Consider the following 69,011-nt stretch of genomic DNA (forward strand, 5'->3'; position numbering starts at 1 on the left):
CTGATCTCGAAGAACAACTGCGAAGGACAGGAGTGGTCAGTTTGTTATTGCAGCTTCAGGCCTGAGCCGAAGCTCAGGTGTGTCAGCTGTGGTGGTGGCTTGTGATGTGGCCACCACAGGTCATCAGACTGTCATCAGACAATGACTCCTCGCAGGTAACTCCAGCTTGGGCTGGAGTTTTCTGAACCAGCTGACTGTGAGCATCTGTGCAGGGCAAGAGAGATCCAAGCACTGATGAGTTTGCAGGTGGACCAGGAAATGGCACTGCTGCAGGGGAGAGGCCACCTCTGCTTTGTTATGCTTTGGTTTTGTTCATTACTTGATCTGATAAGTAGTGAATGGTGTTTAATAGTGATTGAGAGGGAAAACAGGCAGATGTCCTTTCCACCTCTTCCCCAAAATGGAGGAGCAAAGAGGGATCTAATGAAAAGGCAACAATTGGAAATAAGATTAAAAAAAAATAAGTCTGACACCTGGTTTAATGAAGGCTGGACATGAGTGATGCCGTGGGTTATTGCTGACGTGGGGGGGACATACAAGATTTTCTCCAGCCTAGTCGGTGGCAGGGTCAGACACTGTTTCCTGCTCCCCCAGATTTAATTTTCCTTTGAATAATTTTGTCCTATTGCTCCACCCTAAACAATCCTCTCTTGGTAATTACAGCTTGAGGGTCAGATTTTCATCTGGTGTAAACTAGTGAAGCTCAGTGGTACTACCTGGATTTACAGCAGGTGAGGACCTACTATCAGCCGTGGCCTTCTCAGGGTGATGAGCTCATTCAGATGAACTTAGTGTCAGGGTGACTCAAGAGCACTAATAAGTAATTTCGTATCTTGGTGAGGTTTGGTCTGGAAAAACAATACAGGGCGCAGATTCCTAATCAACGCTCCCTTGAATCTTTTGTGGTTAAGAAATCAGATGGGAGCACGGCAGCAAGAGGCACAGGTGACTTCTGTGGCTTTCTGTGCTGATAGTGGAGCAGCTCTGCTGCAAGGCTTCTCGTGACAGCCCACCCTTGGGTGTCCTGGACGGTGTCAGACCCTGTGTCTCAGCCTCCCCCTGCACTGGGTGGGGGATGCCCTTCCCCGACTGTGCCGTGACAGAACTAACAGCCTGTTGGTGAAGTGGTTTGTGCTGCCGAAAGGCAGCGTTGAGCCCTGGGACACAGCTGACACCAGGACAGAGCAGACACGAGGACAGAGCTCCCACCTTCACCTCTGGGACAGGGCGTGCTGTGAGGAGCCTGCCCATAGGCGCTGTGATCAAACGGGGAGCCGGGCGCTGCAGCCGGCGTGGCTGCACGGAGCTCCAAGGCGTTCCCCAGGGGGACACCGGGGCCCCGTGTTTGTGCTTGTTACCCCGTTAGGTCTGTGAGGTGCTCGGCCTTGGCTTTTTCTTGTTTTTAATCGTGGCTTGTGGAGCGTTGCACAATTAATGCTGTTGCCCCATTAATGACCCCAGCAGGAACCTGGAGGGGATGTGCTTTCTGCAATGAAAGATAATTTGTTCTCTTTGTTTCCTCCAAACAGTTACAAATTTCACAGCTGATTTATGGGAGCACAGTGGGGTGATGCAAAGCTGCCCCGTTACTGCCATTACCCTAACGAGGGGCTCTTGCCTGGCACAGAACCGCAGCCTCAGGTTTAAACCAGCTCTTGAAATGTTCCCTTCTCCCCTGTCCCCATGTAATTGATTCCAGGTCAGAGAAGCCGTGTGATCTGCAGTGGGGTTGGGGGTGTGCCCCGGAGCATGGGGAGGAATTTGCCCACGCCGGGCCTGCCTGCGGGTGTTCCTCGCAGAGAGGGCTCCCGGGCGATGCCCAGGGCACGGCTGCATGGGAGGTTGCTCTGGGTAGGAGAAGGGCATCCTATTCCCAGCCCCTTCCATCTACTCCCAGAGCAGTCTCGGCTTGTCCAGAACAGTGCACCCCGAAAAGCACCCAGGCAAGGAGTGAGGAGTGAGCAACTCTGCTCTGAACTCACACCCTGCCGTAATCCAGATTAATTTGCCTGTGGAGCCAACGCGGGGCCCAGGCATGTCGAGGGTAGGATTGCGAAAAGCTCTGCAGGATGTTCCTGTGTGTTGTATCATGGCTTTAATTAATTAACCACGGCTGAGCCCCTCCAGTTGGGTAGGGTAGAGGCTGCAGTGCCTTCTTGCGCCTGCCCAGGGCTGTGACTCCCGGAGCAGCCTGGCAGTGGCCAGCCCACCCGGCTGGCAGCGAGGACGTGGCTGCGATAACACGACGCTCATCGATAACAGGGCAGTAAAGGCAATTTTTAAGGGGAATTTTGTGTGGAGACATTTCAGAGAGGGCCACCCCTGTGCCACGAGGCTTTGTCAGTGATGTTATTCCCAGTTCACGACTGGGAATCCTGAGGGTGCAGTGGTGTCCAGCCCTCCCAAGCGGCTCCGCAAACCTTTCGATGTGCTGCGTCTGACCCAACCCTCCTCCCTCTCCTGCAGGATCCTGGTGAACATGGACAACAACATCATCCAGCACTACAGCAACCACATGGCCTTTCTCCTGGACATGGTGGAAGCAGAGGACAAGTTCCAGATCATCCTCAAGGAGCTATAAGGAGCCGCAGGCAGCACTTACTGGGACTTCTCTCAAAGCCGGCAAGTTTGACCCCTCAGAACTCAGCCTAGTGCCTCAACTTGTTGCCTTTACTTGAACACACTGCCTCTGGGGAGGGCCTCGGCCGCGCGGCGCCGGGCCGGAGACTGCTTGGAAGATCTGTTATCGATGTGAACGTGGACCTTCTCTCTGTTGAGTTTATTATTATTATTATTATTTTTTATTTTATTTTATTTTATTCCCTTCTGGCGATGGGCCTGACCTTCTGTTTCACAGCTGGGAACACGAAGCTACACTAAGGTGGCTGTCAGAGCCTGGGCAGCAGCAGGGGACTGTCCCCGCACGCTGTTTCCCTTGGCCCGTGACTGATCCAGCCCGAGGCTTTGGCCTTCTCCCAAACCACCCGTCACGCAGAACCTTCAAGCCATTTCCAGCAGGGCTGAGCCCAGCTCTGAGCTCCTCTGTCCACGGAGACTTTCACAGCTGCGCTTAAAACTCCCTGTTGAACGGACACTGCCTGCTCCCACGCCCCCCACCCTGCCGTATCTCTGGTTGTAAATACCACGAAGGCCTCCATAGCCCTTGTTTATACATTTCTGATGTACTGTTCCTTTTATATTTTATATATGTATAAATACGCATCGTTTTATATTTGACTCGGTACGGTGACACAGAGCATTTCAAACACAGGCTGCTTCACATTTCTCCGTGAACTCCTTTTGTAACTGTGTTGTTGGTTTTGTCATTTTGGATATTCTGTAGTAATAAAGGTTCAAAGATGGAAAGCTCTGGAGGCTGGAGCTGGGAAGGGCCGGGCAGGAGCCAGGGCAGGAGCCAGGGCAGGAGCCAGGGCAGGAGCCAGGGCAGGGCGGTGACCCCAGAGGTACAGACCGGACCCAGGGCTGGTTCTGCACCACACGCTGTTCAACAGCACGAGGAGTTGTTACACAGATTTGGTGAAATTTTATACAAATCAGAAAGAAATGCCCTGGTTTCCATCTGCTCTTGGGAGGAGCAGCTCAGCCTCCATTTCTTCACAGAGGCGGCGTTACCAGATGGCAGCTGTGTGCCTCCCTCCACGTGCTGCACCGGCTGTTTGAACTCCTCACACCTGGTACCACCCAACCACCCATCCTTCACCCCTCTGCTAAAATTGTCTACAGCTGCTTCCCATTAAGGTAAAAAAATACCAAGGGGAGCCCTGTGTTTTCTAATTAATCCTCTGACTAGTGAAAACCCGAGACTTTCCTCCTCCTTCTTCTTAATCCTCTGCTTTTCCTGTCCATGCCCAAGGGAGATGTACCTGAGCCCTGTGACTGAGGGAGAGAGAGCAGCTTTATTCCCACTGGGAAGGGGGTTTTGAAATGTTGAAATGCATCAGGCTGGTGGATTTTGGATGACTTCAGTGTTGTTATCACGATGAGGAGGGCCTCTAAGATGAGGCTCAGATAAGTTTGAAGGCTTATCAGCCTTTGAAGATCTCTCCCAGCCCTCTGCACTCCTTCATATCCTAAACTCCTTCTTCAGCAGGATTTCTCTGATTCAGGGTTAGCTCTGCAAGGCCGAGCCTACAGCAGAATTTCTGGTCCAGTTAAACCAAGGCACACCGAGAATCCCCCAACAGTTACTGTCGATGGCTGTGACACCTACGGATCCCCTTGTCACCCCGATGCATCGGGCGGGCGCGGGGGCTCTGCTTCTCTTGGGGAGAGCTCTGCAGTAGGACTCGGTGTGCAGGGCACCCTGACAGTGCTGCCTCCGCGGGGCTGGTCCTGGGGAGGGTGAACTGATCCTGCCCCACCACGTGGACAAGCGCTCGCTGCCCAGGTAAGGACAGAGGTTTCCTCTGCCTGTGGGAGAGGGAGCACCCAGCCCCTTAGGGCCAAGGGGTGGGTGGGCTGGGAGAAGCACCGTGTCCTCCACGCTGTTGGAGAGGCCTGAACACAAGGAATCAGTACAAAGAGCAGATGGGTGGAGCTGGGGGTACCCCGATGGCTCGCTCGAGGTTCTGCACAGCGGTTGGGCTCTCCCCAAGGAGCTGCCGTTGCTGTGGCGGAGGCTGGGGCTCTTGGGGGAGCCCCGGTAGTGGAGGCGGCTTGCTCTGCCCCGCAGTACAGATCTGGGAGGGCTGCAGGCAACTGGGGGTTTTTTTGTGCACGCAATGTTACAGGCTCTTGGTGACCTCCCATCCCTCAACCAGTTGCTCTAAAAGTCTGATAGTAACTTCCTACCAGTGTAAACACAGTACTACCTGTCTGATTCTCTTCTCAGTTACGCTGTAACTCCATCGATTCTAGTAGCGTTACTCCTAATTTACAACAGCCAAAGTCAGGTCACTGGTAACCTCAGGTTCCCAGCAGACCAGTGATGAATTTTGCTGGGTTTTACTGTGGCCACGTTCACACTGGCTACGAACCTGTCCTGAGTTTTGCAGGGGGAGAATTGCCCTGGCTGGAGCCGTGTGTGTCTGCACAGCACAAATGACTTTCCCCCCACTCTCTGTTCCTGGGATGGCGGCAGCGAACCAGGTACTTCTGTGCAGGCTGTGGGTAACCTTGGCTTTGCCAGGTTTTAAGTCACGGTAACTCCGCTGCGTGCAGGGAAATGCTGGTTGTTTCACAGCAGCGTAAGAGCAGACACAGTCACGCCCCCGTCACCCCTGCCGAGGGTGGGTGTTTTGCTGACTGGCTCAGTATCGTTCATCCCTTCCAGCAAAGGCGAGTTGCTGTGGAGGTTGCGTAAAGCAGAGCTCCCAAATATGTGAAAGCATTCTTGACTCTTTGCCCCAAGCCCACCAGTTCCTTTTGAAGATTAAGAGACGAGCGATGAAGGCGATTCACCTCTGAGCGAGCAAAGGTCGTGTGAAAGTATGAACCCACTTGTGTTTTGCAAAGGGCTCGCGCTGACAAATGAGAGCAGCTTCCTCCGGAGCAGTGTCTGCTCTGGGCAGTCGGCAGCTGGTTTGTGCTGACTCCAGTCAGAAACGCTCGAGTCAACCGGCTTGTAAATCGTCCCGGGCGGGCGGCGGAGGGTGTTGGGGCACACGCCCCCCCGTGCCACGGAGGTGTGACAGGCGTTCTGCACAGGGATCGCGCCTCAGCTGCGCCAAGGCCTGACACTGTGGCAAACCCAATGTCCCTTCCCTGAGCGAGCAAGTGGCAGAGGTGCAGGATTTGCCCACGCTGCCCTTCTCATGTATTTCTACCCTGAGCAGGACAGGCTCCCCCTGGGGTAATGTCTCTTGGGGCACACTCAGGTTCCAGCCCCTGTTCTCTCTTTAGTTTGTCAGGTGAAAGCACCAAGAGGAGTTTTTTTGCAATGCCCATTAATTTGTATTAATTATTTGACATCTACAAAACTGGAAGCTTTCAAATCAACTTTAGCTAATGATCATATTCCAATATACGGCACCAAGTACTGCTAATTAGCTGCTGAACTATTGTGAGCCAGCCGTGGCAGGCCGAGGTCAGGGCTGCTCACTGGGAGTTAGCGCGTGCTTTGCAGAGTTTGACGGCCGTCCTGTCTGAGGAGCCCTGCTCTGGTGTCTGGGTTCTGCTGCTCACGGCGCTGGGAGCCGCTTCCTACCGTCACTGTAGATGAAGGAACACCTCCCTAGCACTCAGGGTGAATAAGCACCTGCAATGAGAGAGATGCATAAAAAAGAGGAACACAGCAGCGTGTGAGCTGAGTTGTGCAAGAGCTCTGGTATCCCCAGTGCTGGGTGGAGGGCTCTGCTCTTCACTTCTACAAATAACGCCCAGTTTCTGTGTCTTTATTCATGCTTATTCATTCCTTGCATCATCAACCAAGCAGCTGAGGATCTCGGTGTGTGGTGTGGTTCTCCATTGCTACAAAGGGAAAAAACAGCATCCTGTGTTTTGTTAGGACACCCACGCGCTGTGTTTGGAGGTGCCCCGGTGCTGTGTTGTGTATCAGAGAGGATCAAAGATGGAGGAAAATTAAACTCTGCCTGCATCTGTTCCGCAGTGCAGAAAGCTTTAATGCAGGTAGTGGCGGTCCCCTCTGCCTCCTCGCCTGTTTCCTCAGGTAGTTCCTTGGATTTTTATAACTAAATTTCTGATTGATGAGACTGGTTGCTTTGTACCAGCCACGGAGTGATTTAATTGTGAAGTATTTTGCCCCCCTGTAGTTCTGCTCGTGGTGGTATAGTACAGAGTGGTTCTGTCCATATTGTGTTTTCTTGGGGGCAGAGGGCTCGAGTCACCTCTAATCTCATGACTGGGAGTTTTGATCCAGTGGAATTTTTGTCCCCTCTTTTTAGGCTAGAGTGGAAAGGAGATGGCGGGGGGGGGAAGGTGGTTCTAGCAGCAGAGCGAAGACTATGTAGATGGCTGTGTCTGTGGTGATGGTGTCCCCTTGTCCTGCACTCACCTGGTATTGCAGGGGCTTCTAATCAAATTGGCGTAAAAAGCTGAGGAAAATACAAGATGGCATTTCTAGCCCATTCCCTTCCTCTTTAGTTTGGTAACCGTCCAATTCTGGGCCAGACCTTCAGCATGAATAAACTGGCCCAGCTCTGTTCCTTTAACTGAAAGAGCCTGGTTTATGTTGGCTGGGGATCTTGTCCCAGCTTAGTCAGCAGAACAGCTCTCGGGGAGTCGGCATGTTGACGCAGTACGTTGCAAGTCTGGGATACGATCTGGACGTGGCTCCAGAAAAGCCCATTACCCCATTTGTGCTGCCGCGAGGGCTCTGGAGAGACTCATGGCACCAGCGTGTTCTCTCGCTGTCTGTGGCCGGTACAAAATCTGCAGCTGGGTGAGTTCAAACGCTAGAAATAACAGCAGTAGTGCTATTGTCTGCTCTGCCAGCCCTTCAGTAACCTCCCAGAAGGACTTAAGAGTCTTAGAAGAAATAAACAGGGCAAGAAATGAGTCTGACTAACTGAAAAAATAATGTTACTTGTGCCTGGCAACAATTAGCCAACGGGCTCTGAAGGACATGATCCGCCCAGGCTGAGCTGAGCTCTGCCTCCACCCCACGACGAGCTCTATCTGCACAGGAAAGAACTCAGCACAAGGAGACTGGAGCAGGGTTTGTCCCTGCATCTGCCTCTCTCTTATCAATGCCAATGTCAGAGGGTCAAAATTTGGCCCTGTTCCTTGTGGGAACAGTGTTCCTCGTGTGAAGCTGCCCCTTTGTGTTGGGGAACAACTGGAGCTGTGACCTCTGTCTGCAGGGGGGAGGCAGCTGGCCTTGGCTGGAGGGGCTGGTGGCATGTCTGTAGGTCAGGGTGGTGCGTTCAACCTGTTCCTCACTGAGGGTGGGTCCCTCCTCCCGCTTCACCAGGCAGTTCCTGCTGACAAGCTGCAGGATGTGTTTCTTCTCCCCTTTTACTCAGCTTTACGTCAGGAAAGCTCCGGTGAAGCCTATGGAGGACAGGCCAGCCAGAGGGGTACAAAACCAAGGGGACTGTGCTGAGGGGCTCTGTCACGCTGCTCTCCAGCTGGGGCTCTCTCTACTGTAAGAAGACATGCTTTTTTTTTCCTCCTCACTCCCTGCAAGCGCTCCTCTCTTCCAATCAAATAGAAAAATATTGCAGGTGCAACGTCTGTTGTACCAACAGCCAGAACTCTGTGATAATTTTACACACACACCAGAACTCACAGAACCTGTTTGTCAAACACACTGACAGCCAGTGGTACTTTAATGGCCTTTACATTGCAAACACGCTTTTTAAAATCTTGCTTTTAAAAATAATACTGTAAAATATGGATGAACAAGTTGGATAAAGAGCTGGTAGTCAGGACTCTAGTGCTGCTTCTGCCACATTGCTGCTGCGTGGCCCTTTGGAGACTGTTCAGGACAGATTTGCAATGAAATTAGACCATCTGGAGGTGTCAGGAGATGCTATGCTCTGATCTTATAAGAATTTAGACACTTCGTGCTGTCAAAAACCTACTGTACCCGTTCATAAAAGATCCTACATGCCAGGTCCTACTGAGTTAAGTGCCTTTCAGAAATGGTGTGTGCCTTCAGGTGTCCACGTGCCTTTGCAGGTGGGCTTTCCTAATTTCTGTGCTTCATTTTTTCCCCGTTGAGTGGGCAGTAGTGTTCTTTAGTCACGTGCGTGTTTTGCTGTCTCTAGCAGTGAGAAGTACTTCAGAACAATTCTTATTTTTACCTGGCCCAGGGAACACTTCCTGTGATGCGCTCCTCATCCATCGCCCTGTGTCTGAGACTTGAGCAGTCCTGCTTTGGAGACCTTTTGTAATCCACAAGGTTGTACTGGCCAGGCCCAGGCGAAGGAGGATCTTTACCAGGTGGGATGGCTGGAGCAGACAGAGTCCAGCAGAATTTCTGCCTGTCAGGAGAAAAAGAGATTTGAGGACCTTGCCCCACACTGATGGGATTCTATGTCTGGAAATAAAAGCTGTGGTTTCTGTTAAGTGCCCAGGGGAGGTGGATGCTTTATCCTCCTAAACCAAAATCTTTGGGAAGCGATCTGGGCAAAAAAGGGTCCCACTGCAATGCCACAGACAGCCCGCTTTGGTTATTGTAAAACACAAAGACTTGCCAGTGGTCCAGCCTCTGCAGAGACCTGGCTGCTCAGCTGCTCCAGAGCAAGATAGTGCTGAAACCAAGACAACCGTGCCAAATGACTCCAACTGGGAGTTCCTCACATTTTCTCCCACTGACTGAAACGGGAGAGGGAGCAGGCTCTAACCCCAGCAGCTGGGTGTGGAGTGTTTTTGTGTTTTCTGATAATGCAGACTGACAATTGTCTCTCCTCATATTTAATTTGCCCTTTCCTCTAGCCCTCTGTCCTTATCAAATGCGACTTGGCACTGCTTCCCTCCCAGCCTACAGCTTCCCACTCTTTTTACAAAACCCTTGTTATAAGATACAACTGCTGAGAGATGTAGTAAAGATACACCTGTTGGGTAAGGAGAGCCATGGGCTTTCTCATGTTCTCATTCTTTTCCACGGTCAGGAATTTATTGTTGATCTTAATCTCAGGCCAGGCAACGTCACTGCACAGTGACAATAAATTTACTTGAACAATTTGCTGATAGGCAGATTTATTTGTCTTCTCATAAGGATGCCAAGGGGGAGGAGGGCTCGGGAGAAGGGAGTTTCCTTTCGTGCCTTTTAATCTCTTTGAAACAAACAATAGGATGGAATACATGGGAATGGTGGTTCTAGCTTGAAGGAAGCACTTGCAAGTTTTACAAGCCTCTCTCCAGATCTAATTCCCAGCCTTAGCAGGGGCTGAGGAAATGGCCTCATTTTACCCACCAGGCTCCTCGAGCTGCTGCGCAGCCATGAGCATCTCTCCCTGTTCCTGCCCAGTGGTGCCCAGATTTGGCTCTTGGTGCTCAGTGGGCTCCTGTGGGGGTGAGATGAGGCACTGGCAACGCAGAACAAACACAGCCTCGTGCTTAAAGCCTCTGCCTGGGATGCGGAGGAGCTTTTTCCAGGTCGTGTGTTCTCTGGCTTCTTGCTCTGTACGGTGGGGATAAGAAATCACCCCTACATCATAAGGGTGGTGCAGTATTTAATTACTGTTTGTAAATGTCTGAGAGATCATCTGATAAAGGAACCTCTGATACACTGCTCCAGGGTGTTATCTACCCACACTCCCCTTCAAGGCAGTGTGCTGTAACGCTTCCACCTCTGAGCCAGTTCCTGTAATCCTGTGGCAATAACTGGTCACATTGGACCAGGTGACATAGTGGGACACTGCGGGATCACTCTGCTGTCTGGCATATTTTCATATGTCCCATGACAGGCTGGACTTACTGAAAGGAGTTTTCTTTGCTTCCTGTGTAGGTTTATGTGGCTGGTAGGTTGCAGGCTCTGGAATAAATCTGTCCATCCTTGTTAGGTGGGAGGTCTTTGACTTGAAGCAAGATGTTATACCCTTGGGAGACACCCTGATGAGGGAATGGTTGGTGTTTTAGTGACCTACAAGACAAACAGGAAAGGGATGTAAATACCAAACAAGGCCACAACAGTGGCACTGAGGAAAGAGAGTGCATCAGTCAGTGAATGTAACAGAAGGAAAAAGAACCGGTATAACAGGACTGTGTGGGGAAATCACTTCTGGATTTGAAAAGTGCTGTCCTGGGCAGAGCTTATTTCGAGGGACACTGATAAGGCGACGCTAAACTTTGTCCTGAGCGTAGGAACACACGGAGATATTGGCAATTTTAAAGAATCATACAAACAGGAGGAGAAATCGCACGTGGTATAACTTGTAAGATAACCCACATGCCCTCACATTCCAGGTCTCAAACCTCACCAGGTGATGGGCCAGGGGTAGACTTCTTTTGCAGATAAAGTACTGTGGAGCTTGGTGCATTATGCACTAATGTGGCTTCTTCTGAAGCCTCTGGCATTTACGCTGAGTTGTGGGGTGTTCTAGTGATTCCTTACGGCTACTCAAAGCTGTCAGGATGGTTGTCTCAGCAGAGATTCAAAGAGACCTATCCACAGCTCTTGGAAGGGAGACTCACTAGTGTCCTGACACCTGCTTGAATCTAACGTGCCTGAAGAAGCTCTGAGTGACCTGAATTTGTGTGTGATGGAGCTCTGCACCCTGGAGGATCAGAACCAAAATCACTAGCAACAGCTTTCCTCCCAGCTCAAGGCTCACGTACATGCAGAAGGCTATTTTCCAAATTTTTCCAAATTTAATCCTCTTGTGGTTTTGGACATAAACACTGTCTGGCCAGAAACGTAGTTGCTTTGTTTGCAGAAATCCATAGAGGTCTGTTTCAGAAAAAGACAAAGGGCCTGTGAATGCCTTTGAATTGACTTTACCTGTGGGTAATTACCAACAAAGGAAAACCCACATTTAAAATCCAGTTGTCTCCATTGTGAGTGATTCTAATGATACAGCTGCAGGCAGTATTAGGGCCAAGATCTGGGAGTGCTTACCAGTTGTAGGTAGGTCTCTTTGTGACTGCCCAGCATGTGAAGGTTGCATTTACACTGACGCCGAGGACTTGAAACTCTTGCAGAAAATGTGGCTTTGTGTGTTTAACTGCTGTCTCCAGACTTCTCCAGCATCAGCTCTAAATGTCTGGTTTTGTTCAAGTCACCAACTGAGCACAGAAGCTGAGGTGGTGCTGCCAAGGCACCAAAGGGACATCTGCATGGTGGTCCCTGGAAAGTGCTACAGAGAAAAGGAGATGCCTCTGTGGCTGTCACTGCTGGGTGGGCTGATGGCTTTGAGCTAAGGATGACTTGAAGAATCTATATTTCAGTTTGTTCAAGGCTGCAGATAACTGCTGGAGTGTTTGTGCCCTCCTGCAGCTTGCACCGAGCTCAGTGTGCAGCACTGCTGTTAAGCTGCTAGCGGTCCCCGAGCTAATTAACTTGGACAGAGGTGCCAAAAGTCCCTGGGGGAGAAGGTCACGCTGCTCTTCTGGAGCGCCCAGCTACCTGCTGCAGTCATGGCCCTGGTGCACACTGCAGCTCTTGAACAAAATATAGATAGAAACACATTTCACCCACAGCTCCTAAGGAGCCTCACACTCAAAGTGAGAACCTTTCTCCTTAGAGTGAAAAAAACCTCTGGTGCCAAAGGTTGTATGAGTTACCCAAAATCACAGAAGAGATCACTGGTGAAATGGGACAAAGGAAAGATTCTTTGGATTCCCATGATGAAGCCTAACCTCCTGGAACATGCTCCAGGATTAAAAGCTTTTTACTGTTGGCTGCTGAAATTGACTTTTTCTTGTAGGGCTGTAGAGAAAACCTCTTAACAGTCAAGGCTACTTCACTGGCATAAGTGGCAGAGTCCAGTTCATGCACAAGAGTGAGGAGGTAGCAAGAAACCTGCATAAAAGATTCAAACACAAAAAGACTGATGCTTTTTCCCTGTTTTTTTTCTTATGTTTCCTATATTCAGCTAGTGAAATGCCTACAATAGTCATGATGTTTAACTGGCTTTATTTTAATATAGGGTTTGGTCCCAGAGCTTTGAGGACAGCTTGGGGAACTGTTTTCTTGTTTCTCACTCATTTTTTCTCCAATATTCATCAACTTTCAGCTGTCACTGCCTCAAAAGCAGATCCTCCATTTACTACACAAAAGTTCCTTTTTGCCTGAGAGCAGGGACCATGTAAAGACTGCAGGATCCGGCCTTCTTTTTCTTCTCAGATGTCTCTTTGTCTATAGTTATAAATTATCAGACACTGCCATCTTTTAAATAGATAGTTTCCTGTTCTGCTCCTTGTAGGTTAGATATTATCTCCTACAGTAAATCATGAGTCAGTGATTAATTCAAGAAGGCCGTTCCCAGAAGCAAATTCTTACAATGTTAAAAATAATATGATGCGAATCCATTACAGTATGATATAGAAAATAATTATGGCCTGCAAACTAGTTTAATCAACTTAGAACATGCTGGGGCAGATACTCAGTTGGAGTGAGTCATTATAAGAAAGTTCATAGTCTTGGCGTATAGGTTGTGTGAGCGAACATGATTACCCCACGTCAGCTGAGTCTGACATGGGGTAACTCTGTACGTGTGCTCTTTGCACACCCAAACTGTGAGGTAAGACATGTTTGTTTAAAACACCTTTGGTGATGTTTAAACTATATCAAATTACTTTATAAAAGCATGAATTGCCTCAAGAACATGCATGCAGCCAGTTAAGATGTCTCAGCTGATGAGTGGCAACTTATTAAGCTTATTAAATTGTGTCGTCTTCATTCTGTCTTAAACAGCTATGCAAAGTCATCAAATATTACAGAGTCAACGTGCTCTGCCTCACCACACGGGGGATGTTCCTTGCATTGAAGTGCAGTTTGAAAGGGGACAGCTCACTAGGAAATGGCTGCGATGCAGACATGCTGTGCAGAAAAAGGACAATAACTCTCTCTAAAGAATAATGAAACAATCTAAAAGTAATCGCAGCTACAGTGAGACACCATTGAAGGGACAGGAAAGTCCATTAGCAGTGCATATATTATTATAAACTATCAGATAATTGTTAATAACTTTGTGTTTTGTTAACATCTTCCGTATCTCAGAACACACTCTGAATTCCTGTGGACTAAAGCTTGCAACACCCCACCGAAGCCTGGTCACCGTGGCATGGGTGGGGAGCATCAGGCACAGAACAGTTAAGTGACTTACACAAGGGTGAATCAGCAGGAGGTTCAGGAACTGAACCTGAAGGCTAGGTCCTCAGCTGATACACACTGGCACAGCTCCACAGCAAGTGGAAGGGCACAGCCAATTACATCAGTTGTACGTACACAGACCTGATTCCCAGCTCCGAGGTTGAACCTCAAAACCAGTGTGCCTGTTAAAGATGTGACATTCACCTGCCTTGAGCTTCTTGGCAGAAGTTCGTTATAACCAACCAACGCAGGTCAGATTTCTGGGACGAAAACTCATGGGATTTTATGGGGTCTTTCAGTATCAAAGCCAGTGATGTGGCAAGGACAGGGGTTGCTGCTGTCCCAGGGTCAGGGATGTGTTCTTCCTCCCTTGGTATTGAAGACTTACTGCCCCATGTGTGCTCAAGGTTCACAACAGCAGTTGAGAGTAGAAAAGAAAGTAGCTTGGGCATTATTCCACTCAGGCAAAGACACGAGGCTGAAAGAAGGGATTTGACTGCGTAGAAGTTTTCGCAGGATCAAGAAGGAGCAGGAAAGATGCCAAGGTTAAAGGTGGGGAAGTGGAAGCCTGCATAGGATGAGTGTGCGGTTCATTAAAAAACACCATCCTCACAGGACCTGTGCTGATGGCCACACAGCAGCAGCAGCCCTGGAGTGACTCGCTCCTCCTTAAGAAACAACCAGAAATGGCAGGGACAAGAATGGAGGCTCTTGCTCTGCTTGGTCTTGCAAAAGAGCAGACTAAAGGGAAGAATAGATGGGAGTGGGCAGGCAGTGTTCTCTGCTGGAGAAGACGCTGTTGATTTATAGTGAGATCATGGGCAACTCACTTCACCAGTCTGTTTTTCCACTGCAGCTGAACTGTTTCTTGCTACATGCATGGACAAGTGGAATAGTGCTACTACGGTGCTAAAAATAATAAACCCCAAATATGTGCCGCTTCCGTTAAAACTGGAAGAGCACTGCAAGGAATCAGATCCCAGGTCTCCAGTTCTTGTTATTTGCACACGAAATCCTTGTGTATTTAGCCTTCCCCATAAAAATGTCACTTGAGTTATAAAGCAGACGGTCACAAATAATATTTTCCAAATATTTTTCTTTGTAGGAAAATGCTTCAGGACAACCCAAAAGCTATGTGATGCAACTCAGGGAATTTCAGCAGAGCTGCTCTGACTGACACTGTGTCTCAGTCCAGCCCCTGTGTGACAGTCCTAGGATGCCAAACTTACAGGAGGAGATTTCTGAAGCTGTGGTCTGAGGGCTCGTCCACATGGAGCAGGCAGGGATCCTGAGCTAGCTATTTTTTATCAACCCCCCAGAACCAGAAGCAGAACAGACGTTGCACTGCTCTGGCTTGCACCTCCACGTGGCCTTGCCATGTGGAAGCCCTGCCACGTGCTTGAGGTTCTCCACCCTGTGCTCCGTGGACAAGAGGGTTGTGCTGAGGAAAGCAAGATTGATCCAATTTGCTAGAACTGGCTATTAAAATTGCAGCAGGTTTCCAAAGCAGCTGATAAAAAACTGCATCTGCAAGCTCCATTCCCTGGTGTTGCCCAGGCTTGGCTGCTCCTGCTGACCAGCCTGCTGAGGCTTGGATGGAGTCCCATGCTCAGCCCTGCCCCATAAAGGGGAGTTACTACTCCAGCAGCACGTTCTTGATTAGCACCTTCCAGGACAGCACGTGTCAGGGAAAGAGCTACAGAGCCCTTCTCCCATCCAGCGCATCCAGCTCTGGGTTTGGCATGCCCATCACCACCTCAGTGCTGTTGAAAGCGATCTGAGATTAGACATCTACACGCCCTTGGAAATTTACCTCCTGCTAAAGTGACTGCCCACCTCTGTGCCCTCTGAATGCTTTGAGTTGTGTTCTGGTCGTATAAGGGGGTGCTGAGCTGTGAGGTAAGTCCGACAGAAAGACCTTGCAAACTCCAGTGTTCTGGTACCCGTAGGGATGTGAGAAGACAGTGGTAAACTGGCAGAGTTACAAAAGTGGGTCAAGTCACCTGTTAGGTATTCTAGGTCAGGTAGTAAGCAGCAAATAAGCTCTTTGCCTAAATTACAAGTGGGTAAACTTCATGTACCAGCATTTATCCCTGACTACCCTGCTAAAGGAATGCACTCCAAAATGGCTTGTGCTGAAGAGGACGGAGTCAAGTGCTTCTGGTGGAGGAAACTAAGTCAGCAGCCCCCAAATGGTCTAGTCTTAATGGATCTAATGCTTCCCCTCCCCGAGCTGGTGCGGTAACTTTTCTCTAGGGACAAAGCTGAAGAAAGAATCAGCCAAGCCCTTGTGTAGCTTGTGGTTTGGCTTCCTGCCTGCTCTGCCCTTCAAGCAGGAAATTCTCAAAGGGAAGGGAGTGCTTTGTGAAGCTACCTTAAGACTCTGCCTCTTCTCTTTTAGTCAGAACTTAGCATCAGGTCATCTGGAACTCCTGGAAGCTGACCAACAGACTGATGGCGCCTACAGAGGGTATTTAAGCAACTTCTCTACCTTGATCATTTTCCCTCATCTTTTGTCCTTTACGTCCTTGATTGCTGTTATTCAATCCTGAGATAATACGCTCCTGATATCACTGAGATGGGAGAGACAAGAAAGGAGGAAGAGATCAAAGGAAGAAGAAGAAAGAGAAGATGCCAAAGGCAGAAGAAGAAAGAGGGAAGATGCCAAATACTTCCTTGATTTACCTACTTTACATACCCGGTACACAAAGTTTCAGAAATTCTTAATATACTTCATTTTCAGAGTTCTAGGGTTACCACGTAGTCACCAGACAGCAGGAGACTGTCAGCAGGGGCCATGGGCATCCTCTTTCCACTAGCAGAGGAAGCAGCTTGAAAGCTGGATCCAGGAAGCCCAGGAGGCCCTTGGCACCTGTGAGTGCTGGCTGGACTTGAAAAGAAACCCTGCAGAGTGCAGGCTGGGAAAACGGTCTGGTTTTAAAATATCTTTCTGCTCCCCTCTGCTGGCCAGATGACAGAAGTACCAATATAATTCCTACAAACCAGGGAAGGCTCAGGGTGAAGAATATAAAAAGATAGGAGGGGTCATCTTGTGCTATCGCTGCACAAGCATTAACTCCACTGGTCTCTTTGCATTTGCTGCTGAACTGCAGGAGAAATGCAATATGTATATGTGTCCTGGGGGGGCTCATGAAGATTGGGAATGGGAGCAGGGCCAAAGCTGGGTGGGTGAGAGATGGTACAGACGAGGGTGCTATATGTGGAGTAATTTCAAGGTTTAAACCAATAATATTGCTTTACCATTTTTCTCATTCTGTTATCAGTTGTGATTACAAAGTTACTTTAACAACCTTGATCTAAACTTTGTTGCTGTTCTTGTTACAAAACAGGATCATTATGAGTTGCAAATAAATTCGAAACAAAGACATAAACTTGAAACATTTTTGTTACTCACTTGGTTATACTGTAATCTCTTTGACTGAGAATTAAATCCCTTTTTTTTGTCTGAGTTTGAGATTACTTTCCTATGGTGTTTATAAGGACTGGAGGAAATCTTGAAACCTAAAAGGAGCAGACGACGATAACACAATTCTGAATATGGAGATAGAGGAAACATATAACTACAAAGCCAGCTTTCATTTTAAATAGGATGTGTAAGTTAAAGGCAAATCTAACATTTATGCAGTATTCAAGTCAAGAAATCAGCAGTCATTTCTGCATTTGATTTCCCTGTTTTATTTAAGAAGCAAAGGGAAAAAAGGCACTTTGAAGCACCACTGTTGATGAATGGGCTTTAAGGGTGACTCAGTGCTGTTACATCGCTTTTGCAGGCTGTCCTCATTTACTGAGTCAGGCATCGTAATAACTCACTTCATGGGGCTGACCCACTCTAAACTGAAAATGTGAGGGAAGATGCTGAGTGCCCCGGCTCCTGCCGAACTCGGACATGAAGCTGCCTGGTGCCACCCAAGAGGCGCTGCGCTTTGCAGGCCCAGAATCAAAGGCCTTGTCTTGGCAGTGGTGTCGGCTGCCAAGAGATGGTGAGGTGGGAGCTACTACGGGATTTCAAATTGCGTAGTCTCCCACAGACATATCATGACAAGAACGCTGATACCTCATCTAATTAAGCTCTGGCGTTATTACTACCAGGCAGAGTTGCACTAGGAAATTTTACATATAAAGTCACTGAAAACGTTAAGTGTGCTTCTGACCAAGGATAGTACAGGTCTTAAAATAAACTCTGTAATTAGGGGGAAGGTTAGTGCAGGGGAGAGGTCTGAGTAATTGCTAGGGACAGGCTCTTACAGGGGTGGTGTGAAGGATGAGGAGGTGGTCAGTGCCACAAGGGAGCAAACCGCATGATTTCCACCGTCTTGCAAAACACACAGCAACTGGAGGGTTATGATTTAATAGCGTTTCTTATTGCCTTGTGCTGGTTTGTCCCCAAAGAGAGCAATTTTGGACCTGAAACACCTCTAACCAGGGTAGATATAAACTGCTCCAGAGGTGTCAGGGGTCCGCCATGGCCTTTGCTGTGAGGGAAGCGCCTCTGCGGGGCTACAGGAAGCGACGTCACGGCCCCGCCCCGCGGTGCATGCCGGGAACAGCGTCAGCCCGTCCCGTGAGGTAGCGCGGTGCACGCTGGGAATGGCGGTACCTAACGGAGAGAGGCAGCGCGGTGCGCCCCGGGGGTGCCCCCGCCCAGGTGAGGCGGCGCGGTGCGGCCTGTACCTGCCGGTAGCTGCCCGTGCGTCTCGGGACGCTCCGGCCCTCGGCGGTACCGGTGGCTGAGGGAGCGCGTACACCTGGTTGCCGCGACAACGGCCGACCCAGTTCTCCTCCAATCACTGCGCCCGTTACTCTGGGCCCTCCGGCAGCCGCCCAATCACAGGCGAACTCTCAGAGCCGCCGTGCGCGCGGTTGGTTAAGGTGGCTCGGAGGAGCCTGGTTGCGCATGCGCCTTAAGGCGGCTCTGGCGGCCGGGTGGGCCCTGCCGGAGCCGGAGCCGCCTCCGGGGCAGGCGGCGGGGGAGGCCGGGCCGTGCGGGGAGGGATGGGCGCCGCCGGGTGAAGGCGGTGGGGTGCCGCGGTTGTCCCTGGAGCCCTGGGTCGAGGAGCGCTCCCTCCTCCCCTCGGGACCGGGGCTCCGGGAGGCCTGGCCCCGGAGCAGGGCGCCGCCGCCACAGCCCCCGCCCCGCCCCGCCCGAACGAACGGCGGAACCCGGCTCCGTCCTCCCGCCCGCCTCCCCGGGGCCCTGCGCCTCAGACGGGCTCGGCCCATAGGCTGGGCCAGGCCCGACCCCCGCCCGGCAGCCAGTCCTCGCCGGCAGCCGGGGCCCGGCCCCGGACTGACAGGGCTGGCGGCAAATCGGAGGGGCCGGGCAGGAACCGAACGCGGCGCTCGGCCGGGAACCGAAGTTGAGGGCCAAAGGCGCGGGCCAGGGGGGCGGAGTGCGCGGGCCGCTCCCTGAGGGAGCAGGTGAGTGCGCGGGGCCGCCGGGGCAGGCCGCCTCTCCCCCCTCGGCGTTGCGGGTTTTCCGGAGGGTTTTTGTCGGGGACAAACCGCCGCTGAGGTCCGGCTGCGGGGCTGGGCTGGGCAGGGCGGCCTGAGCCGGGGAGGGTGTCCTGGGGGCACCCCCTGCCCTCAGCCAGGCTCTGCTCTGCCCGGGCAGGGTTTCCCCACGATGGGAGGGGGCTTTGCCCCCACCTCCTGTCACAGCGGGTGTTTGTGCCCTTCCATGGCTTGGCTGTCCTGCTACCACTGCACCCCCCACGCTGGAGGCACTGGGGCAGCCCCTGAGTTAAAGTAATCTCTCACAGGCTAAGGTTGGCCAAGAGGGTTTGGGGCCTGAGTATGGGATGGGTCCTACTATGTCAGGATGTGACCACAGGCCAATTTCCCAGGGTCTGAGTGTAAGGGGTGCTCAGCCTGCACCGTTTCGGGTGGTCTTTGAGTGGACCAAGGACTTGTCCCTTGTGAGGGTCACACCCCTGCAATGGCTGTACAGCGGCATCCCCCTCTGTACAAAGGGGTCTTTCCACCAGGGTCCGTGGCTCAGGGTTGCTGATGCTCCCTGAGGTCTTTGGTGAGAGGAGCCATGCAGGGACTTCAGCCCGCTCTGCTGTGTGCGGTGCTTTCCAGACACCTGCAGTGAGTCTGGCTCTTAAGGAATTCAGCCTCCAAACTCCACTCACAGCAATTACACTGAAATGACCTCTGTTTGCATGACGAGCAGCACTGTCATCCCCAGCACGTGGGGTTGGCGTGACTAATGTAATGCTGCGTCCTGAACAAAGAACAGAGGTACGCAGGCAGTAGAGAAATGAAAAGCAGGGCTTGGAGGACTTTTTGATACGAGCTTTCCAAATGGCAAGGCCTGGTATTAAATGCCAGCTGAATATGTCACCTTTGGGGCCAAGCCAGTTTGTGAGCTCTTGTAAAGCAAGGTCTGTGCAAGTTTCTGTGTTTAAGTCTTTGTAGGAAAGCATTTAAACTCTACTTTCTCTGCTGATAGGTGCAGTTTGATTCCAGGGAGTTTTCTGTGGCCTGTCCTTCAGCAGGATTTCATTGTAGGTTTTGGACCATTAAGTTCATTTAACCTAATTCTATATTTTTAAATTTTTTCCCTCAGTGTCACCTTGGAGGAATATAACCTTGCTGCCCCACTGACTGGCTGGAAATACTGGCTCATCTACACTTCTGCCTGCAGTGCCTGCCCTATCTCAGTGGAGCCTGGTGGGGGAAGAAAAGCAGCAGACAGGCTACACAGAATTTTTTTGTGCTTTGCTGAACTAATTGTTGCTTGCCTAAACAAAAGAGGATGGATGGGAAGAAGTGGTACCACCAAGCTACAGATGAGGTGGTTCCAGCAGGGTCCAAGCCTCTTCTTTAAAGAGAAGTTCCAGCATCAAAGAGGCTGAAAAGCAAATCCTTCAATCATCCAAAATGGAAGGAGGCAATGGTCCAAATCTGCAACTTCAGCAACTCCCGTTGGCCACAGCAGCGGTTTCTGTGCAGCCACACACTGACTCCTTTTCTTACAAGGTCAGATTTCTACCGCAGTCTATCCCTAGAAGGCCCTAACTATTCAAGTAAGCTGATAATGCCACTGTATTTTGGTTATTTTTTTTTCAGGAAGTACACTTTGTATTTAGCCATGCCTGGAGGTCCCAGTCTATTATATGCTGTGTATATAAGCAGTGAGAGAAAGAAAGAGAAATTCTGTGTCTCAAAGAGCTAGACAATGTGAAGAAAGAATGTCTGGCAGTTAAAAGATCATGTGGATGTCTAAAGGTGGTTAGGTGCAATAAATCCTGCTGGGTGCCTTTTCAGACTAACCCATACATCAGTAATTGAGGTCAGATGTTCTGGTCTGCTGTATATTCAAGTGCTTGAATTTCAGGTGGGTCAGCCCATGGTCATGCAGAGAGCCTGCAGCTGAGGTAGGGCACACTGCTGTAGTTCCTCCTTATTCAACTGGGAACAGAGCTGTTCCCAAATCAGTTTCCTTTGAATCCCTGATTTCGAAAGTGCTCAGAAAATCCCAGCAAGAATGGCTTTTTTTTTTTTTCACTAGAAAAGGTACTTTGCTGAGAACACAGTCCTAGGTGCCTTGTAAAAGCTGACCAGGCTGCCTGTGGCTTGCAGGCTCTCACAGTCCAGAAGCCAGTCCCAAACCTGTGCTGCATGTAGGGGCTTTTCAACTGAGGCACCATGTCCTCCCTGTCTTCTAAACTGAAGTCCAGTTGCTGAACCAGTAAACTGTGCTGAGCTTCTCTGGCTACATCTGTAATCACACAGTGACATTTTCCAGCCAACTTTACTGTCTTTTGTGGGAAGATACCTCGTGTGTTTTTGAATGAAGCTGCTTGGGTGAATCTTATTTTCGTGCATCCTGATAAAGAGCTTCTTGTTCCACTGATAAGAACTTGAAACCTCAAAGACTTACTATGTATGAGAAAATCAAGAATAGTATATTTACTGTTAAGGGAGGAACACAAATGTGAGCTCAGTTATCCCAAATCAATCAAAGCAAGTACTCCACTGTATCTTGGAGACCTCCACTGAAATGAAAAGTGCTAATGACATCTAATGAGACTTAGACAGTTGTTGGAAGAACACAAACACTAAATAGCCTGGCTTAGCCTCAGTCTCTTCTGTTCACTCCTAATGTACGTTTCCTTTGTGTCTCAGCCTGCTTTACATCCTTTTTTATTTCAAATTCTGTCTTTAGACCGTGAGAATTATTGCAGAGCTGGAAATGCTGATGTAGAAGGGGTTGGGAGCTTGCTAGGAGTTGCTACCAGTTTCACAGATTTGGAATGTAGCCACAGGGAACTTGCCTGAATTGCCCTAGATCACGTAGAAAGGGAGGAAGATAAACAGAGAGATTTTATTGACAGGTGATCTAGGACCTGCTTTAAAAGTCTGCTCTTCTTCAGGTTGTGCAAAAAGCTCCAACTTCCTTCAGGGTCCAGTGGCTAAATTTAATATCTGTGTGTTTACTTTGTTTTTACAGGAGAACTTGATTGGTGCATTACTAGCTATTTTTGGGCATCTTGTTATCAGCATTGCACTCAACCTCCAGGTGAGTATCACGAAGCAAATATTGATCCTGCCTCAAGCATCCTGCATTAAAAAGCATCAAGCACACCAAAGATTCTTTGCCTTTATTTTCTTTTCTAGAAATACAGCCACATCCGACTGGCAGGTTCCAAAGACCCCCGAGCCTACTTCAAAACCAAGACATGGTGGTGTGGACTGTTTCTGCTGGTGCTGGGTGAACTGGGAGTGTTCTCCTCTTATGCCTTTGCTCCTCTTTCACTGATTGTGCCACTCAGCGCAGTGTCTGTTATAGGTAAGGAGGAAAGAGACAACAGCCATGCAAGTCTGAGTGCCTTCCAGTGTGAGATTGCTGATCATTGGACTGATACATAACTCACTGTTTCTCTCTCCTTTTTTTATAGCTAGTGCAATCATAGGAATTATATTTATTAAAGAAAAATGGAAGCCCAAGGATTTTTTGAGTAAGTTCCACAGTTCCTTTTCATTTTTCTTCTCTGCTTACAAGCCATTCAACACATAGCATGGCCTCTCAAAAATCATAATTAGAGAGATGGCAAGATCTCCATTAGCTAGAAGTAGTATGTCATCTCATCCACTGTTTGTTAAAAGTTGATTTTTTTTTTTTTTTTGTTCTGACTTGTGCCAAATCATCTGAATCTCACAGATATCAGAAATACATGGAAATGGTGTTTGTTTGCAGGATTTGAGAATCGTGGCTCTCTGGGCTGAAGCTGCAGCGTAGGGCCTTGACTCTGCAATAGCATAGGCACGACTGAATCAGCTGAATTTCATACATGTGCAAGTGTTTGCAGAACTGGGGCATTCAGTCTTCCATTTCCTACAAGATGGGCTGCGGGCAGTGCCAGGCACAGGATAAGCCCCAGATATAGAACTTGTAGCTCCTGTTTGTTTAGCAGATGCTACCTGGTATGAGCTTTTTTCCTCAACTCACAGCACACACATTGCCTAAGGTTTTTTTGGTTCTAGTATTTTGAAAGCGGGGCATGAAGGGCAGAGAAATGAGTCATTCAGAGGAATGTGCATGATGTCATTGATGGTCACTGTGCACGTGTGATATTAATTCCATGCATCCACACTAACCCACTAACTTTGTTCTCTCTTTTTCTTTTTTTTTCTGTCCTTTGGTTGCCAAAGGGCGCTATGTTTTGTCCTTTGTAGGCTGTGCTTTGGCAATTGTTGGAACTTACCTGCTGATAACATTTGGACCTAACAGTCATGAGAAGATGACAGGAGAAAATATCACTAGGCATTTAGTGAGCTGGCCATTTCTGTTGTATATGGTAAGATGGCCCATAAAATGTGGGACAGTTTTCTCCTATATACCTGATTGGGAGTTTCATTTCAAGTACCATTTTTCCTTATGGTTACTAGCAATATTCCTTGTACTTGCTAATGAACCTATGCCAGCTTCTTCCAGTGTCAGTTCCACACAGGCACGCACAATTTGGAACTCTCCCATTCTTTCTCTGAATTAATCTGGTAGGACTTAAATATCTTTAACTGAAAAGTTTTTAAAATACCTTGCTGTCTCCCTGATATGTCAGCTTCAGCCTGTGGCACTAGTACTGATGGCTGCTGAGAGCAACTGCTCCAGAGGGGTCCAAATACTGTGCTTGCATCTGTGCTTCTTCTGGTTTGACTTTGGAGCTATCAGTCTCTTATTGAAAATCTTGTGAAATCTATTGCTTTTTCATGGAGATGATAAGTTTGGCTGTGAAATAAGATGTGTGCTGCAGGGATCACTTAAAGAACCTCATTACAGAAAGTAGGCTGAGATCTCTGATGTGACTATTCAGTCAGGATTATTTGATCTGCTGCTTTACCATGAATATAACTTCAGAATTGTCTCATGTTTCCTGTTCTGTAAGAAGCTATTCAATATCTCATCTAATTAGAATCTAAGATCATGCTGAATTTGATCTGTGTTTGTGTGGGATCCTTTGATTTGCTCTTTTGTGTAATTCTAATGTTTGACTGGCTCAGAATCCCATTTACTGCCAACCCTGTACACCCCACATCTTTTAATATTCTCATTTCTATCTTTTGTAGCTTGTGGAGATCATCGTATTCTGCCTGCTGCTATATTTTTACAAGGAGAAAAACGCAAACTACATTGTAGTTATTCTTCTGCTGGTAGCTTTGCTGGGTAAGTTGATATGGACTTGTAAAATCTTCTAACTCTGGCTTATAACAGTAAACTACAGTAAACTGAGGCATCTATGCTGATAGGGAATTATATTGACCTAATTAATGTCATAAAATGCACCAATCTACTCCAGGAATGTTACTACAAATTAGAGAAAGCTAATATCTTTCAGTGATGTTTAAGAATTTTGCAAATGAGCTTTGAGCAATTAAGACTTATTTCCCATAAGGACAAATAATCTGCCAAATACAGAAAGTGCAAGTTCTTTATTAGTGTTCTTAATTTTAATCTGTGCATGCAAAGCATGGTACAATATCTTATCCATTGAATGGATAAGGAAGGCTGATTCAGTGATGAAAGAGGATTTGACATACAAGAATCTTCTTGGCTCTGGGAAGATTTGCTGTGTTGCTAAAGAAATGATAAATACCCTGCCATGCCAGTATGTCCCTGTTTAAATTGGGAGAGCCTCTGGACATGGGGTCAAATGATGCTTTTGATATCCTTGTAGCCTACAGTGGGATCCTACAGTGACTTTGGAAAGGCCAGGATTTCACTTGTACCTTTCTCCACATTAATCTGTTTTTTTTTTTTTAAGAAACTGCAATGAATTAAACTTTAAAAAGGATAAATAATAGCAAGGCAGTGACGCAGCCCGATGTGCTGTTGAATCTATGTCAGAGTCTTCAATTTTTGCTGTTTACGCAATTTCAGTCACTGCAGTGTCTTGTCGTCTTCTTTTTTTTTTTTTTAACTGTTTGGGGCTGGATTTCAGCAGCTGATGCCTCAGAGGCTGCATGAATCACAGACAAAGCAACTGTTCTAATTCTGAATGGCCTTGACTTGGGCTTTCAAGAAATGGAAAGGAAGTAGGCTCTTTCTGATTCTTGTTTTGAAACCTTCCTTAGCTTTATTAACCAAGCCAACATGGCATCAGAAATGAAAATTTGCATCCTTCCATCATGTGATTGCACAACACCGTTTAAACAATTAAAAAAGACAGTAAATGCTCCCGGTCCTGTAGAGAAGAGAACTGTGATACAGAAAGGTTAATTGATTTATTGAAGGTCACTGTGGTGAAGTTGTTGGGACTAAAACTGGCAGAGTTGGGGATAAAATACGCCCTTTGCATCCTTGTTTGCCCTGGCAATTCAAGTTCTTGTAGATCTTGGGTTTGTTTGCAGCTGCCTGTCATGTAGGGAGCGAATGTGCAGCGTTCCTGTCCCGTTGGGCACGTATCAGCGCTTCAGCTGTGTCTTGGTAAACATTCACAGGTTCCATGACTGTTGTGACCGTGAAGGCTGTGGCAGGCATGATTGTTGTCTCGATACAAGGAAACTTACAACTCGACTACCCTATATTTTATATCATGTTGGTGTGCATGATTGCTACAGCGATCTTTCAAGCAACGTAAGACATTCACTCTCTTTTTGTCTATAGTTGTGCTGGTTTCAGTGGGTCAGTCGTTAGTGGGCTGTTTGTTATCCATTCCAGGAATGCTGATCAAATTTTAGAATAATTATCCATTCTCTTGTGTGACCTGTCCTCACACCCATGTCACGGGAGCCTGGAATAGTGGTGTTCTTTGCTTTTCCATGTAGTGACACTGCCAAGTAGTTTTTAATCCCAAATTTATACATCATTCAAGTATTTGCAAAACAATGTTAGGAATAACATGGAATAAATGTAATAAAGTAGCTGTGCACTGGCTGAAATAAAAGTGCAGAATCAGTGTTGTTGATGATGTGTCCATTTTTTTCCCCCTCTGCACTTGTAATAACATAAAAAGCTGGTAGCAGCAGGGATGAAAAGCTGTTCAAAATGGGAGTGACATTCTGGCCCTACGGTCCATGGCAGTAATTTCATTGCCTTTAGTCAGTATAGCCATAAGGCTTACTCCTCCATCATTTATATTAATTCCAAGGGATGCTGCTGCAGGTTTAGTGAGAAAGAGAATAAAGTTTCTTAAATTTATTCATCACTTTGGAAACGTATTTCCAAAAAGGAGACCTGTACTAGTCCATGATAACTGCTACACAATTGGAGTATCCTTCCCAAACCAACCCCTGTTGTCTGTCATTGTATTGCAGATTTTTAGCTCAAGCCTCCCAGCTGTATGACTCCTCTCAGATTGCCAGCATCAGCTATATCCTGTCCACAACAGTAGCGATCACAGCAGGTAACACTCAACACAATGGTGTGTTGGTCCTTTCTAAAAGAAGGGCAAAAGATTTTGGAAAATAATCCTCGCTTACAGACGAGGACGGTGAACACTCAGCAAGATGATGACTTGTATTTTCTTGTCATCTCTCTTCTGTAGCTGGCTTTGGTTCTTATTTCTTTCCATAAATGTGAATTATCCCATTGGACTGTGTTAAATTTTCTGCTAAGTTCTGTCATTTTGTTTAAGTGCATGAGAACTTAGTTTGAGACTGTATTGCTCACACCATGCTAGCGTGTAGAAGAGGGTGATGTATGCTCTTAGATGTGCAACTTGAATACACAGCTAAAATTTCTCCATGTGTAATTTTATCTAGATTTTGTTCAAATGTATGTGATACAGTGTATAAACGTATTTGCTTCCTCTGTACAAAGGTGTTAGATTCTCTTCCCAATAGTCTTGTTTGCCTTGTATCTCTAATGCAGCTGCTCACAGCTTTATAGGCACTTTTCTTTCTGAACAGTTTACTCCAGTTTCAGCCCTTGCCCACATAGGAGAAGCTTTGTCTGCATGAACAAAGATGAGCGTTTTAATCCGCCTTGGGCTTCAAACCTGACAAGCAGCATTTTTAAGGTTTTGTTCTTCAGTTAGACATGAGCAAAACTGGGGGAAAAAAAACAATCAAACAACCAAACCAAAACCCCAACACCGGAGAAATCCATCACTGTCAAGCAGATGCACTACTATCTGTGTAAACAGTAATGCCCTTCTAGGTATATAAGGGCAATAGCTCCCCCTGTAAATTACACATTGCCTTTGAATGCTCTTCAATGTCATGGGACAGTGTGGGCTGCTCTTTGGATAATGTTTATTTCCTGTCATGTTCCAAGCCATAGGCTGCTCTCAGATTCATTGGGTTATTTACTCTACTTCAATTAGAAATGTAAAGAGTAGGAGCCAGAATGCGTGTCCTGTTGACATCCAGGACACCAAGGATACGTGTCGTTTTATAGGTTTGAGCTGTATATACTTGTTTGGGGTCAAGAGTTTGTATCCTGTTGTAGTTAGAGAGACACAATTTGGTTTGTCATTCAGACTTCAGAAATACAGTCTCTTGTTTATGTGGTAACCACTGTTGTGTGGTGAGAATTTGGCTCAGGCTTTATTAGCACAGTGACCTGCAATAGTTCCAGCAGTGTTTCCTTCACAACCGCCTACCCCAATGCGGAAAGATTTGTACTAGTTGCTGGGCTGCTGCACAGATTTACTTGCATCTATATTAGTTACACCAGTATAACTATTTCCGTAGTGAAATTCTAAAAGATTTATCAAAATTTCCTTTTCAAGGAGCAACTTTTTACTTGGACTTCACCGGCGAAGATGTTCTCCATATATGTATGTTTGCACTTGGGTAAGTGTTTAACGTTTCCTTGGTAGAAAACTGGAAAGTATTTGTTAATATGACTAAAACTTAAAAAATACATACCAATCTATCTCTATATATATTGGAGGTACGTGCTGTCTTGGAGAGGAGGGCAAACTGAAAGCAGTTTTGCTGTTAGAGCAGACAATGGCTCATAGAGCCCAGTATCTTATCTGAGTGATGATGGATGCTCTAGAGGAATTGTATAACGCTCAGTTACGCGTAATTGTACAACATCAAACACTAAATCCCTTACTGACTGTACTGGAGTCCTGTTTCTTAGGGCATGGACACTCCCACAATGCAGATATGATCAGTAAAGCATTTGCTGTGTAACTCAGTATTTAGTCCTAGGACAGTGTCTTGATGTGATTAGCTCGCCATAATCAGGGGACATTCTGAAATGTCTTTCACATTAGTACAGAAAAAAACAATTGGGAGATTAATGTTTTGGACCGCACCTTTCTCTGTCAACAAACTCTAAGAATCAAGATTGACAGTTGTTAGTGTGTTTACCTATGGGAAACCTTTCAAAGGTCAGGCTGCTAAATCCTGGAATTTCATCAAAGAAAACCAGATTTTGATATGCTTCCTTTCCCCTTAGTCAAGGTTAATTAATTAACGTGAAAACTTTTCCCTGTGTTTTGATAAAGAAAAGGTGAAACTGTTCTGGTTGCTAGGTGGACTTCAGTACTGTTGAAGAGGGTTATTCAGCTGAGAGAGTTGCAATATTACCTCCTCTCCCTTTTCACAGTTATCTCAGTAGATCTTGTCTTCTCTCTCAGGTGCCTCATAGCATTTCTAGGAGTCTTTCTGATCACAAGAAATAGGAAGAAATCTGTACCGTTTGAACCTTACATATCGATGGATGCTATGCCAGGTAACAGTAACAATACAGTGGTTTATCAGTCTTTCTTTTTTAAGTGTTGGGCTTCACTGTGAAAGCTCAAGCTTTAGGCTCTGTTAAGTATCCAGATATATCAGGCAGCTGTGGTGTTTTCTAGTTTTTCCTTCTCTTGTTTGTTTGCGCCTTGTGAGGGGTACATGCCTGTTTTGCCTGGAGCAGAGAAGAGATGATGTGCCACTTGGATGCCACTTATTCTGGGTCCTCTGACACCAGGGGGGATGTCATACTTTGTCAGAACAGCCTTGTCCAGTTGGCTTCTATCTGGGAAGATGAACTAGTTTTGAGCATATGCTTGGGACTGGGCTTGGTCTTCATCCAGCAGGAAGCACTGATTATTGGGGAAGGCTGAGGTATGTTGCAGGAGGTAGAGGCCAGGGGAAGCAGAAATTTCTTTTGGGAAGTACAGCTAAGCTCTCTTTCTGGTGAGCTGTATAAAAGATATACAGCACTTGATAAATAACAGACTGCCATACCTCATTTACTTGAAGATTATTTCTCCATTAGTTGCTTTAGTGCTAAGCAGAAAAACATTATGTCTTTCATTTAACACTCAAGGAACTGATGAGCCGCATATCACGAACGCTGAGACGTGATAATTTGCTGATTTAACAGAGTGCAGGAAGAATGCAGTTTTGTTCCTAAGCATTTAATCCCTGTCTTTGCTCTTTTCAGGCATGCAGAATATGCACGATAAAGGGATTGCAGTTCAGCCTGACCTCAAAGCTTCTTTTTCTTACGGTGCCCTAGAGAACAATGACAACATGCCGGAAATTTATACTCCAGCTACACTGCCGATCGTGCAGGAGCAACATGGTTCCAAAGGAGTTTCTGCTCCACCCTACCGGGTGCTGGAGCACAGCAAAAAGGAGTGAGTGACCTTTAAGGAACTGATTTGAATCGTCAGAAGTATGACCTTTATTTATTTACCCATTAAAATATAAGCAAGTGTAAAGCCAACCTTGATCTAGTTTAAAGTTCGTCTCAAACTTAACTTTCAAGGCTGATTATTAAAATAAACAACTCTTTATAGTTGTGAAGTTGAAAGCATTCGTCTTAGCAAGAAATAAATCACAGTTCTCCATTGAAGGCTGCTGACTGGAAGCGTGAAATGGTGAGTGCGGTATCATGGCGGTATGAAACCGATGAGATAGCAGATGCTGTGAAAACACAGAGCTGTGGGAAGAGAAGTGACTGTGCAATTTTTAGTCCTGCTGGGAGTGCGTTTATCTCCAAATAGAAGTTTTCAGGAGTTGCCCACAGAGAGAGGAGGGCAGGATTTCATCTTTCATATATAGAGACTGTGATGGATTTCCAGAGAAGTTGTAAATCCTCATGTCTCCAGCGTGACCACCAAACTACCTTAACATGGCAATAAAATGTAATTGTTTTCAAGCATGAATACTGAACTTGCTGTGTCTTTGGAGCAGTGTCTTTGGTTACAGTAAGCAAGCTGCTTTATTCCTTCAAAACATGAATCTTGGGCACTTCCTGTACAGCTGTTCTCTGGCCAGTGTTGAACATGTGCACTGGGGATGTGAATTGTTTTTATAGCCCTGCTGGATTCCGTGGCCGCTTAGAACAAAGATTATTTGTCAGTTTTATGGTTTCAGAGCAGGAGCTTCAAGTTGTATTAAATGGTGCAGAGGGAACACTGTAGAGTGTGAGAACAAGAAGGAATGAGAAGAGTAATGTGACTGGTATCTGGTGGGGATTTTTTGTAGTTCTTGATGAGGTCCTAATTCTCTATCGCTTTTATTTTCTTTCTGGTTGAAGCAGGATTTCCAGCTTTGTTTAGTGGTCCTAAATGCTTAAAGGTGTTGACGTTCCTTAGTTAAAAAGCTTAGTCTAGGTGTTATAGGCTGGGATTCCCCCCCCACCCCTTTTTTTTTTTTTCTTTAAAAAAAGATACTGGTCTAATATTGTGAATGACCAAAGAAGAAAAAAGCAGCATACACAGTCTGGCACTCAGTGAGTGAGGACTGTAAGAATAATGGAGCATTGTGTACTCATGATATTTATCTTTCCAGCTCCCAAGAGATGGCTAGAAGCTGATATGAAGGGAGAATAGACACAGGGGTGGGGTGGAACTGTCAAGTGAAAAGGTCGAAGTACAATGTCTACTGGCATATGCAAGTTACACGGGCACTTCGATATAATCATCTTCTCTAAAGGCTGTTGTTTTGCTGGGAAACAGAATTTTAAGTCTGCTCGGTGTGTCTTGGACTGTATGCATAGGGGAGTTCCTCCAGGACCTTAGAATACTTCATTTGAAGTATTGTGTTCTGCACATTTTTAAGTGGTTACTCTGATACCAAGCGGCTTGGGAGGATCTTAGACTTGCAACACTGGCTGCTTTTTTTTTTTTATTTTTAAATTAACTGATGGCCACTTTCCATTCCAACTACCGAAAATTCCCAAGAACTCCACTGACTTGTATATAGTTATTCCAGGTTCTTGCTATTGTATGTGATAACAGAACTGTTCTTTTGCATATGTTTGCCTTGCCAGCTATGAATACTAATTCAATATGGAAATACTTGAGATTGCTTTGGCATTTTTGTGCAGCTTGGAAAAATTATAACACACCCTCCCCCCCAAGAGCAGATACCTGGTGGCTGTACGTGTGCCTATATGTGAAGTTTCTTCACCAGCTTGGCATGTCTGACAATCCAGATCTTATCAGTGGCATCCCATACACTAGAGCTTATGAAATCTCAAGAAATAACAGCTTTTCTTTTACCCTCAATACTTTTTGTATTTAAGTAAGATAACAATGTTAATGGGCTAATACTGCCAGACCATTAATCTTCTTGGAGTTGCAGTGGCACTGATTTACTACCTTTGGCTTTGTATCCCCAGTAATCAATTGTTTGTGAATTTATGTGCAGCTTTTGTTCATTAACAATACAAAACAAAGCAGTACAGGGGAGGCTGAGTGGGAAGGGTACAAGAACGCTGGCTTTTCTTATCTCTTCCCTTTTAATCAATGAGGCAGTAGCTGTTCTGACCTATTAGTTCTCAAACCACAGAAACATACTGTTTTAAAACAAGCTGTGCTAAACCATGCATAGCTACAAACTCCACTTTTTACATGGCAATATTCTCTGTGTTTAATTATTACAGATGTTGCTGTGGGCTGCTTTCTGGCCTGATTCCATGATTTTTTTTGCAGTAAGCTGCCCAGATTCTCCACAGCCCTGCAGTCTGAGCACTGACCGACTCCTGGCCTGACCCTCCTCTCTGCCAGAGAGCCTGCAGTTGTCAGCACGTGACTGTCTTCTACTCTGGGTGAAATTTCCTCCAGCCATAACCTGAGCTTTTGTATTATTGTGGTATTTTGGCCCTTTTCTCTCAAAGACTCTAAAGGCAAGAGTCTTGCTCCAAAGCTTTATATAACTATGTTTTATTTACACAGTCTGTGTGTGTTTAAATAATTCTACTTAATAATGACAGTTCCCTTTACCTGCAGTGAGACTTGCTTTTGGAAACTTCCTGACAAAGGACTCCAAGGGAGGTGATGGCTGTTTCTACAGCACATAAATCACAATATTTTTGATTACTCCATTGTGCCACCTTAGTAGAGCCTGAGGTGTTCCTTGGGCTATAGGCCCTAACTCAACGCACTGATGTTGCAAGGGTTACATTTTTGCCAGTCTGCATTAGCCACTGTAAGCACAGCAGTAGGACTGCCAGACTGCACCTCGCTCCTGCTTGCTGCCTGTGTTCAATACTTGAATTTTAAAATGTGGAGGGTTTTTTTGTATTTTATGTACTTCCCCCTTTCTTGCTCTTTCTCCCAAGCTTCCAAAAGATTTTATTTTCTGCTCTTCAGCACAGTCTTACAGCTGCCATCTCTGTTGCTGAGAAGGCATCAACAGGGCCCCTAGAAGCCAAACATCTGTTTAACCTTGACTGGAGGACTTCAGCACTCTTTCTAACAGTGGGAGGGTATAGCTCAGGATTGAAATAAACCCCTTACCTTCCTTCCAGTTCAGGAATCAACTGACTGCCCTCTCCTTTACTAAACTGGTAGAATAGCTCCTTCACTCTCTGTCTCCCAGCTGCTTTATCAAATGTGAACTGACATCTATTGCCTCCACACTGCGTGGCTTTTCAATGCACCAGAGCACTTAATACGTTCTCAGTGTATATCTGACATGTGACTTAATGCTGTGGAATACGGCTGAATGTACAAAATGATCTGCCTACAATGTTCTCTTGTTCTCATTAAAATGTGTAAATAAATCAAGCTTTACAGTATTGGACTTAAGGATAACTGCTTAATTTTTCATAAGCAATGTTGCATGTCTATTTAATTCAATTTATCTTTTAGGTGAGACCTTTGGAAATGAAACTTAATAAAAGATTGTGGTAAAACCTATGAGAATTATGGCCTGCTCCATACTCTTGGTATAGCTTTAATCGGCCATAAATATCTTGAGAGAAGTTAAGACAGAATTTAGTTTACTACCCTAAGTACTACGTGCATTCAAAGAATGTCTTTTTTTAACAGGATACGTGTAAATGAAATGCAGATTGTGACAACTCCTGTTTAGGGCTGCAGCATTACTAACACTCGCCATTTTACGTCAGTCCCCAAGAATTTGGTGTCAGCTTTAGGAATCACGCAATTTCCTTTAAAATCTTAGTTTTGCAGGGCTTTAAAAAAATATCTTCGCATTCATTATTTCAGAGAAGAGCTTGAAAATGTGATCCAAATATAGCCTAAAGGAAGGGGGGGGACACACATGACACAAGCCAAATCACAAAACCAAAAGCATTTTATTACTGGTGGCCTGACTCAGATTTTTGCACGCCTGCCAACTCCATACTGAAGCTGAGACACCAGCATGCATCTCCAAGACAGAGAAGACCTCTAACGCTCGTTGGGAACGCTACGCTGTAGGAGATGCCATCCTTCAGATACAGGATATCATGTCTTTGATTGCAAGAGTGGGCAGCTTAAAGGCATTTCCTAACAATGCCATTATGAGATACAAACAGTCATAAATTTAGAATCCTGGCAATGTAGCTTAATGGAATGCTTGCCAACCTAATTAACACTCACCATATGGATTTTAGTCCAGGGGGATAAGTAGAAGATAACCCTCAGGATACTCTTAATTAAATGTATCTCTTGGGGTCCCAAACCACAAATGGAAAAAAAAAAAACAAAACCCAAGAGCATCCTTATCCACTTCGGTGTTAAAACTGCACTTCATAGATGTCCCTGGACACGAGTATTAAAATACTGGCTATCACTTTCCTGAATGCTTGCAGAAGCAGCATACCTAAGCCCCAGAGTTTCTGATAAATGTGGTAGTACTTTGTTAACATACATCATTTAAGGGTCAGTATGTTATATCAGAGCCAACCGTGTTAAGTGCTAATACAAAGAGGTGGCAATTAAGCCAGATGTCAGGATCGTTACAAAAATGCACGCTACAAAAGAGGTGTTCTTACAAGAGTGTTTAAAATGCCCCTGCAATGGACACAAATGTTGGGAGTTTGTGGCATTAAAGCAGAATATATTGCTGGCCAGGGAGGAAGAACACGGTATTGAATTAATAAAGCATGTGATTGCGGCAAGGAAGGCTAAGGCAATTGAGACTAACCAATTACTACCCAAATTTGCACTGCATCTGAACTGCAGAATCCCATATCTGGACAGGTAAAACTGGTCTGACCTTTCTAAAAATGAATTCTACTATGTCCTGTTTTCTTACGAGGGAAAGGTCTGCACTGTGGATACGTTGCAAGCCTGATGAAGAGGACCAGCTTAGTGTTACTTTTTGCCTTTTTTCTGTATCTAAACTTCAGCAGAAAGCATTTCAACTACAGAAATTTCAGTATTTATGTCAAAAATCCTGTCTTCTGGCGTTCCAAGTGAGGACAAAGCTGTTGAACTATGTATTTGTGTCAGTGGAATTCAATAGAGGTTTGTGTGCTTTTTGTGGAGAACTGAATACAACCAAAAAAAGGACGTTGGTTTGTGCTTTGGATGTAGACGCACACAAGCATTCATTTATCACACGGTTCAGATGACCACTGTCTCAAATCATCTCATCGCTGGATTAAGCCATGATTTACTCTGAGAGACAAGTGACACAAACTGTCACTGTTCCCATCTGGCAACTGCCTGAGCGTGTCCACCAGCTGAGGCCAACTCCAAACTAAAACCGATTAACTTTGGCTGCCACCTCAGAGCATAACGCGGGCTGGTGGCAGCAGCAATCCTCACGAGGAGCACAAAGCGCCACAGCACAGGTGCTGCGCTCTGAGTCAGTCCCACGTCCTCTTCTCTGGCTTTAGCCTTCAAGGTCACCCGAGTGTCCTGCCGGGACACCCCGAGGTGCTCCTCTCTCAGGCCTCTAACAGCGTTTCGAGGCTGTTAATTAAAAACATGGAAGAGGCCTCCATCCTCCCTACTTCTCTGCCAGCAGCTCAGCTGCCGACTGCTTCTCCAGAGGCAGTTCCTGGAGCAATCTGCAGCTTTGGAATCAATTCTCATCTCTCCGAGCTCTGTCGTTCCCACAGGGAACGCGGGGAAGCCTTTCCTCGAGGCCAGGCGGGCGGTGGCAGCCCGTTGCCTTGTGAACGATCGATACGTGTAAAAACACCGTTCTTTTCCCCAAAACGCTTCGTGCCCTTTGCTGTGGAGACCCCCGGGCGCCACGGGGGGCGGATACACCTCGCACCCACCGCGGGGAGGCTGCGTGAGGGGAGGCGGGCGGCGGGACCGGGGCCCCGCACCGCCCCTCACGGCGAAGGGGGGGTGAGGCGACTCCCGCCCACCCCGACCTCCGCTGCCCTCCGCGCGGGGAGGGGGCCGGCGCATGCGCAGCGGCGCCCCCTCCATCCGGGTCACCGACGCCCCCACCCCGCCCCGCAGCTCCCGGAGGCGATGCGGAGGCGAGGGGGGCGCGCACGCAGGCGCGTTCCCGCCGCTCCGCTCCCGCAGCCGCTCGCTCCGCACGGCGACCGGCGGGGCGCGCGCGCTCCCGCTGCCGCCCCCTGCGCGGCGGCCGCCCTTCTCCGCCGCTGCCCAGGGGATCCCCGCCGAGGACGACGGTGAGCGCCCGCCGCCTCCCCGCAGCGCCCCGCCGCCGGCCATCTGTTGCTCCCCCGTCCCCTCAGCCGTCCTGTCGCCGGGAGTCCCGTCCTGAGGTGAGGCGGCGCGGCCCGGCCCGGTGGCGGCTCGCTGAGCAGCGCCGAGCACCGCCTGCCGCCTCCCGGGCGGGTCGGTGAGGGTGCGGCGAGGCCTGGCCGAGTCCCGCTGCCGCCTGCGCCCTCCGCGGCTGCCGGGCGGGGCGGCGGCGGCGAAGTTGTTTCCTCCTTTACCAGTTGCTCCTTAGGGCAGATATAGAGAGTTTGGGTTTGGTTTTTTTTTTAAAGAATAACCCCAGAGCGGGCTCCTGCCTCCACCCTCGCGCTTATCCCAGGCCGTGTAACTCCGAACTTGGGTGTTGATCCCTCAGCCTAACTCGCTCCCTGGGTAGACCAGTCCTCTGCGGGTTTGCAGGCTGGAGCTCGAGTTTATAAACTCCTCCGAGCAGATTTGGCTGTTGATGTAGGAATCGCCATGCCTTTTTTTAGCCCTTGTATTCACGGTTTTCGGGAAGCGATCGGATTATCGCTCTCTGAAGCGGTAGGATGTGATAACGTAAATGAGCTGCTTGTATTTCAGCAGTGCCTGAAGAGCGGGTCCAGACCGATGCACAGGTAACACCACCAGTTCTGTCTGTACCGATGCTCTGGTGAAGAACTAAAGCTCTCAGTGGCAGAAGCTGCATTTCCACGGTTTGCTTAAATTTCGGAAGACCTTAAGCTTTGTATGAAGTTGAAAAATTTACTTTGAAGTGCTTCAGAAGTACCTGTTACCTGGTATTTAAATGATAAGCAGGTATTAATTACAAAGGACTTAGTAAAAGGTCTTATCCAAGAGGCTTTAGTTCTTGGGATCCTTTTAGTCCTGCTATGCAAGGCCGTTTAATCAAAAATCTAAGCGGGAGAAAGTGATCAAATAGCTTGCTAACGAGTATCATCAGTTGTCTACACAATGAATTTGTGTATAATTTTGAATTGTTTATTGCAGTAAGAATTAGCTGATTGTAATAAATAACTAGCATTTGTATATTTTCATTTATATCAGACTATCTTATAAATAGGTACTTCTTACCATTCGGAGGAGGTAGGTGAAGTAATTCCCTTCTTGCATAGGGGAAACCGAAGCAGAACAGTTTGGCTGTTGCACTGATAATCACATCGGTGTACCTGTCACACTTGGAATATTTCTTCTTCTGATTTTGTTGCTTTCTGATTAAAAAAAAATTGCTCAATAAAATAGTTCTACCTAGTCTGTTAAAATATCCCTTCTCACAGTACTGTTTCCAACAGTACTACTTAATTAACATTCATACATCAGTCTTACCTGTGTCATCCTTATTTCAGGGAAGCTATTACATATTCTTGCATTGCTTAGTAACCATGGTGTTTTGATACTGATTTGGGTGAAGTCAGGAAAAATGAGTAATCTGTGAAAAAAACTATGATGAACCATGTAGGTTTATGATTAAAAAAACTAGAACTGTGATGCAGTATTATTATTTTTTTAAAAAACAGAATTAAAGTAGCTTTTATAGTTCAGTGCTCTCTACAGAAGATTTTCAGATTTGGTTTTTGTACTAGCAAGAAATGCTGAACTGTAAATTATACAGAACTGTTGATCTTGTTGCTGAAATGTTTCCTTAACTTTGACTAAGATTGCTTCCATGAAATCACTTTCCCTGCAGGCTCTTAGTAGGAATTAAGGGAATAACTGCATTGTCTTCTGCAGCTTAATAGTGTACAAGTGTCTACTCTTGTTCTCTAAATGAACAAGATGGTTTCTGGTAATTTAATTTTTGTTACTAGTTGAGGAAAAAAAATGTAATCTGCTTCATGGTAATGGGGATGTTTAAACTGCCCCAGCTCTCCAGTATCGTTTACACGCATCATTTGAGACCCGCTGCCTTTTTACAGAGCAGAAAATATTTTACTCTAAACCGTTTTGTTGCTGTATTTAAATGTTACAACACGATGAAGTCACATATAATGAAACTCAAAGCCAGTGAGGCTGTTTGCTGTGTGCATACAGTGTGCCTGGACAGGTTTGTGTGTTTTCCATCAGGATTCTTAAACTCCTTTACAAATCTGAAGAGCATCTCTTCTGTACAGTAATTTGATGTGTTTCATACTACCACAGATTGCTGTTGAGCAAAAAGCAGTATTTTCCTCATACCAAGGCTATTTACACTGTAAAAGGTTTACTGGGGAGATCTTTAGTGGTGAACAGAAGACAGGCCTACAGTGCAGGATCACCAGGGCTGTCGTCTCGTCTCTGAGCAATCCTGCCTTGGTAGTTTGTTTTAATCTGTGTTCAGTGAAGGTGGGAATACCCAGGTAGACAGTGGTAGTTGTTGATGGCCTGTTTCACATGGAACTGGGTGAAATGAATCAGGGCACAGAAGACTAAAGATGCAGGGACTGCAAGTTTAATTTCTTTGATGTTAAGATGCTAACTGGCCAGTTTCACTTGTGTCTGTTGACCAGTTCACGCATGGTGAAAATCAGAGTGACCTTGCAGCCATCATTTTATCTCTGTCTGCTTCATAGGTTACTTGAATTGTTTAATGTTATATAAATTAAATCATAAAAGAGGCTAGATCGTGTGGCTTTTCTGTTGGCTTTTTTGCCTTTCTTTTTTCTTCCCATCCTCTCTTACAGTGTGTGTGGTATTCTGTGATATCTGAGCTCCTGGCATTTGTCTGCAAACATTTCAGTTGTTTGTTATTGATCCCTCTCCAATTCCTAAGTCGATTTGGCAAAGACCTTTCCTTAATTGTATTGTTTACCTGGCTCTCGTTCTTGCCTTTTACTGCTCTCTCTTTTGTATGTTGTCACCTCTTCATTGATGAAGTTGCCCTATTCTGTTATACCAAACAGACATGGACATAACAGGGGTGTCTTTTTTCAAAATACAAAATAACAGTTTTAGAACCTCCTCATGCTGGAACTTTGGACTTAATTTTAATTCTCTGAATTACTTTAACCAAATTTGGCAGAAGAAGGAAAAACTGGGATATTTTTTTTCCCCACAATGCATTCTTTATGTCTTTAAGTTGGTGGTTTAGAAAGTGTCTTGTATTACTTTTTTTACCAGTATCAGTTTTATTTTATTTTCAAGCAGATATTTGCATACTTGTCTCAAATGTAGAGTTCAGAATTCTTATATGTTTAAATAAAAACCCAGATCTGCCTTCATTTTGTCCATCTCTTTGCTCATTTTTCCCCAAAGTGCTATTCCTCTGAGCTAACATACCAAGGGGAGGAACATGTCTGTGCTCACTGCAGCGTTTGGTGTTAGTAATCTGCAGATTGCAGCTTCTTAAATGACATAATAGATGGTAACAATTTTAAAGGAGGAATAATGGATTCAGGTGGTAATCTATGGATTAAATTCTCATTTTAATTGTGATGTCTGATTCCACAGTACTAACAGAATGAAGAGGAGTACTGCTGCAGGCACAGTGTAAGTCACAGGAATTGTGCACTCCGTTAATCTTATTTTCTTGATGCTTTTGCCTCCCTCCAGTCTGCTTTGTTGGCTTCATTTTGTAGTGTGTGAGGCTTAGACAACCTGAACTTTTTAAAGCTCTGGCCAACTTGAACATATTTTATGGTGATCTGTATGTTACCTTACTTCCTCTCTTATTCACTGCTAATTTAAGTGTTCAAATTCACCAGCATTTCCAAACTCCCCTTTTTCTGTGCCAGTTGTGCTCTCTTGCCTTGTTTGCAAGTCTCCTCCTTCTTTAATTTATCAGAAAAGCAGGTTTTTGGAGCGGTTGTGTGGGTTAGGTGTTTCTCCCTGGGATCTGTACTGCTCTCTGAAGGGGATGCTTGGGGAGGTAGGACCAAAACCAGGACAGGGCTAGCACGGTGCTCTCAATTCTGTCTACACGTAGCTTGGCTGGATTATAGGTGTCTTGTGTCCTTTTGCATGTTGGGTTGGTTAGCCCAGAACTCCCTTGGGAGTCTGTGCTGCCAGGCCAGATGGTGGCTTTCGTTTTTACTGTGTTGGCATATTTTCTTTTCCTTTTCTCTTTCCTTTTTGCATGAATCAGCAAGCACAAAAAATTAGGTTTCCACCAGCTACGTATTTTCTTGCATTTACATCCTTCTTCCTGTGATGCTGAGGAGTGTTTCCTGGGAAAATTTTGAAACTTGCTGTGCTGGGAAAACTTAGCCAGGTCTGTGCATGACTTTGTAATGGTTTGGCTAAAGGTGTGACAGTGAACTGGTGCAGTTAGGTGTGCATGTGCACACATGGCTTCATGTGGCTTTTATGTGTCCGCTCTGAGGTTACACTGATTTAACTCATTTAACTTCACACCTTGGGTGTGTCTCTAAGCAGTTTGTAAATCCTTGAAATAGGTATTATATATTTTTTTTCTCATTTTCACATGCTATTTCTTCTTAAGGACAAAGTGTTTAGAATGGTGTTAATTAGAAAACTTGTCTTAAACCATTTCCCATGAGTGAGCATGGATTTATTATGGATTTTTTTAATGCATTTTGGTTTCAGTTGATTGCATTTCTCAGTGACTGCTTCAAAAGAATAAGCTAGTTAAGCAAATATTCAAATGAGATCATTGCCAATGAAACATAATATATTTACTTACCTTTTTTGTAGTGTTATGTCACAACACTACAATGTGTTGTAGTGAGATGGTGGAGTCACCATCTCTGGAGGAGTTTAAGAAAAGCCTGGACATGGCACTTAGTGCCCTGGTCTAGTTGCCATGGTGGTGTCAGGGCAACGGTTGGACTCGATGATCCCTGAGGTCTCTTCCAACCTGGTTGATTCTGTGATTCTGTGAAATTAACACCCCCTCCAAATTTAGATAGTTACATGTTTTCTGTCATTTATATTAGAATATACAGTAGTGTGATAACCTCCTCATGATTTTTGCAGTGATGGGTGGCAAAAGGTATGCTCTATTAAAATATTTTCTATTGTGTAAAAACTACTTTGTCACCTGAAGTATTTTATTTAGTCTCTTGAAGTTTTTTTTTTTCTTCCTTGACGTGTTTACTCAAGGCTATAGGTACTCTCTTACCTATGGGAAAGGTGTTCTCCAGTGCTTAGGAGAAGGAAATGTCCTCACATCAGGAGATCTTGGGTTTTGTTCCGTATCTGCCACTGGCGTGGAGAGGCTTTGGACAGATGATTTCACGTTGCTGTATACGTGTGTTCCTATTGATGAAATAAAGATACTTCTTCAAATATCAGAAGGCTACTCTGATTACTTGGGAAGTGCTTTTAAGTTATTAAATAAGAAATTGCTGCTAGCTGAGAAGTGTGTCATAGAGAAAAGCTTCTAGAACAGTGTTGTGGTTCTTGATTTATGTCAGAATAAAGGGAGGAGAAATTTCATTTACTTAACAGAGTGACTTTTATCTTCCTTTTCATAGATTAAACCGGAGGGTCTTTAACCCATTTACAGAAGGGGGATACAGTGCTTCTGTTTTGTCGATGAGAGAACAAGTTTCATGCTGATATCTCTTCTAGTTCGTAAATTATTTGCCTTAAAGAACAGTCAAAGCAAGAAGATTTGGTACCTTAACACTGTTTTGTTTTTGTTTTTTGGAATGTCAGACCCCTACTAGAAACGGGAACATAGAGAAGAATTGCTTTGGGTGAACGATGCTCAGAGAAACTATGAAGTCCTGGAGTGACAGCCAGTCCGACCTCTACAGCAGTGACCAGGAAGAGGAAGAACAGATGATTTTTGGAGAAAATGAAGATGATTTGGAAGAGATGATGGATTTAAGTGACTTGCCTACCTCACTCTTTGCTTGTGGTGTTCCTGAAGCTGTGTTTGAGGTACAGGAAGAAAAGGTAATGTAGAGAGGGGCGTAGTATTGTAAGTATAGATACAGCTATTGCACATTTTGGTCTGGATTTTTCAGTGTATCACTGCATATAATAATTGGAGGGAAAAAAACAACCCAGAGTATTTGCCCGGTAAGGTCAGATCAGAATGAGTACAGTTACCAAAGAGCAGATAACTCTACACTTTTCTGGCATTTGAAATTGTTAATAGATCTACAGTGCTTCTCCTGGGAAAAGCTCTTCTGATTTTTTTTTCTCTTTATTCAAGTTACCAAATTTAAGGGCAGATTTAAATAAAATCTGAAAGCAAGTTTAAATGTTTTATTTCAAGGCAATGATTCATTATAAATTTGCAGAATGTGTGTTCTGACTTGGAACGCCTTGAAAGTGGCTTATAAAGACCTTGTAATAAATTAAATAAATTACAAAAAGGGTTAATTTCTAGCCTTGTATATTAGTGCTGTTTTTACTGGAAAACAAAACAGGCAATACATGAGAGTATGTAAATCATATGTCATCCAGTTAAAAAAAGTGCAAGATGATGGCTCCTTTTCTAGATAATTTTTTAACTCACTGGTGACTAATTTAAATTGTTTCTACTGGATCAGCCTCTAGGTCATAACTATGTGGTTATGTAGATCTCTCTGAATAACTGAATATTATCAGAACATAGTAAATAAAATTGAAAAGAGATTGCTTGCATACTTCTCATGTATTGCTTTTAATCTGACTTTTTACAGTGAATGAAAGTTTACACTGGGAGATTTCCTAGTGCATTTGTGCTAGGGAAAAAAAGAAATATCTGCAAATTAGGTCTCTTGTAGATCAGAGAACTAGTAAATTAAAACGGGTTGAATTGCATAACAATGCAGTTATTTAAAGAGCTTGAGGATAAGATTCCATATTCGATAAAACATGATTTTTTTCTATTTTTTATTTTTGTGAATGTGTTGTTTAGTAATAATAGATTTTTATCTCTTCCAAAGTAGTCTTATTCATTCATCCTGAGAAATTTGACATTTTCCTTAAGCACTTAGTACTTTAGTTTATCGAATATAAAAATTAACTGATTTGCATAGTATTTTTGGAGGTGCTTGGGTGAAAGTACCAGGGGTTTTGTTGACATCTGCACTTTTGAGTAACTTGTCACTAGGTGGCAGTTGATGTATTAAGAGTTTTAGAGGGTTCTTCACATCCATGTGCTCTTGGAATTCAGATTTAAATAGTGAGACAAAGCAGTACTACGGTACTGGATAGAGCTTTGCAACTCGGGGTAACTGAGAGAAGTATGGAATGTGTAGGTTTAGAGGGTGATTAAAGAAATGGATGGGATTTGGGAGAGGAAAGTGAAAGGAAAATGTGTTTTCATTGGGTGAAAATGTTCATTTTGTGTTTGGAGAATCTTTGTACTTCATCTCTAGGAAAGATTTGAAGCGCTTTTCACAGTCTACGATAATCAAGTTACATTCCAGTTGTTTAAAAGCTTTAGAAGAGTAAGGATAAACTTCAGCAATCCAGAGGCAGCAGCGAGAGCACGGATAGAACTGCATGAAAGTGACTTCAGTGGGAAAAAGCTGAAGCTGTACTTTGCACAGGTATTATGGAACACTAAGATGTTGTACACATGTCGCTGTCTCTTCTCTGTTCCACGTTTGCCATGGGGAAGTAGACTAAATAAAAAGAGAACGATATTTGTCATCTTATCCTGTATCTCCTGGCTTTTGTCTTCAGGTACAGGTATCCAGTGAAATAGGTGACAAGTCCTACCTCCTTCCTCCACAGCCTGTTAAACAGTTCCTGATATCACCACCTGCATCTCCACCAGTTGGATGGAAACAGAGTGAGGATGCAACTCCCTTGATAAACTATGACTTGCTTTGTGCTGTCTCCAAGTTGGGACCGGGTAGGAATATTTACCTGCTTTTGTTGCATTACTTAACTTCAAAAATAGTTACCAAGGGAATTTATCTACTACCTTTCTGTGAGGAAAAACTGGATCTCTCTTACGTGATATTTCTTACTTGAATAAAATGATCCATCACTTTTTTTTTACTTAATTTGTTAATGGATTGAAAGTATAGCACAGACCTGGATTGTGTGGTGCTAGCTCCATCACATCTGTGTATTGAATTTTGTCATAGTCTCAGTATTGAGTAACCAACAAGGAGAGGAACGAGAAGTTCAGTCTCTTGCAGATGGACAGCTCCAGTTATTAAGGATGCCAATATGTACTTTTTTTGTTTAATCGTCAAACTTCTTAATGAGCCTTCCTAGGAAACATGCTGTTTGCTTTCTGTGAAAAGCAGGGAATCAGGAGGCTTGATGTTTTTAAATGCTTTTGTAGCTTTTCATTTACAAATGTCATATAAATGTACAGCATAAATGATGTCACTTAAAAATTTGTATGCTGCTTGTCTTCTGATGTCTTCAGTGTTTCACAGTAGCTTTTTACATTCCTTCCTTCCTTTAAATATCCATTAAAAGATTTATTATATTCACAGTACAGTGTAACAGATACAGGGACTATTTTAAAACATTTAACAGGTCTGGTGAACTGAGGAAGTTGAGCAAATTAAAGATGAGATGGGAATAAATGAATATTTGGTTGTGTTACTGCAGATATTAAGGAGTTTTTGAGATAAAGTGGCTTAATGCTTTTCCTTGGGGATGTTCTTAGCATGATTTTTGTTTGCTGCTCTTCAGGAGAAAAGTACGAGCTTCATGCAGGAACAGAATCAACTCCTAGTGTAGTTGTCCATGTCTGTGAAAGTGAGACAGAAGAGGAAGATGAAATAAAAAATCCCAAACAGAAGATCACGCAGACAAGGCGTCCCGAACCACCTGCAACAATACTGAACGAATCGAAAGCCTTTGATTGTACCCTGGAGGTAGGGGGTACTATGCACTGTTAAATTGTGTGATGCTCAAGATAGTATCAAAAATCAGACACTTAATGAGTACGTGTGTTGATGTCTGTACTGCTGCTATATGTTATGTATAGCGACAACAGATTTTACTTGTAGTTGTCTCTCATGTTCAAGATTTGGGATGCCAATGCTCTGAAAAGCACTTTAATTTTAGGGACTAGTCCCCCAAGTGTAGCAAATCCACCTGACTTGAAATAGTGAAAAATAGGAAGTCTGGTGTGTTTTGTTTTTGTTTTTTTGTTTTAAGATGTTACCCTTTTCTTTATACTGTACAGTGTGATGTACCAAGTGCTGAAATAGTATCTTACTGTCACAGTTCGGTTCAAGAAGGTTCATTGTGTGGCAATTAAAAGCTGATGTGTACTGGTACAACAGCTTCCAGTTAATATAGTGTTAAATGCAAGTGAAACATACTCTTTACGCTAAAATTCCTTCCCAGCTTGTAATCTTCTGAAGATTAATCTTTGCTTTTCTCAGAAATGCCAAGTATGTGTTTTCAGTTTGACATGAGGCACAAATACACGTATGGAACTAAACGCAAGTAGTTTTGCTAACTACACAGAGGAGAATAAAGGAGGAGGAACCACAGGCCACTCAGAAGACAGACTCCGAGTCTGTCGCCAGCGCTGCTGCTGCTGCGATCCGTGACGGTACAATGGTTTGCACTGACACCTAATTAGGAGTGAGTTACAGCATGTAGAGTGAAATTCGGATTCAGCTATCGAATGTGTTGTCTCTGATCCTCTCTGAAAATACAGTAACGTTTATTCCTCTGCAGTCCTACATTTATAAATAAATTCAGTGACTGTTATGTTATGACAAAGTGGTGATAGGAGATAAAACATCTAGGGTTAATTTTTAACTTGTGCTCTTAAACTTCTCCAGTCTCTTTCATATTTTTTAAGACAATCAGTTGCCTGGCGTAGCCAGTTTTTATGCAGATTCAGCCCTCGTTTGCTGTTTTTCATTAAGACTTTTTCCTGTGTGGCATCCTGTCTGTCTGATAGAGCATCTGCTACTTTCAAGACCAGGATGCATCTTTTAAACTACAGATTTTTAATTCTGTGATCTTGTGTTAAGTGTTTTAGTGGGAGGAACATATGCCTCGGTATAATGACACATGCTCCTATGCTTTTGTGCTATTTTATAACCAACCTTTTCTAGTCTAGACGGATTCTTCTTTTTTCTATTAAAAAAAAAAATTATTTGTGAATAAACCAGGCTGCTGATGTTCATCTATATAAATCATTCAGAAATTGGCCTTTTTCAAATTCATTTTAGTGTGTTTCAATTCTACATGATGTGCTTATTGAATTTTCAAAAGTGTTTTCACTTGATTGACAGCAGAGAGAAAAAGTAATGGTCATGGATTTGCATGGGCATGGTAGTTTTCAACTCCATATTGTGCCAGCTCATGATCCCATTCTGTCACCAGCTTCAAATTGCAAAATGGGATCCTGCAGGCAGGTCCTTGTTCCAGAGGCAGGAATAGTATGTATTAAAAAGGTAGGAAAGTGGATTTTGTTCATCTTGCCTCCACAGGCATGGTATTTATGTATCTTTTCAGGTATTAAAATCACTCAAAGTCCAACTTCTCTGTCTTACTGTCCCACATTATTAAAAAAAAAACAAACCCACAAACAACAAACCCCTTGTATCATCCATCAGGCTTGTGTATTTTTAAAATTCCAGAGGTCCGTTTTGGATTTTCTGTGGTGTTTATATTTTGTTAATGGTTTAATTTCTACCCTGTCATAGAAGTTGCTGTAAGTAGGAATAAGTGGAAAACCTTCAGAAACAGTTTTATAAGGCAAATCAAGCAAGTAATGTTGTCAATGTATCTTGTGTAAAATGTATAACAACTTGCATTCCAACATCTTTCATTATGTAAAGACAATTAAAATAAAAAGAATGCAGTGCCATTCACTTGTGGTTTTTTAACTGTATTCCATGTTGGCCCAAGTTTGATATGTTTTCTGATGGTGTTGTATGCTTGTGCAATTAAGTGAACAGTCAAGGTAAGTTTATGGTTTTCCATAAGCAAATTATTGGTAAAATAGTGCTGAAGAAGTTGGGGATTTCAACAGAAGAATCCTTCTGGGCTGAAGGAGGGACTGAGAAGGTTTTTGTGGTGGCTTTGGGTGCCTGGCCCAGCAGAGTTCCTGCCTCTTTCACAGATCAGGCAAATCCCTGCAGGTTTTTTTTGTGTTAGCTGGTAGAGGGGAGCTGTGTGCCCTTCTCCGAACACGCATGGGCGCAATATAATCGCATTATATTAAAAATGCTACAAAATCACATTCCTTTCCTGTCTGTGACGCTGTGCCTGGGTTCGGTGACAGTGCTTAAGGGCCTCGTTGTGCAAATGTGAAGGGAGACTTGGTCTGGCACAGTGTCTGCCTCGGAGCTGGTGTGAAGGCAGGGGTGCCCGGGAGCCGTAGGGAGTCGGGTGGGGGGCTCCTTGCCATGGGTGGGCAAGGAGGAGGCAAAGGAGAGGCTTTACAGCAGGAAAACTTGAATTCAGCCATCAGTCAAGATCAGAAGTGATTCTACTCCCCTTCCACCCTGTTCATAATCTCCAGGGTGACAGAGCCTACCTTCTAAGGTGAATGAAATTCCAGTTTGCTTTAATTACCCCACGTGATGATTCAGTAATAACCATCAGAACCCATTTCTCTTAATCACTGTTAACTGAAGTGCTGTTTTTAGAAGTAGGCTTGCACAGAGGCACCGACTCAGTCAGAGCTTGCGCTTTGTATAAATAAATATCCCAAATTCCTTTAAAGCATTTTTGAGAAGCAGCTGGAGAAATGTATGGTCTTTTCTTTGGGCAGTCTGCCTGTGTGTTCTGGAGAAAAAGTTGCTGGGGGTGCTTTGTTTTTAGTTTATAATAGCTAAGAATGGGCCCTGGGTTTGCAATCCTGTGGTTACTGCTTCTCCTTCTGTTTCAATGTTGTCACTGAACTGCTTTCCCCCCGAAAGACCTCATGTGTAAAACGTCTCTTGCTTGATTTATTCCCTGAAAGGTTTATATTTCCTTTTTTGTCTGGTTTTGGATTACTGATCTTTTTTAGCCCAGAACAGAAGATTGTTTTACGAATCTTAGGCTTGCTGCGTTTGGTTTACTTGCTCAGTTTAATGTGTAAAACTTGCTCAGAGGGGTTCATGGTTCAGTGTGCTTTTAGTGCGGCAAGAGGCCGCAGCCAAGCCCCATTCCCTTGGAGAAAAATGCACAAGTATTTCCTTGACTAAACCAAAGAGGAGGCACGCACCTGGCTGGGTCTGAGAGTCTTTGTTCGTCCCTCTTCCAAGTTACGAGTGCACACGGTTGAAAGAAGCCCCCTCTGCTCTGTAGAGAGAGGGGAAGCATGGAGCTGGGATACCACGCCTGCTCCCAGAAGAGAGCCTCATGTTCTTTCTTGTTTATGCAGGATGAGGCAGTTAATTGTAAAGAAACCAATCAGACTAAATTTATCCCCTTGAAAAGATGAACGGTGAGTAATCCTGACTGCGATAACAATCTGGGGTTTTAAGGAGCTGTGATACCTGCACGGGGTTGGAGTGTGATTGAGGCGAAATGAGTTTAAGGACCTTACCTTTTTTTGGTCTGTTTTTTTTCTTTCCTTCATGGCTGCAAAGGCAAAACTGTGATTTAAACACCAGAAAGAAATCTCCCTGTGACTACTGATACTTACTCTAAGTTTTGTGACTTTTAAATGAGCTCTTGATTTCTGGAGCCACCTCCTGATTTCTTCTGTTTGCTTACCCAACCCCAGCTGGAGAACTTCTGGTCCTCCCTTTGAAGGCTGGATTTAAAGGTGGACAAGGGAGGCACCTGCTTGCCAGCTTCTGCCAGTAGTAGGTTCTCCAGCTTTGAAAGTATTTCGAGTGTGAGACGAAATCTTTTGCCCTCTAGCTCTTTCTTTTCATCTTTCCCTCTGGCAGACCCAGGAGTAACAAGCCGCTGCTCTCTCTCCAAGCCCTGCTTCTGTCCACCAGTGATTCCTTAATGAGCTTGTTTGCTTTAGCAATGCCTTATCAGGGAAATGCACAGAAATGCGCCGTGCTGGGGCTCTGCAGAGGCTGCGGTACCCGGGCTCCATGGCTGCAGACACTCGTGCGCTCGCAGCAGTCGGCACAAGTGTTGTCCTCTGGGCTGCTGGAAGCGAGAGGCACCCACGTGCGGAGGGTGACAAAGGTGAGATTCAGGGTTGCGCTGGAGGAAGCTGCTGTGGTCCTGGGGGAGATGCTGCTGTGGAGGGATGGAGCAGCCGGTCGAGCGTGCTGCAGGGGAGCGAGGGAACAGGCTGCCCCGAGAAGTGGCTGCCCCCTCCCTGGCAGCGTTCAAGGCCAGGTTGGATGGGGCTTGGAGCAACCTGGGCTGGTGGAAGGTGTCCCTGCCAACCCAAACCATCCTCTGATTCTGGGTTTGTTCCTGTTCAACTTCGCCTTCCCCCTGCCCGAGCCGCTCCTGTGGCAGCCCCGTCTCAGCTCTCCCCCCTCTCTCCTCCCCTCCAGCCCCGCCGGGAGGAGGGCGGCTGCCACCCGGGGCCCTGCCCGTGCCCCTGCCCCGCTCCCTCCCCGCGGGGACCCCCGCGCCGGGCCGCGGAGGCGGGGCTGGGGGCCGGGCTGGGCGGTCCCGGGGACCCACCTGCGGCGGCCGCGCTGCGCCGGGCTCCTCCCAGCACCGAGCAGCGGCAGCAGGGCCGGGCTCCCTCCCGGCACCGGCCCCGGGCAGCGGCAGGGCCGGGCTCCCCGGGCTGGCTGGGGAAGGGGCGCGGAGCCCTTCGGGGGCGGCCCCGGGGCGGAGGGGCCGGTGTCCGCCGTCTCCGCGGGGAAGCGCGGCCGGCGCTGAGCTCCTGAAGCCGGCAGCATCCTCCCGTGAGTAGCCTCGGCGTTGCAAAGGGTGGGTGTACGTACGTATTTTGTATCGGTATAAATTTAACTCTTCTGCTCTAAAGCGCCGAGTTACTTTCTGCTGCCGGGGGAGCGGCTGTAAATAGTCCCTTCCGTGGGGTTACTCCGGGTTTACGTGCAAGTGATTGTATATACTACAGGAAATGCTTCTACATACAGCAAAGTTCTTTATCAGTAGCTCTAAACCAGAAAGAAATAGAGAGCAGCTGTCCTCGTACGATCTTCTGCTAAACTGCTGCTTCAGCAGGGGTTTCATTAATTAGAAACCTTGAAGGTCCAGGGACTGGCACTGATCTTCCTCCCCAGAGAAGTTTGCGTGGCTGCTTGGAAGATTATTCTCTCTCTAGCACTGTCCTTTCATCACCGGGGATATGCTGAATCTCTTGTCCTGACTTACTCAGCCCCAGTATTATAAATAAGGTTTTGTTGGTGGTTTTTCTGTTTTCTTTTTTAATCTGCTGAGCGGCGTGCTAGAAGGGTCTGGCAGACTAATATTTAACATGAAAAGAACTAGAAAGCTTGGAGCACTGTGTTACAGTTCGCTGAGCGTCTCCAGCACAGAACAAGACTATAGTGGTTTCGTTGTTTGGGAACACGCTGAAGTCGCTGACAGGTTTGAAGTGCGATTTCTGTTTTTTCATGGTCATTAATGTACTTAGTGCCCCAGGGAAGTCCTTGCTAAAGGAAGCATAGTATTTTGTACACAATTTTCACTAATGTAGAGTGTTTGGGCAGGAGGGTTTGATTTAGTGATTAGAAACCACAAGACAAAGGCAGTGCGGTAATCGGTGACTTCACGGCCCCGTAAGAATTACTGTCTCGCTGGGCTGTGGCTGCCAGGTTTGGACTCTGAGGGCTTGCCAAGGGCTTTCAGCGGTTCCGATGGAGGATGGGATGTAAGAGTAAAGGATTTCACTGCCTACCTGTCTGTCTACACATTGTTCTTGGGAGAGGGGGACGCGCCTCATCGATTCAAGTTTGCATATGCAGGACTTGAAGAAATCTTGTGACTGCTTTCATCCTGTTTGCAAAGTGAAAGGAGTTGCATTACTGTATTGCATCCAGAATTCTCGCTGTATTTTTAATACAGAAAAAACCTGCATATGAAACTTGCGGAGGTTCTTACAACAGTATTGAGGTTTGCGTTTTTCTGAACAGCTGGAATTGCAGAAGAGCCAGTGCAGGAGCTGGGGAGCACCTTGTACTACACGCTGAGCTGCAGGCAGAGGACAGCAGTCCTCAAACTCCAATCCACAACTGGCAGCAGACTTGGCTCCCTCGTTGGCAGTAATTCATGAAGGTTTCCAGTCCAGCCCTGTTCCCATCTGTCTGCTGCTGCTGAAAGCATGAGTTTTATTAGTTACACTAAATTCTTCTTCTTACTTATGGCACTAAACTGTGAATCAGTCAGGATTTAGTGCACAGAGGAGCTGGAGAAGCCCATGAGTGATACGCCGAGTGCCCACAGTGGGCCCAGAGCAGCAGCTGCTGGGCTCAGGGGGTAAATCCATCAGTGCTGAACACCCTGGGGGGTGCTGGCGTCTGCCCAAAGCAGCCCCTGCTCCCCAGGGTGACACCTCACGTGCTGGGTTCTCATACCCTTGTGCCAGGCTGAGATCAGCGTCGCTGAAGAGCGGCTGTGTTGGGAAGGGGTTTGGTGGGGGCTGGCGAGTGAGCCTTGACCTGGCCTATTGTTGGGCATGTGGGAGAGGGAAAAATGTGGTGGGGATGACTGTGCTGCTTTTATTGATTCACAGAAATCAGGAAATGCAGCCAAAACCTATAGGGTTCACTAGGCTTCTTGCAGGGAGAGATGATACAAGGCATGAATGGAGATCACAGAGGAGGAAAGCAAGAAAAAAAGCTGCTGGGATGTCTGAGTCATGCAGTTTCCCACTGACATGCATAGCTTAGTGTTTTCACAACCACCTCCATGGAGCAATAAGTTATAACCTGATGCCAGGGGCCCTGGAGTCACAGTCCTTCCTCACCATCAGCTGCTTGGGGCCAGCTACCAGTGGGGGATCCCCCTGCCCAGCTACGAGGCTGATAGTGCAGTTGCTTCAAGTGCCAGGCTGGGCAAGTCGGCAGAGGAAAGGGGCTCTGCCTTTATCACAGCCCCACGTTTGAATGGGGACAGCCCCCTGGACCAAACACACCTGGATTCATCCCACCTACCATCAGCATCTAACCGCTCTGCTGTGGGCTTGCAAAGAAAGGCGATTTTGGGTGGGATTGGGCAGTACTCAGGCTGAGGAGGGTGAAATGAGCCGATGGATCATCACAGCAGCACTGGGGGACTTGGGCTTTGTCTTTAGAAAAGAAAACCGAACACCCGTGTGCCAGCAAACAGGAGCTGTGTTGATTCACGTGCTACGGTTTGTGCTGATAAATGCAGAGAGCCGCTCTCGGACGTGAAAGGCAGCTCAGGGCGGACTCCTTCCAGCCTGGGTCGCAGCGCGAGCCGTGGGTGTTTGCCCTGTCCCATGGGAACCTCCGTGTAAGGTAAATCCAGCAGTAGCTGTTGCCATCTCCCTGGCTCTGCTGGATGCGGCGAGGGGTGCCCGAGGGCACAGCCGGGCTCGCCTTCCTCCTTGGATTTGTTCCTGGCAGCTACGTGCCATTGGGTAAGTGACTTGCCCGCAGGCAACAAAGGGTTCAGAGAACAGAAGGGACCGGCCAGGGATGCGTGCGATGGTCTCGGAACTGGGAGAAGTGGTTTTCTAGCCTGGGAAGCCAGTCCTGGTTTGGGCAAATAGTTCACAAATGATACAAAAGGCCAGAGCCTTTTCTAGAGCGTTATGTACACAAAGCAGGGTCGACTTCCCGCTGCAGGAACAGCAGCAGACTGTCCTCAAGGGCACGCTGCTTTTTTGTGGTTTATTTGTCCGGATCCACTGAATTTACCACCAACATGCACTTTGCTGGGACTTCTTTGAACAGTGGAGACAAATCGTTGGGTGGTGTGATCTGAGGGATGCATGACACGACGCCACTCGCCGCTGCCACACTCTAACCGAGGGTTCAGCTCAGATTTATTTTCTTGCTTTCCATTTGAGTGCACACGTTGATCGTTTCTAAATTTTGTCACCTTGACTCTCATTCACCCTCCCCCATGGGTCGTTCCTGCCTTGAGATTCATACAGGTGCCTGGAGGCATTTTTTTTCTTTCTGAATCATTTTTTTTCTTGGGTAATATTTAACTGCTAATTACACACCCTTCCCTCCTGCACCCCTCACCTGAGTGGGGAATTTCAACAGCGTGGTGGTGGTGGGGTTTTTCCATTTTAAGTTCAAATCTTGGTTCTGACATAGATTTCACAAGTGTCTAGGCAAGTCTTCTAATCCAAGTGTGCCTTAGATCCTGGCCTGTGACCAGTGGGAAAATACCTCTGGCTTGTTTTGCTTCCATATCCTGGCTTGTGTGCCTAGGCAGTCCTGCCCTGAAGGATCTGGAGTGCTTTTTATGATGTGAATGCACTTCGCTGAACGTGGTGGAGTTACTGTAGTTCCCATGAATAAGTGCATTCACACAGAGGTAGAGGAGAAATGTGTGTGGCCCAGCTTTTTAAGGCAGAAAAATTAGAATTGGGAAATCTGCAGTTCACAGGCCGGCTTAGACATTGCTCCTGGGCAAGTCAACGACAAAGTCTATATCTGGTTCAAATTTGCAGGCACAGCTTTTGAAACGAGGGCGTTCCTTTCTGGGGGGGCCTGTCTTCACCCCCTCAGTTCGTGTCATCTGTGTGAGCTGAGGGTTTTTAGTCCCTCTCAAGATAAAAGCCACGCAGGTAGAATTACTATTTCTTTTTTTCTTGGTGCTGCTACTGCACAGGAGAGCTGCCTGCAGTTTGTGTAACTTTGTCTTGGCAAGGAAATGAAAAGCTTTTAATATGTGTTTTAACAACAGCGAAACCTGGAGAACTCATGCCAGAATCCGAGACAAATGCTTACATAAAGGTGCTGGTCCGACATCAGGGCACGTACTGACACACAGACTCCGTACAGAGCGGGGTTGTTTGCCTGAGGCCACATTTATGCCTTAGCTCCCATGGCCAGTTTGAACTTGGGTTTTTTTTTCCTCCTTCCTGCCTCTTTAGAGCCTCGCCAGGTAAATTCAGGCACATTCAGGTCTCGCTGAAGCACACTGTGTTTTTATTATTCTGAAATTACCGTTTGCCTCAAACCCCTGGCGACGTTCCCGGTTCTCATGGCTCATGATGCTGCAGGAGGGTGAGCGTGAGAGCACGTGGCTGCGCTGCCGCGAGGCTGTTTGCATCAAAGGTGGATGGTTTGCCGGTTTACGGGGAGCTGGGTTTGTGACTCTTAAATATGAGCCCGTTTCCTTTCCCCACTGCGCCATGAATGCTCAATTGATTCCCCCGCCGCTGGAAAACAGCAGGGAACAATGAAACGTTGCAGGTTCAAACCGCTCGATTAGACAAGGCAAACCCTGTTGCAAAGACAGGGAAGGTCAGGCTGCTCGGGTGGAACACCATCCGCTTCCCCTTGGGATTGCTCGCAAGCCAGGTCCTTGCTCTTAAGCCCCGTTACTTTTAGGAAAAGAGAAAAAGTCTGGACTTACTTTGAAGGTTTACTTCTCCCTTGGATGGGAGTGAGTTTGCTGCGTAGGTTGATGTGCGAGCTGAGCGGAGCCCAAGTGGTTTGAGCAGAGCCTCAAACAGATGTACCTTAGCACAAAGCTCCTTCGGAGCGGTGGGAGGGTGGATGTGGACGGTAGCCGACTCCTCAGCCTCTTCTTTTGCAGGATGAAGGATGGTGATGGGTCTGTGGTGTGGAATTCTTGTAGGAGAGAACGAATCTGAGATTTCATTGACTGTCAGGACATCTACCACTCGTGGTAGGAGGTCCTTCCCCGCTTATTTAATAGGATCTGGCTGCCTCTTGGGCTTCCTGCATGGCATCTTGGCACTTGTTTATTGGAATTAATGCTTTAGACTGCTGATAATTTGCCTCTCCTCACACAGCTCCAGCACCCTGGTAGTGTATCATGTACGTTCAGCTCTCAGTGGCATTTTGATCACATAAGATGTTTCTCACGTTCTTCGGACCCGCTCATTTACATTTGCAAGAGGACCCGAGGGAAGAGGCTAGCCGAAATCCCAGTCTATTTCTAAATATTCTGGAGAATATTCCCTTTCCTAGCAGCCATCATGGCCAGTATACTGAGACAGAAAACCAGAAATCAACCAAACCTGTGCTGGGCTTTGTTGTCCCATTTGTTCATGTTCTTTGGTGACTCCAGACCCTGCCCTGCTGACAATTTTGGGAAGGGAATCAAGTCCCAGCGCAGCAGAGCTGGCAGCCAGTGCTCTTCCTTAGACCTGGATAAGTCAGGAGGGAAAAAATCACCTGTTTTTCAGCCTTGTTTGGCCACAATATAAGATGCTAATACTATCTGTGCAGCAGTGCAGTTGAAAGGATGAATTAATTCTCTAACTGAGCTTCTGGGTCGAAACTAATATATATTACTGCTGGAGAAACAATAGCTGACTTTGTGTCTAGTTTAAAGCCTGTGGCACAGCTTCATGCAAAGAGCACGGTTTTTCTGGGTGGGAAAACAGTGAATTTGTGTGTTTTCCTAATCAGCACCTGCCTTCCCTGGCAGGGAGTTGGCTCTTGAAGCCCAGCTCTCCTGGAAAAAACTCAAACCAACCCCTCTGTTCCCTGTCACCCCTCTCCTGTACTTGCCAGGTGCTGCAGGATGAGCTCTGATCCCCATCGTGGACATGAGCATGGCCATTCAGCTTGGGGTTCGCCGGGGCAGGGGGAGGCAGGAAGGCTGCATAAATGGGGGCATTGCTACCACTGGCCAAAACAAACTTATACGCTGTATCTGCAAAGGTGTTTTAAATGGAAACGTGCCCAAAGCTTAAATTTATGGGAAACATTTCCAGCTCCATAACACGGGGATGCAAAAATAACCAGCAGCGTGTGCCTCCACCTCCAGTCTCGAGCACTACGGGTGAATTAGTGGCTCTCAAAACCCCAGGCAGGTGTGTCTGCACAGGGGGAAGTCCACGCCGTGTGTCATAAAGAAAGAATGTCCTGTGCTTGCTGTATCAAAGTCCATTTCTTCTCCCCTGTTATATAGCTTTTATCGAGCACTCTTGATTTTCCAAAGGTTTTTCTAAGCAGAGTAGGATCCAGCCTGCAATACCCCGAAACGGTCAGGTTCCCATGGATTTCACTGGACTTTGCTGGGTCCTTGAGTGTGGCAGTGCTGCTTGGCCAGGCGTAACCCCGCTGATTCACGGGGGAGGAACGGAGCGGAGACTCGCTGTAGGTGAAGCAGAGGACCGGCACCTCCCACCCTGGCCTGAGACACACACACCTTGGACCTCTTCACTTGCTAGACAATGCAGAAAAAAAAAGATTTTTCAAATTGCATCTTAGTTTGTTACACCCTGTGGCATAAATTAATCCTTTTTGTAAACAGGCGGTTTCACTGACAGCAATAAAAATTCTTGGGTTATAGGTGACTCATGCACAAACAGCTCACCATTACCGAGGTGGTTTGAACCAGATGGAGGTTAGTAAGTATGAATATTACATGGCTTAACATTGAAATATTCAGCCTTCTTTATTTGGGATGTTTATTTTAGTAGCCAGAGGAGGAGAAAAACGCTTCTGTAAATCTGGAATTTGTGCTCTCCTAGTCAGGAGCAACCAGGTAAAAGTTGGATGTGGCTTTTTCTGAATTATGTCCGTAGGCAAAATACTTGCTCAGCTTTCCCCAGCCTGCAGAGTGATGGAGAGTCTCTTCAGCCTCTGCTTGTCGATGGTACAACCTTCATCAGCGTGGTTTCAAATGGATGGGTGGGGAAATGGATGGGGACAGGGCTGTCACCCGAGCTTCGGTGCCTCTCACAGGTTCCTCCAAGGTGTGTGTAAATCCTTTCGCTGTGCTATACAATAAGGCTGAGCAAACTCTAAACACAAAATTCTTCTTTCAGCGTGGAAAGATCTACAACTGCAGTTGATGATCATGTTGCTGAATTAACTTGGCCTTGGCTAAACAAAGGAATCATTCAGTCAGAGGAGAATGACCCAGTTACAGACTCAAGACAGAGTTATTTTTGTTTTTCTAAAGAAAGAAAACCCCCAACCTTCTTAACTTAAGACGATCGAAGTCTTTGATGAATCGACCTTGCAATTCTGATCCTTCACACCCAGGCAGACATCGACCGTTTGCCTTCCTGCCTTTACTGATCTCCCTCATTCCTCACACATCCATTAGCGGAGCCTCCCCAGTACACACCGTGTGTTGACTCAGCTTCTGGCCTCCCCGCTCCGAAACAACACCCTGCGTGCCAAGAGCCATCAGAGCCATGTCCTCCTTGCTTCCCAACCTGTCCCCTGCCACTACGTGCGTTTTACTTGATGGATGCTGCTTTGCAGAAAACTTTAGGAAAGCCTCAACGAGGGGGAAGGGAGCCTGCCTTTCACATTTGCACTTTATTCCTGATTTCTATCCACTCAATAATTTTCTGGCTGCTCTTTATCTTGTGCTCTGTAAAATCAAAGCTAAGAACACGCCACAGATCCACAATATCCCAGTAACAGAGCAGAAGTCCTGGCTGGTGTATGTACTGGGCAGCATCTGAAACGGGAAACTCAATTCCCGTATCAGGTGTTGAAGAGTAATTTAATTTTCTATGGCTAGTTTGAGGATATTAGCTCTCTGAAGCCGGGAGCTGAAATGGTTTCAGAGGTCTGTTTGAAGTGGTATTCACACCCTTCTCAGACTGAAGGAGCCTTTTAATGGCTAAGGTTACTAGTCACATTTAGAAAACATTTGGAAAACGCTTTTAAAATCAGTAAACATACAGGCTGCTCTTTCTAGATCTACTGTTTTACCCTACCAAAATGCAGGAGCAGGCGTATTTTCAGGTCTCCACTTGCAGGCTTGTCCTCTTCCAATAATAGACCTGAAATGACACCAGCATGGGCAGGGTGCTGGTCTGAACTCACGTCACCTTTCTGTCACAGTCACATTGCAATCTTTTTTTTCTGTTACGGGATAGCTGTTGTTTGTCATGGCACTTCTGGAGCTTCAAGTTAGGGGGTTAAATGGTTTTTCTTCTCCATGTTAGATAAATGAAGTAACTTTAAATTCTATCCTATAAAGGAGTTTTTAAACCTTTCTGTGCTTTTTTTCCTTCCTTAAAGACATCTCTTCACACTTCTTTGCTCAGTGATCTGAATCTGAACCTGAAACAATAATCTAAAAATCCTAAAGCATTTTAAATACGTATTTATCCAAAACTTGTATAACAGCAATAATGTATAGGTAATAATGCATTATTATGGATAGGTAATTATTGTGTTTATATCTTATTTTATCCCATTAATACTGAGCAGTGTACATTGTACAGCAAATTGCTCAAGACTAGATTGTAGCAAAATTTCCACTGACTTCAGCAGGGCCAGATTTTAACTCCTAAAACAGGATTAAGAACCCCACTTCAGTGAGCCTGCACTTAGTAGGCTCTGAGTCTTTATTGAGTCGTTGCCTAATTATCACTGTCAAATTTTGGTTAATATTTTATGAACTCACTCTTCTTTTTTTTCTTCTGTAGCCGAATCAAGATGACGACAGCCGCACCACTGAGCAATAATACTCAGTTCTCAGTAAATGTGACCACAAAGTCTCAAGAACAAAGTCTCTATCAAAGTAAGAAAGGTAGTGGAGTGGTGGCTTTTTGGTTTGGTTTTTTTTTTTAAATGGACCTTGAACTTAGCAAACTTCAAACAGAACAATGACAACTTTGTAAATAAGACTTTTTTTTCCTCTCTGCTTCCCTGCTAGGTTCTGGAGCAATAGTTGCTGCCATTGTCGTAGGAGTGATTATTATTTTTACAGTGGTTCTGCTCATATTGAAAACATATAACAGGTATGTAGCCAAGTTCTGTACTTCACTAAGGCGAGACAGGATGAACCAAAATCAGCATTAGGTGTACTCCCATCTAACAGACCATTTCGTTATTTATTGCTGAAAATTTCCAGGAGAATCCAAACTATAATGAAGCTTCATTGAAGTGTCCTGAATCTCCCTGTCAGCGTTCTGTGGTTGAGTTGCTAGGAAGCAGAAAGGTTCATGATGGAGGGTGCTTGATGGAAGCTCTTTGTAGGGATTCCTGTTGACGTAGGAAAGGTCTGCTGTGTGCATCAGAGCTGGCAGAGGAGCTTGATTTCTCACTTTTCAGGGCATTGGGTTAGACTTATGTGCTCTAGAAGCACTGACTTGCCATTTAGTATCTTTGGGATGAAATCCTGGCTTGTATTGACTTTTCAGTAGCTGTTTGATCCACTACTTACCCTGGGAGAGACCACCCCCCATGCCAGCCCTGGTGACAATTTCATTTTTACCTATACAGACGCATGAGAGTGAAGCGGGAGCTGGAACCCAAACCCACCAAACCAGCAATGCCGCCTGCTTTAGGGCAGAACAGCACCAGCCTGTCTCATCATCCTACAGTGACTTTCATACCTGTGGATATCCACATGCAGAACAGGTAACTGGGAACACCCGGCCTCCCTGTTGGAGACGAGAGGTGGAATTTTATTTCCATGGATCTGGGACTCCTCAGCAAAGCGACGCTGCATTTGGAACAGTGATGAGCTGTTAATTTGTCTATAGATTGTAAGTAATCCTGCTTTCTCTCTTTGGGAGGAAAAATAAAAGGTCTGGACACTTTTCATGTGACTGAAATCAACTGGTGGAGGTGTACAAATCATCAGAAACGCAGTGAGCCTTCGTACAGAGCTCTGGGTACGGAGAGACCGAATAATCCAACCCCATTTGTTGGAAGAAAAGATGCACACTCGTATTTTGTGGAGCTTTTGCTTACTCGGAGAGTTCGAGCTTTTTCTGTTCGGCAATGACTGATGAGAAACTGGAAGAAAAATTTGGACGTGTAAGCTACAGCTCAGGTTGAACCTGGGTTTGTTATGATTTATGTGAAACAGGTTTGTAGTCTCTTTTATACATGATGGATAGTACAGGAAGTATGAAAATTGTATTTATCTTTAGTCATCTTTCATGTTTCTAATGCCACATATGTATGGTTTGAGATAAAAGAGAAAAAGTTACTTGTTATTTTCAAGTATTTTTAAAAATATTTCTATAAACTTGGTAACCGATCCATTTCCAAATGAACTCAACATCCACGGGTTTTCACTCTCACACCAAGAATGGCTTTAGGTTCATTACTAGGGTTGCATTAGAATGCTTTGTCTTAACACAAAATCTGAGAAGTTCTTTAATTGAAAAAGTAAACATGAAAAAGTAAACACAAAGTGAGGCTTTATAGAGCTACTTTTGTACAACTTGCATCCTGAAATGCTTTGTTCTCTAATACAGACTAGACCTAAACTATTTTTAGATTATTTTTTTTTCTAGAAAGTAACCGAAAGTGATGTTGTTTTGCAAGTGCGATGATGGTGGGTGCACAGTAATGCAACAAAGAAATTCCCAGGGATATTCACAGCGCACTGAGTGCAAACACACAGCAGCATTGTCAGGCATTCAGTGGCCGATTGTCTCACGTGTGCGTATTACAGCAGCCCTGAAACACTGGCTGACACGACAGATGGGAAGGATTAGGAAGAAATTGAGGAGTTAAACCCTGTTTTAAATCGGAGTACATGAGGCTCTGAGAAACAGCTCAACTCTTTGACACACCCATCTTAAATTTTACAGAATCACTCACTTGAATGGGTGGACAGTGTGAAGCGAACACAGCGGTAACGTAGCAGCCTGGATTTATTGTGTTGTGCATGTCTGGCATCTGATGTGGCCACGAGAGGCCTCCAGCCTGTTTGTAGACCTCAGTAAAACTGTTAGTAGGGTATTTTAATGCCTGTTTGGGACCTGTGGAGAGAGAAGTTACTCTTGTCTATCTGGGCACAGAGAGCCGCCAGCTGTAAAGCTTTTTGTCCTGCGGCAGTTCACTTGTGCTTCGTCCCAATACTCTCACCCGTCACCAATAGACACATCCTTAAATCACGTGGTGCCAAAACAAATCTGACTGTCCTCAAAGTGGTGAGGGACTGGGGTGATAAGTTGATATATTTTTTCCAAGATGTGAATGCATCTCTTGAACAGATCACTTTTACTAACTGGTATTTTTGTGCAGAAACTAAATCCAATTACTTTGCAATTTTTTTTGTATGAAACTGGGGCACAGTTTGAATTCCAAACTAAATATTAAGACAGCTGTTTGTGAAGTTTCTAAATCTTCTTGTAAATATTTTACTTGTCCTAGTTCTCCAGCTTATTTTTTTGTGGCAGGAATGACTGATATAATCATTCAGAAGGGATTGCAGGTGCCAATTTAATTTTTTTCTAAAAATGTAAAGGAGTTGGCCTCCTGTTCCTGTCTCTGGACAGCTAACGATGTTTTGTGAGCATGTTCCAATGTATCAAAATCAAGATCTTTCGAAAAGATAAGCCCCGTCTTACTGTTATTTTTTCACATTACCAGCCAGACCTACTTCTAGCAAATTTTGGTTACTTTCCATTTACAGAATTTCAAAACACTGAAGCAGAATAAGCAGTACTACTATAAGCAATTCTAGATTAGTAGAATTACTATTATTGGCAGGAGAATTACTGCCTTGGCCACACTAGCGTTGCTCAATCTGAAAAATTCAAAGCGTGCTGTTTTACCAGTAAAATTTGCTTGATATTGGCACAGCCTGGGAGGCGCCCACCATCCGTTCTGACTCCTGCCAGCAAAATCCAGAGTTTATGCTGACCAAGCGAAATCACCCTCTTAAGAAACAAAAATCACTGTATTTCCACTGCAGTACTAACTGTGACACTTGTGTAATTTGCTGTGGATTTAACAGTTTTCCAGGAATAATCCCACGCTGTCCTTGTCCTGTAATAGCAGCTGGTTCGACCCGCCCTGTCTAGGCACTCAGCTTCCACTTTCAAACCCCCAGCTTTTGGAAAAAGCTCCCCTTGAGCTGCCTTTGTGTGCAGACTTGCCATTAGGTGAACCTGCTGGTTTAAAAAAAACACCAACGGAAAGCTGATATTGCAAATTGGTCTATTAAAGAAATCCCAGACGGTGTAAGCCCTTGGAGAGAATAGGCAATGTAAGTGTAACGCATGAACTGATTCACACAGACTCATTAGAGATTATCTGTGACGCTCTGCAAATTAATACGAAGTTGAACACTTAGTGGCACGGTGACCCAGAGTGCCTTTTTGCTCAGCAGTGGGATACAACCAAACTTTCTAGTTCCTTACTCTGTTCTTTGGTTAAGTTTCTCTCTTTCCAAAACACCGTCGGGGCTGTATTCAGCACTGCCAATGAGAACATTTGGCCTGCAGGTCATATAATGAAATAGTGCTAAAAATTTTTTCTAAGCCATACTCAAGAGTGGGTCTGCAGTGGGTCTTGCAAGAATTAGTATTTTTTTATTGCTCCTAAAACTCTTCTAGAATTTATGGCTTCAGCAGGTTGGATCCTTGAATCTCACAGCTGGCACTTTAATTCTACTGATGCAAATACACTTGTGAAATGTTTCAATTTTCACTGCTGGGGGAGTCCTGTCTCCCAAAACTTCTGCAAGGCAATTTCCACCCCTTCTGGATCCGTCGCCCACCTTATTCCAGCAGAGAGAACGTGGCTCCACCTAGTGTCCTCCCCGCATCTAACAAGTTGCAACTCATTTCTCAACAGACAAAACCATGAAGGAATTCCACGTTTAGTTGCCAACTTTACTGAATTTCAGAGACTACCTGCACCCCCAGCCCAGTCCTGCTTCCCCTTGCTCCACAATGCCAGGAATGTCAAGTAGCTGAGTTGAAAGCTATCCCAGGTTTGGCTGTGCAAAATGCAGAGGTATGATCATTGGAAGTCTAAGCAGATAAAATATAAGCATGTTCTTTGGATGTTTTCCTGGGTCCGATTACCAATGTATTTTCCCAAAAGACATCTGTAGAACCATGTGTCTCTCATGTGTGACACTTACTAACCATAAAGCAGGAAGCAGCTGTTGTGCTTTAAATACAATCTAACTTTATTTAAAGGAACCTATTATTTCCTTTTTAAAGATAAGAGATATAAGTTTCTTTTCGATAAAAAACAGGGCTGTTACTTTGGATACATCTGTATTAACCCCAGTGGACTGCGACTTTACTCTCCGTTCCTCTCATGTGTCTTTCAGCCAGCGATGTGCCACACAGGAGCTTCACCAGCACAAAACACACACCAATTTGTCATTAAGGGGGATGGAGGGCCAGGCTGCTCGTGATAATTTGGAGCAGGGTAACTAAACGCAGCCCCTTGCGCTTACTGACCGGGCAGAGGGGTGCACACGCACGGCCCTGGGGGGCTCACGGACCAGGCGAACACCACAGGGCCAGAGGCGCGGGCAGAAGCCTAGGCCGCCATTGCGGTCACGGCCCCTCCCGGCCCCGGTGAGGCAGGGGTACCGCTCTGGGGCCGCAGCGGCCCAGGGATCCCTGTTCTGCCGAGGAAGGGCCCGAGCTGACGTGAGGGGGCAGCTCTGGAGGAAGGAGAGCGGGGAAGGAGCTATCGGGCCCGCGCAGGGCGGCTGACGGGGGCCGCGGCCGTAACCCAGCGCGCATGCGCCGGCGGCCGCCAGGTCACCTGACCCGCGCCCCGCGCGCGCCAACTCTCGCGAGAGGAGGATTCTCACACCCCCCCCCCCCCCGCGCCGTGAAAGGACGCCTCATAGCCTCCCCCCCCAACCCGGCGGAACGCCGCGCTTTCTGATTGGCCGGCTGCCGCGCGCGCACCGGCCCTCCGCGGCCGCCGCCACCAATCGGCAGGCGCCGGAGAGCCTTTGCGGCGTGCCCAGCTCCGCCCCCTCACTTCCCTCCCTCCCAGCGCGGTGAGCGTGCGAGGGGGCTTTGCGGGCGCGCGGTGCACGCCGGGACGGCCGCGAGCTGCGACCAGGAGGAGGCGGAGGAGCCAAGATGGACGCGGGGTTCTTCCGCGTAAGTGCCGGCCTCAGGGAGCGCCGGGCGGGCGGGGAAGGCGGCGGGGCGGCCCCGGGGGGGGACGCGCGTCCGAGCCGGGCCGCTGCAGGCCCCGACGCCGCGGGCGAAGCCGCTGGCGCCGCGCTCCCCCGAGGAGCGCCGCCGTGCCCTCGCCCCCGCCCTGCGCAGGCTCCTGTGAGGAGCCGCCGCGAAGAAAATGGCGGCGGGAAGGAGGCCGGTGCGGATCGGCCCATCCGCGAGGCCGCGGCGCCGGGGGGCTGCGGGACAGGGAGGGGAGCGGCCCGGAGGGGTTTCGTCGGCCCAGGCCCGGGCTTGCCGCAGGGGGCGGCCGCTCTGTGCGCGGCGGGGACACACGTGCCCGCGGCACGGGCTCCATCGCTGCCCCCGAGGGCTGCGCTCGCCCGACCCGGCCCCGCACCCCGGTGCGGCCTCGTACCGCCGGTTCCTGCGCTAGGCCTCGGGGCGGCCGGGCCTCTGACCCCGCCGGAGGAAGGAGGGGTCCCGCCGTGTCGGGGCCTGCCCCATGCGGGCTTGCGTCCCGGCTGCCCCCGAGCTACGGTCTGACGGCGCTTAAATGCGGGGAAGTGTGGGAGAAACGGCCGCGGGGCAGGTGGGGAGAGAGCCCGATTCTGCAGTGAAATGCACTTTGGTGCCCACAGTCAAAGCAAGTAAACAAAGCTGCCCTGTTTTAAGAGAGAAATTTTTAAACTGTGACACGAAGGTTATTAAGTGTATTCAAAGCAAAAAGAAGTTATACTGTATTTTTAGGTTGGTATTTGGATTTTTTTTCATCGTTGAGTTTTTCTTTTCTATTTTTACAGCTGTCCTGTGTTTTCTGCAGACTATTAAACAGTAACCTACCTAGTGCATATTTCTTCGCAGCCTTTTCTCCCATTAATTACAATGAACCTACTTTTTGGGGAGGTTCCTTGACAATTTTGAAAACCAATTCTGTTTTCCAATGTTCATTCACCTGTTCAGCCCTTATATTCTCTGTTGCTGCAACTAGGATGCTTTTAAAACATGAGGGCACAAGTAACCCTTCACTTAATTCAGTTTTGTGTTAACGTACTACCCTGGGAAAAATAATTACAATTTAAATTTACATTTTTTCTGTCTAATGCAATTGTTAAAAAGTTTATAAATCAAGTTGTCGTAATTGACAGCAGAGTTACTGGGACTGAAAACACTGAGTTAGAAATCTAATGTTCTTTTAAATTGGCCTGTGAAAGGTGACTGTTTATAAAAGCAACAGCAACATGGCACTGAAATGGGGCAGTAAACAGTATTCTGGTCTAGTTGTAGTCTGGGTTCAGGAGAAACCAAAGTTCTCATGGAAATTACAAAAGTGCAGCAGAGCAGCAGTTTGGACTCACCATGTCAAGAAAGTTGCTATTCATAATTCAGTTTTTCACACTTCTGTAAAGTTGTCGCTGCAAACTGTTTTGTCTCTGCCTTGAAATTCCTGTGACACTGGAATCACAGTGTCTTGTGATTTGTTTGGTTGTTTGATTTGTCTGTGTCTTGTTTGGTTACCATTATTGCTTACCATGTGTTATAAGCAGGCTAAGAAAAAATTTCATTCCTTTCCATTTCACTTCTGGGTTGTGAAAGAATTAAAAAAAAAGAAGTATTGAACATTAAATGCTTGAGTGATCTGACAAGTATTGCATTTATTGGTGATGTGTAAGCCACACAGTGGAATGCAAATATTATAAAGAGTTTTAAACAGACTTAATCCTTATAAGTGCCTGCACCACAATCAGTCTTTAGGATTCCTGTGTTCAAGAATAGGAAATAGGAATGTTAATAGTTTGTTCCCTTTCAATATCTGATGACTTCATAGCATGTTACGTTGGTAATTCAAGGTGCTTTCTGATCAAATGAAGTGGTTAGGTTACCTTAAAATTTGAGCTTTTTCTTACTTATTATCTTTTGATTCCTTAGCAGCTTATATCATTGCTGGTACTTAACCCCTTCTTCCATGCAGAGGAAATTGCATGTATTAAATTCCTGTTTTTTCTATCAGGCAGGTTGGTTTCCTGAACAAACTTCACTTCACATGTGAACTGTGGGTTTGTTTTGAATCATTAACAGGTCATTAGTAGTTGGATGCAGTTCTGCACATACTCTCCTTCATGTGTGGTTCTGTTTACTTGTGTGCAAGTAAATTTTCCAGAACTGGACTTTCAAGCCTTTCAATTCCAAGTGAATTAACCTATAGTTTCTGTTCATGAAAGTGGAACGAGTTGGTGAACTTTAACAGAGCATGATCAATAAAGTAGTATTGTTTGTACTCTTCCTGTCTCCATGTTGGCTGATTTGCTTCAGAGAAGTTTACCCAAAGGTCTCATAGATGTCACTGTAAACAAATATGATGTTTTTATTCTTGGACAAGAGGAAAAAAAGCTTATTCCTTCTGAGGAGTTTGTGAATTCCAGTATAAGTCCTTTTCATAGCAATTTGATACTGTTGTACTTTTAAATTTGTAAGTAATATGCCAGGGAGATTATGATTAAAGGTGTCACTGTAGAGCTCAGGAGCCTGCTCACCCCTAAATCTTCAGCAGTATGTGGAGACTACAGTGCTAAAGTTGAAAGGCACCTAAAAGGCTTATTTCACCTGGAAAAGGTTTATTTGCATACAGAATGGTAAGACTGGTGTTGCTGTGCACTGTCCAGTGCAAATGTGTGGGAAACTAATACTTGAAAACAGTTGATGTCATACAGACTAAGAAGTTTATTTCCTGTGCTTTAGGGAACAAGTGCAGAACAGGACAATCGCTTCAGCAACAAGCAGAAGAAGCTGTTGAAGCAGTTGAAATTTGCAGAATGCTTAGAAAAGAAGGTAAGTTGATTAGGATGAGATAGGAAGTAAGACACCTGAATCGAAGAGGATTTTCAATGGAGTAATTGGGTATCAAAGGGTACATACAGGAATGTGAGGAGTATCTTCTCTAAAACCATACTGGAGGATATTTGGAATGTCCACCTGAGCATCAAAGATACAGTAGTAATATACATGATCTGCTTATAGTTATTGCAGTGGAGAGAGGCTGTGAGAGAGCTGCAGAAAACACAGTTTAGGGTTCCTAGCTTAGGTGCAGTTACTGGCCCTGTGAAAGTCTGTACCTGTTGATTGTTAGGGAGGGTGCATTCCTCAGGTGGGTGTTTAAGTGGTGCAACCAGGGTAGCTGCTGTCAGTAGATACCTATTTAGTAACCATTTTATTTCAAAGTGTGGAGCTGGTCCTTCATTAGGCTTCATTGGCCCTAACCTGCCAGGGAAACAACTGATGAAGCTGCTGAGATAACTGTGGTGGAAGACCCAGCAGAGCTGAATGCAGAGCTCTTGTTGAGAGGGTCTTTGTTTTTGTAAATGACAAAAACTGATTTCTGAAAGAATTGCATTCCAGAGAGTTAGATAAAACTAATACCTGTTTCATTTATACTGTTCCAAAAAGGTAATAATGTGGTTGTAGCTTCTAGGGATAGAGATATGAATAAAACATATAGCAAATGTTTATTTCTTTAGGGACTTAGGCTGTGCTCTCGTCTTGAGTGAGGATTTTGTAGATTAAGAAGTCTGGAATGGTTGAATTCTCTTCTGTCATTCAGTGGATTTCATTATTTACTGGTAACTGGATTGTAGGAAGGGAGTGAACAATACATTGATGTAGTTTTGCTTTTGTTTTTTTTTGCTGTCTTGTCTGGCTAATATTTACTAGAGTTTACTAGAAATTGACTATATTTTGACTTTTCTTACCATCTCTAGCTTCTAATTTTAGCTAGTCAGGAGAGACAGGGAAGAGTCTGTATCAGGAAAAAAAAAAAAAAGGAAGGTATCCAAACTTGTGCTTTAATCAAAATGCTGTTGTTCAGCAGAGATTAGAAACTAGTTTAAAATGAAACTAGGCTGGGATAATAATGTGGGTAGCAGCATGCAGTTCAGTCTACAGTGAAAGAATTCAAGGTACTGTGAGCTTGTATATTTAGTAACAGGGCTTGTTCTGAAAATACTCTGTTTCTCTTGGCTCTTTAATATAGGTGGACATGAGCAAAGTAAATCTGGAAGTAATCAAACCATGGATAACAAAACGAGTAACAGAAATCCTTGGATTTGAAGATGATGTAGTAATTGAATTTATATTCAACCAGTTGGAAGTGAAGGTAACAATTTTGTTGTGGATATTGTTTCTAAATGTGTAACATAATTATTATGAATTCTATTGAATCTGTGAATTTCTCAAGTACAATTAGGAGGGGTTTTATTACTATGTATATTTTTGAAAGAAATTCACTTTGTAAACAGCTGTAAGGCTGGAAGTTTAGTGAAGGTGCATAGTTTGCAAACTGCTCAGGTGAAAATCAAACTTACTGTTTTAATTTTGCTGTTACATGTTAAGTTACTTTGACAGCAATTTTCTAATGATGATGTGATTTATGATTTAAAAGGCCTGAACCTAAATGGAAGTTATTCCTTGCGTCTGAAGTATAGCACCATCACCTTATTAGGTCACAGCAGAGTGAGTGTCCAATGTCGCTCTGACCCAACTCCCTTGATGATGCAGTGTGTGTTTGGAGGTGAGTTGTGTAAAGTGGCCGAACCAAAAAATCCAGGAAAGAGCAATTGGGCAAAGCTTTACACTGCTCTTGAAATTACTGTGAAGTAGATCAGGTTTTATGTGAAGCATGAGGGGAATTCTGAACTGATCAGATGGTATTTTAATGGAGAGTGCTTGAGTCAGTTTAGAGTCCAGATCTATAGCTATGTTAATTTTTTCTTTTGTTAATTACTGTAGGTTAGTATTTGTCTTTGCTGTAGTTAATCTTCAGACTGATACAGTATGAATGTTATTGAGATCATTTAGTGCAGTACACTTCATGTGAAGGATATGAAATAATATGAGGTGGTAATAAACTCAGTTTTTCTTAATATCTGCCACTGTGCCACTGCAACCCAAGGGGACAGTAAAAGATGTATGGTACGAATTACTGGCCAACATTCTCATGCTGATGTACTTTACACTTAATCTTTTTTCCTAAGAGTTCAACCTTGTGTTGTGAGAGAACAGTTGACATTTCAACTGATAAAGGTATTGCTGTTTAAAAAAAACCTTTAAATTTCGCTTTATTTTGAAGATATTAGTATCTATTTCATGAATAATTTAGATGCTTTTATATGTAAGAGAACAAAAAGGGGAAATTAGTTTAAGTACTAAGCTAAGTAAAGCTAGGGTTCATAATAGGAAATGTTTTCTTAATGTGTTAGTGTAATAAAATCTGAATACTCATTTTAATTCCCCTTATACTACGCATGATTAAAGTTTAGAACTTTTTTAAAAACAATCTTTTCATTTTTTG

The 69,011-nt window shown here is 45.5% G+C and overlaps 5 protein-coding genes across 28 annotated transcripts in view; all 5 read left to right on the forward strand.

Moving 5' to 3' along the window:
• Positions 1 to 2,581, forward strand: part of GRHL3 (grainyhead like transcription factor 3) — a 16,847-nt gene extending 14,266 nt beyond the window's left edge. The window contains exon 15 of the mRNA XM_068417909.1: positions 2,467 to 2,581. Coding sequence (XP_068274010.1) covers positions 2,467 to 2,581 — 115 coding nt within the window. The remainder of the gene's footprint in view (positions 1 to 2,466) is intronic.
• Positions 2,582 to 18,261: 15,680 nt separating this feature from the next.
• Positions 18,262 to 33,199, forward strand: NIPAL3 (NIPA like domain containing 3). Of its 4 annotated transcripts, none has more exons than XM_068417940.1 (13): positions 18,262 to 18,347; positions 20,274 to 20,686; positions 22,161 to 22,229; positions 22,328 to 22,499; positions 22,609 to 22,668; positions 23,363 to 23,508; positions 24,278 to 24,374; positions 25,649 to 25,784; positions 26,465 to 26,553; positions 27,883 to 27,946; positions 28,744 to 28,838; positions 29,538 to 29,733; positions 32,038 to 33,199. In XM_068417940.1, the coding sequence occupies exons 2-13, from the start codon at positions 20,588 to 20,590 to the stop codon at positions 32,078 to 32,080; spliced, it is 1,266 nt and encodes a 421-aa protein (XP_068274041.1). In that variant the 5' UTR covers positions 18,262 to 18,347; positions 20,274 to 20,587; the 3' UTR covers positions 32,081 to 33,199. The 4 variants fall into 4 exon arrangements, with proteins under 4 accessions (XP_068274041.1, XP_068274042.1, XP_068274040.1 ...); XM_068417941.1 differs by lacking the exon at positions 18,262 to 18,347 and adding an exon at positions 18,636 to 19,120 and having other exon boundaries at positions 23,387 to 23,508; XM_068417939.1 differs by lacking the exon at positions 18,262 to 18,347 and adding an exon at positions 18,637 to 19,120.
• A 2,646-nt stretch (positions 33,200 to 35,845) lies between these two features.
• On the forward strand, positions 35,846 to 46,651 carry RCAN3 (RCAN family member 3). 2 transcript variants are annotated; one of them, XM_068417802.1, is made up of 5 exons: positions 35,846 to 36,032; positions 41,566 to 41,808; positions 43,224 to 43,397; positions 43,534 to 43,705; positions 44,506 to 46,651. In XM_068417802.1, the coding sequence occupies exons 2-5, from the start codon at positions 41,614 to 41,616 to the stop codon at positions 44,712 to 44,714; spliced, it is 750 nt and encodes a 249-aa protein (XP_068273903.1). In that variant the 5' UTR covers positions 35,846 to 36,032; positions 41,566 to 41,613; the 3' UTR covers positions 44,715 to 46,651. The 2 variants fall into 2 exon arrangements, with proteins under 2 accessions (XP_068273903.1, XP_068273904.1); XM_068417803.1 differs by having other exon boundaries at positions 35,846 to 35,936.
• An 11,605-nt stretch (positions 46,652 to 58,256) lies between these two features.
• Positions 58,257 to 59,187, forward strand: NCMAP (non-compact myelin associated protein). Its single transcript, XM_068418047.1, has 3 exons — positions 58,257 to 58,341; positions 58,477 to 58,561; positions 59,046 to 59,187. The coding sequence occupies exons 1-3, from the start codon at positions 58,257 to 58,259 to the stop codon at positions 59,185 to 59,187; spliced, it is 312 nt and encodes a 103-aa protein (XP_068274148.1).
• Positions 59,188 to 63,539: 4,352 nt separating this feature from the next.
• SRRM1 (serine and arginine repetitive matrix 1) overlaps positions 63,540 to 69,011 on the forward strand; it is a 17,605-nt gene continuing 12,133 nt past the window's right edge. For 11 of the 20 annotated variants that reach the window (XM_068418048.1, XM_068418051.1, XM_068418052.1 and 8 more), the window contains exons 1-3: positions 63,540 to 63,646; positions 66,407 to 66,496; positions 67,695 to 67,817. In XM_068418048.1, the coding sequence (XP_068274149.1) occupies positions 63,626 to 63,646; positions 66,407 to 66,496; positions 67,695 to 67,817 (234 nt within the window). In that variant the 5' untranslated portion in view covers positions 63,540 to 63,625. Of the gene's footprint in view, positions 63,647 to 66,406; positions 66,497 to 67,694; positions 67,818 to 68,102; positions 68,232 to 69,011 lie in introns of those variants that run through there. The other 9 variants (XM_068418062.1, XM_068418067.1, XM_068418068.1 and 6 more) reach the window with 3 other exon arrangements.

Source organism: Nyctibius grandis, chromosome 24 (assembly GCF_013368605.1).
Source record: "Nyctibius grandis isolate bNycGra1 chromosome 24, bNycGra1.pri, whole genome shotgun sequence".
NCBI lineage: Eukaryota > Metazoa > Chordata > Aves > Nyctibiiformes > Nyctibiidae > Nyctibius > Nyctibius grandis.

Coding starts and splice junctions, on each gene's coding strand:
- NCMAP (XM_068418047.1), top strand. CDS start 58,257: ATGACGACAGCCGCACCACTGAGCAATAATACTCAGTTCTCAGTAAAT. Junction 58,342..58,476: donor AGAACAAAGTCTCTATCAAA/GTAAGAAAGGTA, acceptor CTTCCCTGCTAG/GTTCTGGAGCAATAGTTGCT. Junction 58,562..59,045: donor ATATTGAAAACATATAACAG/GTATGTAGCCAA, acceptor TTACCTATACAG/ACGCATGAGAGTGAAGCGGG.
- RCAN3 (XM_068417802.1), top strand. CDS start 41,614: ATGCTCAGAGAAACTATGAAGTCCTGGAGTGACAGCCAGTCCGACCTC. Junction 43,398..43,533: donor TGAAGCTGTACTTTGCACAG/GTATTATGGAAC, acceptor TTTTGTCTTCAG/GTACAGGTATCCAGTGAAAT. Junction 43,706..44,505: donor TGTCTCCAAGTTGGGACCGG/GTAGGAATATTT, acceptor GCTGCTCTTCAG/GAGAAAAGTACGAGCTTCAT.
- NIPAL3 (XM_068417940.1), top strand. CDS start 20,588: ATGGAAGGAGGCAATGGTCCAAATCTGCAACTTCAGCAACTCCCGTTG. Junction 22,500..22,608: donor CAGCGCAGTGTCTGTTATAG/GTAAGGAGGAAA, acceptor CTTTTTTTATAG/CTAGTGCAATCATAGGAATT. Junction 24,375..25,648: donor TCTGCTGGTAGCTTTGCTGG/GTAAGTTGATAT, acceptor AAACATTCACAG/GTTCCATGACTGTTGTGACC.